At 42.9% G+C, this 72089-nt stretch overlaps 1 protein-coding gene across 3 annotated transcripts; it reads right to left on the bottom strand.

The window, feature by feature from the left end:
- Nucleotides 1–31792: 31792 nt before the first annotated feature.
- LOC110490232 (putative G protein-coupled receptor 85) lies at nt 31793–36151 on the bottom strand. Of its 3 annotated transcripts, none has more exons than XM_036944500.2 (2): nt 35945–36151; nt 31793–34697 (listed from the first exon to the last, which is right to left on the bottom strand). In XM_036944500.2, exon 2 carries the CDS (start codon nt 34540–34542, stop codon nt 33409–33411), a length of 1134 nt encoding a protein of 377 aa, XP_036800395.1. In that variant the 5' UTR covers nt 34543–34697; nt 35945–36151; the 3' UTR covers nt 31793–33408. The 3 variants fall into 3 exon arrangements, with proteins under 3 accessions (XP_036800395.1, XP_021419174.1, XP_036800396.1); XM_021563499.3 differs by having other exon boundaries at nt 32942–34697; nt 35786–36151; XM_036944501.2 differs by lacking the exon at nt 35945–36151 and adding an exon at nt 35811–35857 and having other exon boundaries at nt 32942–34697.
- Between the last annotated feature and the right edge of the window lie 35938 nt (nt 36152–72089).

Consider the following 72089-nt stretch of genomic DNA (forward strand, 5'->3'; position numbering starts at 1 on the left):
GCCCTAGGAGTGTGGTGCCAGGAAAATAACCTCTCACTCAACGTCAACAAAACGAAGGAGCTGATCGTGGATTTCAGGAAACAGCAGAAGGAGCATCCCCTTATCCACATCGACTGGACCGCAGTTGAGAAGGTGGAAAGCTTCAATTTCCTTGGCTTACACATCACTGACAAACTGAAATGGTCCACCCACACAGATAGTGTGGTGAAGAAGGAGCAACGGTGCCTCTTCAACCTCAGGGGACTGAAGACATTTATATTGGCACCTAAAAAACAAACTTTTACAGATGCACAATTGAGAGCATCCTGTCGGGCTGTATCACCGCACGCAACCACAGGACTCTCCAGAGGGTGGTGCGGTCTGCCCAACACGTCACCAGGGGCAAACTACCTGCCCTCCAGGACACCAACAGCACCTGCTGTCACAGGAAGGCCAAAAATATCATCAAGGACAACATCCACCCACGCCACTGCCTGTTCACCCCGAAGGTGAGGTCAGCACAGGTGCTTCAAAGCTGACTGAAAAGCAGCTTCTATCTCAAGGCTATCAGACTGTTAAATAGCCATCACTAGCACATTAGAGGCTGCTGCCCTATATACATAGACTTGAAATCACTGGCCACTTAAATAATGGAACACTCGTCACTTTAACAACGTTTACATATTTTGCATTACTCATCTCATATGTATATACTCTATTCTATACTATTCTACTGTATCTTAGTCTATGCCGCTCTGACATTGCTCGTCCAAGTATTTATATATTCTTAATTCTATTACTTTACTTTAGATTTGTGTGCATTGTTCTGAAATTGTTAGATATTACTGCACTGTTGGAGCTAGAAACACAAGCATTTCGCTACACCCGCAATAACATCTACTTAAACATGTGACCAATAAAATGTTATTTGATTTTGATACACACACTCAACAAACAAATGTATCCAGCCTCCACACACACGCAACAAATACACATGTATACCCACCCACTCAACACACACACACAAATCCCCCCCACCCACACACACACACTCAACCAACATATACACATCCCAACTACAGACATGCTCCAGATGCTACGGGTTTGCATTCCCACCACGCTGCATTACCGTTGATTCTACATGACTGGCTAATGGAGTGAGCTTTAACCCACTGTGCTACGCTGCGACTGGGCTGCAGAGTCAGCAGACGCCTTACTGCAGGAAGGCCAAGGGGGAAGCACCTTAGGTCATCCTGAGGGAACAATTGTGGTTAATGTGAAGTGATTACTTGAGAGTTGTGTTCCGGAGGCTTTGGATGAGGGGAATGAGGGCCTTGAGAGGTGGGGAGGGGGGGGGGGGGGGGGGGGGGGGTGGTGTATTGATTGATTGATTTTATTTTATCATTTAAAAACACAAGACAACCATAAATGTGGATATAATGCATTCATTGTTTTTTGAGGATCACACACAGAAAAATGTCAACTTACTTCAATTGTGGTCCTCTTCAAAAATATCAAACATGTTACACATCCACAGCTAAAAGCTGAGTTTGTGGTAAACGTCACATGGCCAAAATAATTAAACTATGCAAAGACCAAATCAATAACATACAGTATTTAAATTGTCCTCCCGATGACAGTGGTTGCTCTCTTTGGAATAGCTTGCAGAACTAGTCAGCCAGCGTCCTTCACTGTCCAAACTGCGTTGGTTGCGATGACTTGCAAGTAGCCTGGCTCTGCCTTGCCTTGCAAATCTTTTCACTGCCTCGCCATCCTCGCTGAGTTGAGTCGGCTCTCTGCAGCTCCTCAGTAGCGAGTCCCCTCGCTGAACCAGCACGAGTAATCTCCCGTGGTGTTCTCCAGGCTAAATAGTTTCCTGGTCCCGGTGTAGCAGGCTTCCATTACAGCTAGCAGCTGACAGTAAAGCTAGCTAGCAGTCAAATCGATCTAATAATCAATTTACTGCTGCTAGTGAAAATAACAGATCCCAGATCACCATGTGATCGCTATCTAATTATTTCCCAAAGCTAATAGCTCGCGGGAAAATAGTTGCACATAAAAACACGACGGATAAAACAAAATGAACAAGACATTTGCTGGAGCTAAGAGCCCAGCAGCTAGGTTGCCCCTAGGGCACCATGGCAACCAATGATAGTAATGTAGATGAAATGGGAAAGGGTCTATCATTCTCAGAGGAAGGAGGGTTGACGGAATTGGGGGGTATGGAGAGGTGGGAGGTGATGGTGCTTGGCTCTTGGGCTCTTGGCGTGATGATGAGAGTGCGTTTGTGACACAGCCGGCAGCTTCACTAAAGGCTGCTAACGCATGGGCGACTTCAGTCCAGGCGACTGCAGCTCTCTCTCTCCCTCAGTTGCCCACACACAGGAGGGAAAGGTCCATCGCCGTTCATTTCTGGAGAGCCTGTGTCACACCCTGACCATAGTTTACTTTGTATATTTCTATGTTGTGGTTGGTCAGGGTGTGATCTGAGTGGGCATTCTATGTTTCATGTCTAGTTTGTCTAGTTCTATGTTCGGCCTGATATGGTTCTCAATCAGAGGCAGGTGTTCGTCATTGTCTCTGATTGGGAACCATATTTAGGTAGCCTGGGTTTCACTGTGTGTTTGTGGGTGATTGTTCCTGTCTTTGTGTAGTATTCACCAGATAGGCTGTATTAGGTTTTGAGTTCTCACGTTTCTTGTTTTTTCGTTAGTTTGTTCATGTATAGCGTCGTGAATAAAATACAATGAACAACCACCACGCTGCGCTTTGGTCCGCCTCTACTTCACAAGAAGAGAATCGTTACAGAATCACCCACCACAACAGGACCAAGCGGTGTGGTAATGGGCAAAGGAAAAAGCAGCAGCAGGAGCAGCGCGAGGAGGTATGGACATGGGAGGACGAATTAGACGGTAAAGGACCTTGGGCTCAGCCAGGAGAGTATCGCCGCCCCAAGGAAGAACGGGAGGCGGCGAAAGCGGAGAGGCGCTGGTATGAGGAGGCAGCGCGGCGTCGTGGATGGAAGCCCGGGAGTCAGCCCCAAAAATTTCTTGGGGGGGGGCTAACAGGGAGTATGGCTACGCCAGGTAGGAGACCTGAGCAAACTTCCTGTGGTTACCGGTGGGCTAGAGAGACCGGGCAGGCACCGTGTTATGCTGTGGAGCGCACGGTGTCCCCAGTGCGGGTGCACAGCCCGGTGCGGTACATTCCAGCTCCGCGTATCGGCCGGGCTAGAGTGGGCATCGAGCCAAGTGCCATGAAGCCGGCTCTACGCATCTGGTCTCCAGTGCGTCTCCTTGGGCCGGCTTACATGGCACCAGCCTTGCGCACGGTGTCCCCGGTTCGCCTGCATAGCCCAGTGCGGGCTATTCCACCTCGCCGCACTGGCAGGGCGACCGGGACCATTCAACCGGGTAAGGTTGGGCAGGCTCGGTGCTCAAGAGCTCCAGTGCGCCTGCACGGCCCGGTCTATCCGTCACCACCTCCACACCCCAGCCCTCCGGTGGCAGCTCCCCGTACCAGGCTGTCTCTCCGGCCCATCCGTCCAGAGCCTTCCTCCTCTCCAGCGCTGCCGGAGTCTCCCGCCTCTCCGGCGCTACCAGAGCCTTCCTCCTCTCCAGCGCTGCCGGAGTCTCCCGTCTGTCCGGCGCCTCTGCCGGAGTCTCCCGCCTGTCCGGCGCCTCTGCCGGAGCCTCCCGCCTGTCCGGCGCCTCTGCCGGAGCCTCCCGCCTGTCCGGCGCCTCTGCCGGAGCCTCCCGCCTGTCCGGCGCCTCTGCCGGAGCCTCCCGCCTGTCCGGCGCCTCTGCCGGAGCCTCCCGCCTGTCCGGCGCCTCTGCCGGAGCCTCCCGCCTGTCCGGCGCCTCTGCCGGAGCCTCCCGCCTGTCCGGCGCCTCTGCCGGAGCCTGTCCGGCGCCTCTGCCGGAGCCTCCCGCCTGTCCGGCGCCTCTGCCGGAGCCTCCCGCCTGTCCGGCGCCTCTGCCGGAGCTTCCCGTCTGCCCGGCGCCTCTGCCGGAGCTTCCCGTCTGCCCGGCGCCATCGGAGCTTCCCGTCTGCCCAACGCTGCCAGCGCCGCCCGTCTGCCCAGCGCCGCCAGCGCCGCCCGTCTGCCCAGCGCCGCCAGCGCCGCCCGTCTGCCCAGCGCCGCCAGCGCCGCCCGTCTGCCCAGCGCCGCCAGCGCCGCCCGTCTGCCCAGCGCCGCCAGCGCCGCCCGTCTGCCCAGCGCCACCAGCGCCGCCCGTCTGCCAGGAGCCGCCAATGCCGCCCGTCTGCCAGGGGCCGCCAGTGCCGCCCGTCAGCCAGGGGCCGCCAGTCAGCCAGGGGCCGCCAGTGCCGCCAGTCAGCCCAGCGCCAGCGCCGCCAGTCAACCAGGGGCCGCCAGTGCCGCCAGTCAGCCAGGGGCCGCCAGTCAGCCAGGGGCCGCCAGTGCCGCCAGTCAGCCAGGGGCCGCTAGAGCCCCTCCGCCCGGAGCAGCTGTCCCTCTGTCCCGAGCAGCTGTCCCTCTGTCCCGAGCAGCTGTCCCTCTGTCCCGAGCTGTCTCTTAGGAGGGTCACCTGTCTAGGGACGCTAAGGAGGTGGACAAAGACTATTATGGAGTGGGGTCCACGTCCAGCGCCAGAGCCGCCTCCGCGGACAGATGCCCACCCAGACCCTCCCCTATAGGTTCAGGTTTTGCGGCCAGAGTCCGCACCTTGGGGGGGGGGGGGTACTGTCACACCCTGACCATAGTTTACTTTGTATATTTCTATGTTGTGGTTGGTCAGGGTGTGATCTGAGTGGGCATTCTATGTTTCATGTCTAGTTTGTCTAGTTCTATGTTCGGCCTGATATGGTTCTCAATCAGAGGCAGGTGTTCGTCATTGTCTCTGATTGGGAACCATATTTAGGTAGCCTGGGTTTCACTGTGTGTTTGTGGGTGATTGTTCCTGTCTTTGTGTAGTATTCACCAGATAGGCTGTATTAGGTTTTGAGTTCTCACGTTTCTTGTTTTTTCGTTAGTTTGTTCATGTATAGCGTCGTGAATAAAATACAATGAACAACCACCACGCTGCGCTTTGGTCCGCCTCTACTTCACAAGAAGAGAATCGTTACAGCCTGTTTGAATATTACATAAAGACAGACAGCTGCAGCCAATACAGCTTGGTGAGACATCTACATCAACCCAGTGAACCCATACGGAATAACTGGATGAATCCAAATGGAACTGACAGTCACAACAACAAGTGAATAATCTGCATACATGTGTGCCAGACTCAACAGGAACAAACAAACAAAGCCAAGCAGTTGCATTAAGACACTGTTTACCTCATGACTGGAATCCTCATATGTGCTGTATATAAATGAGGAATACATAATGTGATTAAAATGGGCTCATCCAGCATTTTCACTGGGTTACATAAGTCAACAGAGAGGGCATATTGTGAGCCCATTAAGCCTAGCTAACAAATACGTACAGCCTTCAAATGTAATGGTATATGCAGCCTGCTAAGCTGTAGATCTCTGAGGCTGACGCAAACCAAGATATACAGCTCCCATATGTAATCGGAAGCAGGCGATCATCACATCTTGGCTATAGATTTGTGAGCCAGAGTCTGATTCTGTCTAATTGCTACCTGAGTTGGCCTTGTCAGTTGTGCTGGGAATAAGTGCCTTGGCAGTTGGCTCTGGTTCATATTTCATTTGGTGAAACAGGTGCGTTGGCCCAGTGTGTTGGCCTTGCACAATGTGGGTGAGTGCCTCTGGGCTGCTCAAAACAGCGTTCGCCATCTCCTCTCCCTGCTTCGTTCCACCATCGCTCCACAGCTCGCTGGCAATAAAGGTTATCCCGACTGATAAACACATTGTAATTACTCACAATCCCGCTGAGGGCGAAACTTCACCACAATAGATGCGTGCACCACTCAATGTAATGGCTGCGGAACATGACATGCTAAAATACATTTCAGCATGGGAGAACATGTTTTTACGTGATGGGAAACTAAGTTACTACGCTCCTTTGGGGAGGAAGACTGGAGTGCATCCATTTCATTTCCATCCATAATTCACCACCAGATGTTTGTGGGTTTCGCATCACAACATGGCCACCATGTTGACGAGAATAATCCTGTGGTGAATACTCCGGTACACGACTGTGTCATGTGGATCCACGGTGACGTGGGTCTATCTCTATGAGCTGCCACTGATGGTTTAAAACACAACGCCTCCTCGCGAGCACAAATGTCCGATTCGGACCAAAACTCAGCGACGTCCCGATGGATCATTTCAGCTCTCATTGAAATAACGAGCTCCCATCCTGGGTTCCCTTTGTTTCAACGTCTCTCGATCCGCACTGGACAACATCACAGTGACAAGCGTCAACGTTCTTTGTATGACATTCTCGGATGAAGGAGTTTAGGGGAGAAGAAACCTCATGACAATAAGAAGTCTCTCTCGCGGCAGACGTTCTGGCACGCTGTCACATCTTAAAGAGTTGCTGTGCCAGGGGCCGGTGGAAAAGCTGTGAAGACAAAGCTACCGGTTGACCAAGTGTGTTATTTCAGCCGAGCTGCAGAATCCATTTGAACGCCCACTCGGCACCCAAAGACTCTCATCCACACCAGATTTCATACTCAATCTATTACCTGCTGCTTGGGATGGATGGCTGCAGATCCACAAAGAGGTGCTCATTATCCGAGGCGCGCAGAAGAGAGAAAAGACACATGCGGGAGAAAAAACTTTCCTTACCTATGTTTGGAAAGATATAGACTAGCTCATAATATCCTTGTCTACTGTATATGTAATGTACTGTTGATTGCTTGCAATTTGTTCAGCAAGAAACTCTTGCTTGATGGTGAGTGCTATTTGTTTCCCATCTAAAGACTGTTAGGAGAATAGCTATGGAAGCAGCTAAGGAACTAGTGGATAGGTATGAAACCAGCACAGAAGAACACTTATAAATGCTAAAGGCTCATAAGTGGATTCATGGCTTGATCGTCTTTGTGATCCTGCTCTGTTTTATTTCCATGCCTGGCACAGCCCACTCCAGGGGCATCAAATAGTAAGTAAGCCACATGAAAGTCCACAGATTGTGCCCATTGGGGTTGTGTGTTAGATCCTTGCCAAACCCTCAACCTGTCATGCAAGTTGGATGGAAGGAGGCACAGTGGGACACATTGGATTCGTAGAAGTAGTGGCGACATAATTGCCAGATGAGAGAAGCCGCCTTCCTGCAGGGACCACACTTTCGTGACAGCTTAGAGAGCAGAGATGATGGCCCAGGGCCTTAGTCACTATACTGATTTTGTGATGGGTTTAGTCCAAAAAGTGTACATCTCAAGTGCTATAGTTGTCACTATTCACTGAATTGAGGCAAACTAACTAACAACTAAGTCAAATGCATAATAAATTAATACAATGAATAAAAATAAGTTCTGATGATATAGCAAGGTCCAAACCCATCTGGCCTGGCAGTCCCCTAGGCTTCCACGGGTTTCCGTGGGAGATATTAGAGGCAGCAATCTCTTCACGTTAGCCATGGTGCCCTGGAGAATGAGATGGGGCTAGCGTCTCACTCCCTCCGACCGAGCTGCCATCCCATGTCTTTTTCTCCCAGCTCTCCATCTCTTCCCCATGACCGGCCACGTCACTTGGAATTAAAGCTCGATCCTCTATTGGCTGTTTTTGCACAACGACATGACGGCAATAGAAAAACACAACTTTTTATGTTATTGTATTGAGCAAGCAATATTTTTCTCTCCCCAGCTTCCATCAACTGATCCAGCAATGGGATGATTGTGAATGATCTTATTGATTATAGAGGAAGCATAATTGCCATTCTGCAAGACATCCTCAGCCAGCATTTCTGTAATAGTTATTGATGGCATGGGCTGCCATTTTTATTTAACCAGGCAAGTCAGTTAAGAACAGATTCTTATTTACAATGACGGCCTAGGAACAGTGGGTTAACTGCCTTGTTCAGGGGCAGAACAACAGATTTTTACCTTGGGGATTTGATCTAGCAACCTTTGCAGTTAGGTGCCCAACACTCTAACCACTAGGCTACCTGCCACCATGACATCAACAACTTCAGGAATGTGACCAAATGTACTTTTAGTTCACTCACTCACAGTTTTCTTTAATGTCTTTAAACCATGGTAGTCTACCATTCTGCCCACATGAAAGGGAAAGTACAGAACGTTGATGATGATGTCATGACGATGCACATTTCCAAGGCATTTCCAGACACTCAATGAGTGCAACAGACAATGATTATTACACAATACTTGATACTTGAATACTGTGACTGCAAAAGCAAAACGTTCCATCTGCAGTATGTCAGCAGAAATATCTGCATGCCATTCAGGTTACCTAGCCCACTTGTTCTTGAAGTGCAGACAGGGGAGAAACATTACCATTGCCATTGCATAGATTACCCGACACTGTTCTATAATTGATCTACCACTTAGCTAGGGTTAATTTCACACAAGGGCAAATGGTTCACTACAAGCACTGCTACTAATGACATACTTAGGTAACATTGTGCAATTCAGTACTTCTCTTTTTTTCTTCCTGGGTTACCTTGATTGCGTGCTGAGTAAATAGGTCATCGCTGTTTGCGAGCATCACATATGTGTTATGGCCTTTGGATGTTTTTGTCTCCCTTAAGAGCAAATTGTGACACTTTTAGGCAGAATCACAGAGAATGCCAGTTATATTTTCATTGTAATGTCTCTGGAGTGGCTATGTGCTTCGAGTACAGAGTCTATGCCCAGATCAGGGCCAGAGCTCTTCAAAATATGAAGAAACCGATGATTGTGGCTGTGTGACACAATACAGTGCTCCAATGTATGTGTAGCTTGTATGAGTCTGACAAACAGGCTAACAATGCATAACTATCAAAGGCAACAAAAAAAATCCTCAAATGTTTTACATAAGAAAATATGAACTTGCTCTTTTCCCCTGAAGCTATCCCCGACTCCATCCCAAACACACAAGCCATTGAGCAGTGCATACCCAGCACTAAGATGCACAAACAAAACATACCCTATGTGCCTGAAGAAATGAAGACAAATTCACACATACACAATGAAATGTATGCCTGAGTCAAAGGTGAAGTGAAACTTTAAAGCTACGAAAATATCAAGCCGTTATTTCCACTCACTGGGGTTTACCGATATGCAAATGTGAGTGTTTCAATAGAGCAAACTCAGTAATGGTGGAAATGATAAAGTGAGTTTCTGACCTCACAGGCCCTGGTACAGAAGTGATGATATAATGATGTAGAAAGAAGCTGCTAATAGTGTCCTAATTAGTTCAGACGCTTTGAATACTTAATATCAGTGTGCGGCAATTTGAGAGGATGGCACCGCCACTGAGTCACTTCATCAGCAACGTCTATTCTTTTTGTGCAGTTTTTAACATTAAGGGACCTCTCTCTCTCTCTCTCTCTCTCTCTCTCTCTGTCTCTCTTTGCTGCTGAATAATATGCTTCGCCATTGATTAGCTCGGAGAAGGATAATTAGCTTGCATCGGATTATAGCCACTTTAGTTTATTTACTCCAAATAACAAGAGAGAAATAGAACGCGTGTCTTATTTATTCAGCTGGCGTGACATCACAGAACTCTGGCGATGTTCCAATGTTCCATACATCGCCCCACTACATTAAACATGAAATTGATGCATATTTGAATAAGATGACTCAAAGGGATTTAACGGTCAAGATGGTATAGCTTAGGAGTATATTAAGCAATCAAAGCTGAATATATGCTGTCGGGGAGAAAGGGGGCACGGCCCGAAGCTTGTTCAGGCCAATTCAATTACCCCTGGCCGTGCACTAATAGAGTAGACTAACCTCGCAAGGGGTTACTTTAGGACCACTCTGCTGACTAGTGCTTCTTGTCTACATGATCTAATTCACTAAGACATGGAGCTATTGATTATGTTTGCATGCCAGAGGAAAACCTTTTTCAGATGCTGCACTCCTTAAGTTGCCATCTGGCGTTGGTAAGCTACGAGCTAAGCGGACAGTTCTAGCTGTGTACAAGGTAAGGGTTAATTATGTTACCAGAGATAGGCCATGTAAGGTAAGATCAACTATTGGCTGTGTCTTCAAGCACTGGGGTCAATACAAAAATCAATGGCATCACTTGAGGTGCCTGTGCAATTTTTTTTTTAATGGGGTATTTTCTTATCAGCCATTGAATGAACTGAGGTCAAAAGGGTTGCGTTGACCATAAACCACATCGATGCGTTCTCTATGTAGCAGCATTTCTTTGCCATATTGCACATTTTTCTATACCTCTCTCAACCTCTGTGGAGCTGTAGACACAACCCTCTTATCTAGAGCGTCTGTGCTGTCAGCAAGAGTGCTCTATTTTAGGCTTTATCTTGAGTAGGGCCTGGCGAAAACAGGGCCCTAAAGCTCTCGCTGCGTGAGATAAGGGAGACAGGGACACTGTAACCTGTGTGTACGGTCGACCAGGGTGGGTAATGGATGGCAGGATGGCTGCTCGCTGCAATCAAACAGCTTCCCACAGGATACTGGAGCTCGAGTGGAGGATGGATGGATCACACATGCCACTAGCCAGGTCCTTAAATGAGTCTAGATACCACAGGAGGTTGGTGGCACCTTAATTGGGGAGAACGGGCTCGTGTTAATGACTGGAGTGGAATGGTATCAAATACGTCAAACACCTGGTTTCCAGGTGTTTGATGCCATTCCATTTGCTCCGTTCCGGCCATTATTATGAGCCGTCCTCCCCTCAGCCACTACCTGTGCTAGATACAGCCTCAAAAATCCCTCTACATTAGCTACAATAGCCCTGAAATTATAATAGATTCATGCTCGAATTGTCTTCTCCCCAAAACACAAACACAGAGACTTACAGTGGAATATCATGTGACATAGTAATAGGAGGGAAAACAAAGAAACAAACTGCTCTGTTCGCTACAACCCCCAAATCTGAATTCTGAAGAGGGCAGATGAAACATTCACATAGCCAAGTCAAACTAAAGCCAAGTCAAAGAGAATAGACCTTGGAGACACAGACACACATACTGACAGACCGCCCTCCTTCACCATCAAAACCCTCGTCACAATACAGAGTGGAGAGAACCAGATGAGACCAGTCAGAAAAGCCCAAGTCTCGGCCGATAGACAACATTGCCTCTATTTGACAGTTTCATTTTGAAACCCTATTGTTACAACCAATGTGTATTATATTAATCAGCCTTGGCATTGAAATACCACTCTGCATAATCTCAAACAATAAAACGGAGCGACGCTTCTCTGTGAGAAAGCAGCCACCAAAATAAATCCCTCCGAATTTGAGAAGAAATACATTTATTTCAACCGATTTCCCCCTTATGTCGTTTACTTCTCCTGTATTGTCATCCATCCTTTCCCCACATCTCGTATTCCTCACTTGTTCTCCTCTCTGTTGCTTCGGCAGCCAGGCTTGACACGGAGGAGCCGTAACCTAAGCTGACATTTCTCTTTGTACGTCCAGTAAATGTACGAGTTCTTTCTAATGAGCAGGAGGGGGTATTTTTCTTTGGGAAAATGCAGCTATGATTATTAGAGGTTGACCGATTAATCGTAATGGCCAATTAATTAGGGCCGATTTCCGATTGTTATGAAAACTTGAAATCGGCCCTAATTAATTGGCCATTACGATTAATCGGTCAACCTCTAATAATCATAGCTGCATTTTCCCAAAGAAAAATATTTGGACACAGATTTGGCCAATTTTTTAAAAATATATTTTTTACACCTTTATTTATCCTTTATATAACTAGGCAAGTCAGTTAAGAACACATTCTTATTTTCAATGACGGCCTAGGAACGGTAGGTTAACTGCCTTGTTCAGGGGCAGAATGACAGATTTTTACTTTGTCAGCTCGGGGGATTCAATCTTGCAACCTTACAGTTAACTAGTCCAATGCTCTAACCACCTGATTACATTGCACTCCACGAGGAGACTGCCTGTTACGCGAATGCAGTAAGAAGCCAAGGTAAGTTGCTAGCTAGCATTAAACTTATCTTATAAAAAACAATCAATCAATCATAATCACTAGTTAACTACACATGGTTGATGATATTACTAGTTTATCTAGTGTCTCCTGCGTTGCATACAATAGATGCGGTGTGTATTTGCGAAAAAGGACTGTCTTGGTCCAATGTGTACCTAACCATAAACATCAATGCCTTTCTTAAAATCAATACACAAGTATATATTTTTAAACCTGCATATTTAGTTAATATTGCCTGCTAACCTGGCTCCTTGCGAACTCTGTGAAGACTATTTCTTCCTAACAAAGACAGCCAACTTCGCCAAACGGGAGATGATTTAACAAAAGCGCATTTGCGGAAAAAAGCAATCGTTGCACGTCTATACCTAACCATAAACATCAATGCCTTTCTTAAAATCAATACACAGAAGTATATATTTTTAAACGTGCATATTTTGCAAAAACAATCCAGTTTAGCAGGCAATATTAACCAGGTGGAATTGTATCACTTCTCTTGCCAAAACCTAGGAAGAAACCTAGAGAGGAACCAGGCTATGTGGGGTGGCCAGTCCTCTTCTGGCTGTGCCGGGTGGAGATTATAACAGAACATGGCCAAGATGTTCAAATGTTCATAAATGACCAGCATGGTGAAATAATAATAAAGCAGAACTGTTGAAACTGGAGCAGCAGCACGGCCAGGTGGACTGGGGACAGCAAGGAGTCATCATGTCAGGTAGTCCTGAGGCATGGTCCTAGGGCTCAGGTCCTCCGAGAGAGAGAAAGAAAGAGAGAAAGAGAGAATTAGAGAGAGCACACTTAAATTCACACCGGACACCGAATAGGACAGGAGAAGTACTCCAGATATAACAAACTGACCCTAGCCCCCCGACACATAAACTACTGCAGCATAAATACTGGAGGCTGAGACAAGAGGGGTCAGGAGACACTGTGGCCCCATCCGAGGACACCCCCGGACAGGGCCAAACAGGAAGGATATAACCCCACCCACTTTTCCAAAGCACAGCCCCCACACCACTAGAGGGATATCTTCAACCACCAACTTAGCATCCTGAGACAAGGCCGAGTATAGCCCACAAAGATCTCCGCCACGGCACAACCCAAGGGGGGGCGCCAACCCAGACAGGAAGATCACATCAGTGACTCACCCCACTCAAGTGACGCACCCCTCCTAGGGACGGTATGAAAGAGCCCCAGTAAGCCAGTGACTGTAATAGGGTTAGAGGCAGAGAATCCCAGTGGAAAGAGGGGAACCGGCCAGGCAGAGACAGCAAGGGCAGTTCGTTGCTCCAGAGCCTTTCCGTTCACCTTCCAACTCCTGTGCCAGACTACACTCAATCATATGACCCACTGAACAGATGAGTCTTCACTAAAGACTTTTGAGAGGTTGAGACCGAGTTTGCGTCTCTTACATGGGTAGGCAGACCATTCCATTAAAATGGAGCTCTATAGGAGAAAGCCCTGCCTCCAGCTGTTTGCTTAGAAATTCTAGGGACAATTAGGAGGCCTGCGTCTTGTGACCGTAGCGTACATGTAGGTATGTACTGCAGGACCAAATCAGAGAGAGAGGTAGGAGCAAGCCCATGTAATGCTTTGTAGGTTAGCAGTTAAACCTTGAAATTAGCCCTTGCCTTGACAGGAAGCCAGTTAGGTTAGCACTGGAGTAATATGATCACATTTTTGGGTTCTAGTCAGGATTCTAGCAGCCGTATTTAGCACTAACTGAAGTTTATTTAGTGCTTTATCCGGGAAGCCGGAAAGTAGAGCATTGCAGTAGTCTAACCTAGAAGTGTCAAAAGAATGGATTAATTTTTCTACATCATTTTTGGACAGAAAGTTTCTGATTTTTGCAATGTTACGTAGATTGAAAAAAACTGTCCTTGAAATGGTCTTGATATGTTCTTCAAAAGAGAGATCAGGGTCCAGAGTAACGCCGAGGTCCTTCACAGTTTTATTTGAGACGACTGTACAACCATTAAGATTAATTGTCAGATTCAACAGAAGATCTCTTTGTTTCTTGGGACCTAGAACAAGCATCTCTGTTTAGTCCGAGTTTAAAAGTAGAAAGTTTGCAGCCATCCACTTCCTTATGTCTGAAACACATGCTTCTAGCGAGGGCAATTTTGGGGCTTCACCATGTTTCATTGAAGCATGAATGAAGCATTCATTCAAACAGCACTTTTGTGTGTTTTGCCGGCAGCTCATCGCTGTGCTTCAAACATTGAGCTGTTTATGACTTCAAGCCTATCAACTCCCGAGATTAGGCTGGTGTAACCGATGTGAAATGGCTAGCTAGTTAGCGGGGTGCGCGCTAATAACGTTTCAAACGCCACTCGCTCTGAGACTTGGAGTGGTTTTTCCCCTTGCTCTGCAAGGGCCACGGCTTTTGTGGAGCAATGGGAAACACTGCTTCGAGGGTGGCTGTTGTCGATGTGTTCCTGGTTCGAGCCCAGGTAGGGGCGAGGAGAGGGATGGAAGCTATACTGTTACACTGGCAATACAAAAGTGCCTGTAAGAACATCCAATAGTCAAAGGTATATGAAATACACATCGTATAGAGAGAAATTGTAATATAATTCCTATAATAACTACAACCTAAAACTTCTTACCTGGGAATATTGAAGACTCCTGTTAAAAGGAACCACCAGCTTTTCAATGTTCTCATGTTCTGCGCAAGGAACTTAAACCTTAGCTTTTTTATATGGCACATATTGCACTTTTACTTTCTTATCCAACACTTTGTTTTTGCATTATTTAAACCAAATTGAACATGTTTCATTTTATTTGAGGCTAAATAGATTTTATTGATGTATTATATTAAGTTAAAATAAGTGTTCATTCAGTATTGTTGTAATTGTCATTATTACAAATAAAAAATGTAAAAATCGTCAGATTAATCGGTATCAGCTTTTTTTGGTCCTCCAATAATCGGTATTGGTATCGCCGTTGAAAAATCATAATCGGTCGACCTCTAATGATTATGTAAAGTTATTGTCTGTGTTTTTGCGGCAGGTTACCTGAGGTTATGGAATGTCAGATTTACTTCAGTCAGAGATTGGACTATCTAGGAGACTGGACACATTCAGAGACATAGACCTTGTTGGAATACTTAAAAACAGCATCCTTTCTTCCTCCCTTCCTTGAAGTAATTATCTCATAGACGCAAGCAAGGGCTTTCTCCAAGGGCTCTCAGAAATGTAATAGAGCAGAGACATGTATTGAGATATGTATATACCAGAAGGATATACAACTTTTCAATGGAGGAACTGGGAGACATGTGCATACAGAGACCGAAATATAACATTTGGTTCAGAATATCCATGTACTATCCAGTCACCTTAACATTGGGGAATTTCAGATGAAGCGCCACTTGAGCAGGTAATCATATCAGTACACTGTAAAAGTTTTTTGGTGGAAACTCGCTGCCTATAACCATTAGAGTAAACCAACTCAAAGTATGTCAATACTTAAAGTAATAAAGTGACATCACCCATATAACCATATGGGTGATGTCACTTTATTACTTTAAGTATTGACATACTTTGAGTATTTGTAAGTTCTAAACACTTAACTGTTTTGTGTTTTATGAACTTTTTCACACTAAATTGCATTATGGATTCTGAATTGTAATGATTCGTCGTTACTTGAACATGAATATTTGTTGTAGGAAACATAAAAATGTTGGGTCCCTTCTACTTAAATTATTAATCTTCGTTACACATTTTTGTCAAGTGTAAGTAGTTCTGATTAGTAACGTTCAGTTGTCATGTCTTAATGTTGTATGTATTTGACAACTTGTCATTTGCACCCACCTTAGCAAGCATTGCTGAGCACAGTACTCATTCCAATAAGCTGTAATCGTTACAGGATACTGCATTAGCCTCTGTCATTGAGAGTGGTGCAGATGACCTTCTTCTTCTTCGTCTTCTTCCGTACTGAAGTGTGAGGCCAGTCATGGCCTGCCTATATTAAATTCCCTTAATTATTCCTGTTCCTAAAATGAAAAAATGTCCCCACTAACTAACCCTACGCCTTTATACCACTATTTTATGAAAATTAACATCACCACACCATTAACTCTTCTGCAGTGAAATATCGTACACCCAGGTACTTCTCTGCAGCTGCCACGTACACTCATTAAAAACCCACTACACCCGTTCCACTACTTTGACCCTATCTGTTCCCGCACCATGCCAACAGTCTGGGAGGACGGGACACCACCACTCAACACACCCTGGAACTCTTCTGCAGTTCAGTTGATAACCATCGCTATGAACGCTAAAAAGCCAACCTTACTGAAGCATGAATCCCTAATTGCCCTATCCCTCTGTGCTTGCACAAATCTAATACACACCCTTGACCCATCTTCCTCTACTTTCTTCACTGCCTCAGCATATGACACCATATGCACTACTCTGACCCTGGCTATCTCCACCTGCCTCTCTTGCAACCGGACTCTTCCTATCCCCTGAGCACCCCTACATTTGACACACACAACTTTATCCACCAAAACAATACAATCCTCAGTTTTTATTATATTTAAAAAAATATATATGTTATTTTACGAGTTAAGTTGACTGAGAACACATAATTTACAGCAATGACCTGGGGAATAGTAACAGGGGAGAGGAAGGGGGATGAATGAGCTAATTAAAAGCTGGGGGTGATTAGGTGGTCGTGATGGTATGTGGGCCAGATTGGGAATTCTGTTCCATGACTTCCTCACACGTCCCACATCTTGGAATCTCCCTCCTACACACTGAAACAACACAGTGGATTCTGTGCCAACGCTCTAACAGGATACCTGATATATCCTAGCATGACTTTCCCGGGTAAAGACACAAAACTCAAAAGGACTGACAGTGACTCCTCTGTTTCATCACGCTCCCCACCAGGTCTGCGTCGCAACAAACGGCGGGTGTCACAAACACCAGGAATTTTCTACTTCAATTGTTCCACCTCCACGCTACACCAGAAATCACTCCTTTCTTCCTAAGAGCAAAGCAAGCACCTGGTCAGAAGAAACACAAACAAATATCCCAAGTCAACTTCAAGTTACCTTCACTGATTCAACTGCACCCTTTCTTACCCACCAACCACCAGAAACAGCAAATGTATCCGCCAAAGGGCAAGGGTCCCTTTCTGAAAACGTTTCACTCCGATTCTTCTTTACCATGTCTGGCGCCATTCTTCCTCAACACACATCTTTCCACTGCACTCGGCTCTTCTTCTTCTTCCTCGCTGTCCATAACCACATCTAGCCATTCACCACACTCTCGTTGCACCTTCATCCACTGCATTGCTTGCTATCGCTGACTTCTCCATGCTTCCTTCACCTCCACACACATCCTCTGAGCCAGTTATCCACTCCCACGTCACCTGTTTGATGGTGGAAATGGCTCATTATTGAATGTCAATTTACTTGACGGTTTTGATATCCATTCCTCATGATCAATTACACCTCATAGCACAACAAACTGCTTAATTCTATTTTCAAAATTTACTTTTCTTTCTTCAAACATGCATATACCATCGTGTAAAAGTATTATAAGTCTAAAATTGTTGAACTACCCACAGTCCTCTAAAAACAGATTCACCTATCACTATTAAAGCTGCATTATGTGACTTGTTGGGCGCCAGACAAAATTCACAGAAATGTGAGTTATAGATCTCATCTATAGATTCTCATTGAATGCAAGTCTAAGAAGCGGTAGATCTGTTCTATGTGCACTTTTTCTAATCTTCCCATTTTCAAGTTACATTTTTGCATCTTTTTCTTTCGGTTTTGTACACAGGCTTCAAACAGCTGAAAATACAATATTTTTGGTTATACTGCAGAGAAGATATTTCACAGTGGTTTAGATGGTACAATGATTCTCGACACTATACTTGTCACATAAACTGAAATTAGGCAAACTATTATAATGGCAGAGCAGTAAATGGCAGAGCAATTTCTGCATAGTGCATCCTTAAGTATTAATAACTTGCAAAAACGTAATAATTCTACATCAGCACAACACAACTAAATCAAGTATTTTTTACTCATATCAATGTGTCTGACTACTACTTTATTATTTTAAGTAAAGACGTCAAACATAATCGAATCAAGAAACTACTTACTTAATAAATGTAAGATTGACTTTAAAATATGAAATAATCTAATTTGTAAAAACGACATTTTAGATTAGCAGAACTCAGATAAATAAAGTTAGATTTACTCAATAACCTAATATTTGTTGAGAATACTCAAAAACATTAAGTAATAAGAACATCTGATTGATATCTGAGTCAGTGCCCCTAATATGATTTGAGTTCTACAGGCAGTTGGAGATGTTTGAGTAACCACTACTCAATTGCTTTAATGAGTTAGGCAATTACTTTTTACACTGTAAGAGACCAGGGACTTATTTAAATTCGGTGAGAGAATATCATGTTTCCATTGGTGTATTAAAATGAGAGTTAGGATAATGTTAATCTATTTCCTTAATAATGAATCCAAGTGTTTGACATGGGGGGAGGGGACCAGTAACTTTATGATCAAACTTTATCAATGTAGCATCAACAGTAATTTTCATACTTTGGTTATCATACTTTGATCTGGTTTCATCCAAATATCATCTAATTTAATGAAAATATGGTTTTGGCTGTTCATGACCTTTAACATATGTAGCACAGGACTACGCCACCTCAGGAGGCAGAGGACAGCTGTCACTCCATGGCTTAACATTGAAATGACTGAGATAAGCAGGGACCAGGAGTTTTTCCTCACCATGTACTATAACCTGACCAGGAAAAACTCCAGGCCCAAATTGTACAGCATTTTTCTCGATCAGATCACATGGTCAGGAAATACTCCTGGCCCTATGATCTTAAAGGCCGCACAGACATCCCAAACTCTAGTGTACTAGGCCTTTAAAGGGGCAATCTGCAGTTGACTTATAAATTAACGATATGTACCCATTGATTCTTGAAGAATATAACTTATACAGGCCTCATGAACTTAGTTAAACTGTCATACAAGCTCAACAAGCAAAATATAAGCTTATTTTACTCTAAGGTTTGTAAACAAAGTAAATTGAAACAAACACTATATAGCATTAAAACATGGTTAAAACGATCATGATGATATCATGGATGGTCAGTCCTTGCATCCATAGCTCTGTAAATGAATCTGAGAGTAAGAGTGGTGGGTACATTTCTCCAGCCCCGTCCCTCAGCTTTTTACCGGGTTGGAGAGTTTGCTTTGTTATTGTTAAAACTGCTGATGCCACTTTAAGTTTCACAGAAGGAGAAAAAAAGCTGACTGATGTGATTTGTGATGATATGACCCACCATTCATTGAAGTAATTAGAGTGAACCAGAATCACTGATCTAATTTAGCCATGGATTGCTCTTGACCCAAGAGATGCTGCATGCATGCAGACCCGGGGCCACAGCAGTCCTCCTTTGGTTTCAGCCACGGATGGCTGAGTTAGTGAGGGGAGGACTGAGAGCAGTGAGGATGGCCTCTGAGCAACTGTGTTTGCATCCCAAATGGGATGGGTGCCTATTCCCTACACTCTTAGAACTAGTGGTGACTCGAGGAACCCTGGAGATCCTCAAGGAACCCCTGGAGTTCATCAGGGAACCATTGCTAGTTCATATTTGCACCTTCGGTTAGTTGAGTGGTTCTTGGAGGAAACTTGAATGGTTCTTGGAAGATGGACTCTGGGAAGATTAGTCCAAATGAGGACTAAAAGAGATCCTAATCAAATCAAATGGTTCAATGTAGCAACGGGTTCCTGTTGAAACCCTGGAGTAGAGGCAAAGCTCAATCTTTTTTTGGCCTCCCGTCATTCCTGTTCATGTCATCACATTTTAAGGTTGAGCACTGACAGTTTTGTAGCTTTAATAATGACGCTAGGTGTATGAATTCCTGAAGGGCTTATCCAAATCCCAAAGTTGGAATAGTTACCATTACATTTACATTTTAGCAGACGCTCTTATCCAAAGCGACTTTCAGCAGTGAGTGACCGCATTTTCCTAATTGTTAGTACTGATCCCCCATGGAAATCGAACCCAAAACCCTAGCGTTGCAAGTGCCATGCTCTACCAACTGAGCCACAGGGGACCACAAGTGATGGTATGTTTGATACCGGAGCTCTGTGTCGAAATAGCAGTATGCCGATGCTTGTATCAGTGACGTCCGAAGCTTCGACCAGAAGTACCATTAGTGTACACTGTGTGTTGATCAATGCCTAGCATAATTAGCCTATTTTATAGACACAATTGGCTGGAAATACTCAAAGCTTCAGGAAGCTTAATTTCATCATCACTAGTTATCACTTTACTACAGTATGTATTCAGCTATCAGCTATGTTGATATTATTAATACTATAGTAGAATAGGTAATAGGCATAAATGTTCAAGACACAACTAAACATGACAAACAGCAATGACATTTACGTGAAAGGGTGACCAAAAATAGCTATCAGAAAGCCACGCCTCCAATAAGCCACGCCTCCAATCTGATAGGCTGCCACCTCTACAATATATTATTAAAAAGGTTCAAAATTGAATCCATCCCATCACAACAAGGTTCCGGTTCGAAACCTTTACACAGGGGTTCTTTGAAAACTCTTTTCAGAGGGGTTCCTCAAGGAACCTTTTTCAACTGGAAAGGTTCCGCCGGTGTGGCAACCCAAAATTATTTTCAGGGCACCTTTACTTATAAGAGTGTATATAGCGCACTACTTTTGACTAAAGCCCTATGGGCCCTGGTCAAAAATAATGCACTCTGTGGGGAATAGGTTGCCATTTAGGACTCAGCCTGTGTTTTTTGAACAACACTGGATCCTGAGGAGGTCTCACTGGCCCACATGTGGCTGACTCCTCTTACTGTTCTGCACAACTAATCTCAGAGGCTGGAGGCTAATGAACCGCTTCTTTCCACAGTAACGCAACAACATATCTGTTTTTTTTATGTTTTGCTTCTTCTTCTAGGGTTGCGGCCTAAGGTTTGAAATTGGTTTAGAGAAGGAGGAAGGAAATGCTTTCTCCAAATTCCCCATCTTTATTTTATTTCAGCTGATAATGAAACTGAGCTTCACTCTTTTTGCTACTTGGTATTTCAACACAGCACTTTGAATATACTGTCAGTATTTCAAGTACCTACCTTCAGAATTGCTGTTATGTCATTTCCAAGTCTTTCATTTTCTTTAATTCAGTTTATATATCCATACATGAAACAGTGGATATCGTGTGGACTGGGCCCTATCTTGTTTGCTCGGTATGGCCATGATACAAACATCCACTGTTATAAAAGAAAAGTTGGAGGCTTGAACACCATGGGCCTCCACTGAGCTGCAAAGGAAGAGGCGGAAGACTCACACAAACATTTACATTGTGTAACATTACATTGTTATGTGTATACAGTACATACTAAATCATGAATCAGTCTGAAATGATGATAATAAAGATTTTATGATAAATTCCATTGGAATAATTTAAACACTACCGTGCAAAAACAATGGGGGAAAAACAAGTATACAAAGCTTAAATTCTATGGACATAACATTCATGATTGTGTTAATAAAAAACAAGTCCACCGTAAGCTATATTGAGGCACCACCATATAAGCACTGTGCAAGTAGCTTTGTGAATTCATAGCCTACAGTGGTGAAAAAGGATGGAAAAAACAATAGAGTCTGGCTCCAGCAGATACATTTTCAAGCCACAGACACTGTGAGACATCCCAGATGAGACAGGATGTTGAACTGTGCCAGAGAGGATGGTGCATTAACCCCACCAACAGCCCGGGTGGTCAAATTACATTTAGAATTAGATGCACTAGCTAGGTAGCATGTACTAGCTAGCTAGTGTGTACTAGCTGCACAAAACAACAGTGGTTAACATAACGCCCTGGACCAGAACTATATGTATATACGTAGCACACTGATGCCCTGGAACAAAGCTACTGACTCAAGCGATACCTGAGACAAATTATCAGGTTACTCATTTCAGCATTTAAGATGCAAAAGTACAATCTGAGATTCATTTTGATGCGCTTTGAGTTTTCGCAGACCACGCGACACCAGTGTGCATAATCTGCAGCTAGATTTATCTTGCTTTATCTTGGCCAGGTCGCAATTGTAAATGAGAACTTGTTGTCAACTTGCCTACCTGGTTAAATAAAGGTGAAATCAAAATGTAATAAAAAATTTATTTTCTGAAAAACTAAGACACAATCCCAAAAGAGAGCAATAGGTCTTAAAGGGATCATGTTCTGGAATCAAAATGAATTGTATATCATGACACCCATAACTCACCTCACACCGAACTTCATTTCAATAGGCTAAGATGTATTTGGCCTATATAGTCGTAACATAATCTGTATTGTTTTAAGCATTTGTCAGTAACCTACAATAATAGACTGTGTCCCATATGACACTATATTCCCTACATATATTCACCATGGGCTCTCGTCAGACGTATTGCACTATGTACGGAATAGGGTGCCATTTGGGACGCAACTGATTCAGAAACTAACTCTGAGTTTGTAACGCCTGTCGTCGGAAGGAGTGGACCAAAGCGCAGCGTGGAAAGTGTTCATGATTTTATTAATCAAAGAAACACTCGAACAAAGTGACAAAACGAAAGCGAACAGTTCTGTCAGGTAAACAGATACTAAACAGAAAATAACTACCCACAAACACATGTGGAAAAAAGGCTACCTAAGTATGATTCCCAATCAGAGACAACGAAGGACAGCTGCCTCTGATTGGGAACCATATTCGGCCAAAACAAAGAAATAGACAACATAGAATGCCCACCCCAAATCACACCCTGACCTAACCAAATAGAGAAATAAAATGTCTCTGTAAGGTCAGGGCGTGACAGAGGTTTGTACTGCATGCATAGAGGAGTCATGTGCAGGATGACTCATCATGGTGCTCGCCCTGGTGCTTACTGTTTAGCTCCGGGGAAATTGTGTTACAGACAGCAGGACTGACTGTATCACTCTTCTCCTCTCCTTCATACTCATAAACAAACATTTTGTTCACCAGTATTTATATTTTCCAATGCATAGGATGCATCCAATTAGCTTAGGATGTGCAGTACTTATTCATCATTCAGTGGTGCATCAGTGATGATAGTATAGCATGTATCCATTATATCCAAAGCCAAAACACATATTTTTCAAGAAATGCCTATACGTATCCAGCATCAGGCACACAATGTAAAGCAGGTCTTGGCTTCCTATAACTACGTTATAGCCCGTAAAATCAAACATTTCCTAAATAAAGTGAAGAGCATTTGCAAGCTGGTAATGCATGTCATTTTGGCAAATGTGCGAACTCCAAAAGAAAAGTCATTGGGCCTAATGATTGCTTTGCCCTCACGTAATCCAATGCCAAAGACTGATGTGCACAATTTGTTCAAGTGCTCCTAATGATGAAAAGTGCCAGGATGTACAGAACTGCACAAAACCTCATATATCAATTCAACAGCTTTGAAAAGAGAACCAATGCTCAGTTGTGCTATAGCTCCCTATTCAGAAACAGTAGCTCCACAAATGGACAATAGCAGAATATAGCAGAATAATGAACACACTGCTTGAACAAAACTCTCTTTATTAGCCTTGGGCATGATTATTCCTCCTCAAATATTACACAAATCCTCATTAAGGTTTTAGTAGAGTGCAGAAAATGTTTGATTCGTTACAGCAGGTTATCTTTTTCATTAGCCAAAAAGATGAATCATTCAGTAACCACACACTTTAATAACAGAAGCAACGACATTTTCAAATAATGTAATTGCTATGACTGAACAAAACATGCACAGAGGCAAGGGTTTCACATATTGCATTGCTTGCTGTTTGGCGTTTGGGGCTGGGTTTCTGTATAGCACTTTGTGCTGATGTTGAAAGGGCTTCATAAACACATTTGATTGATTGATATTCTGGTACAAATAAAACATGATAGAAACGTGAGTGGCATGACAATGAATTAATGCAGGTGTCATCCTTCAATGTCAACAACAATGACAACAAGACAAGTTGGGATGGCTGGTATTTTGTATTAGATAGATGACAAATATGCAGTGTGCTGTCATCTGTATATATTGGCTCACTTGAGTCATTTCATCTCAATTTCATGAACATTTTCACCATTGCTTGTGTTCATTTGTCAACACATATGTACAGCATATGCATGGGGGGGGGGGGGGGGAAGACAAAGAAAGAAAGCCCTGCAAATGCTGTCTTCCACGCCAAACATCATCTAACATGATCAGCACAGTTGTTCAAGTCACATGACGTTTGATCCTGACAGCTTATCCATATCCAGGGAGATTGGTTTCATTTCCATGCACACTCAAACATTCTAATGAGGATGTGCCCGCCAAGGAACTCAACCACATTCTCCCATTCACCTCTCAATGCAAGCTAGCAAGTATCCCTCCACTAATCACCTAGCATGACAAAGGTTGTGTGCTATAATTATGACGCATTATGATGAAGTCACATGGTGGTAATTGTTTAATGTTTGTGTCAGTTGAAGAGGAAGCAGGAAAGCTCCCAGTTCTGGTCTTTGCTAATTTCATGAGTAGATAAGGATGAGGAGACAAACTCAACTCACTGCTATAGAGCCGGGCCCTAGACCTGAGCCGAGTGTGACAGGCCTGACTCACGAAAATGAGATACTTCCCAAAATAAAAGGAGAGAGAGAGAGAGAGAGAGAGAGAGAGCGAGAGAGAGAGAGAGAGAGAGAGAGAGAGAGAGAGAGAGAGAGAGAGAGAGAGAGAGAGAGAGAATGTGCTGAACAAGAAGAAACTAGCTTAAAAACCCTCCAAAGCCCAGTTATTCACAACAACACATGCAGAATTATAAGGAACTAAAAACCTGCGTAAACACGGATGCATATTTTCACCACAATGTAGTAGCTACTAAAAAACATCATATTACATTAGCATAGATGTTAAAATCAAGACAGTGATGTGAACTGGATAGAATTGCTTTCTCATATAAGGCTACCACCCTATGGAGGCCTACAAGCCTGTGTTTTGTGGAAGATATGCAAAACGTACGCCTGCACAAAGCAAAGAAAACGATTATTTGCGTTCACTGGGTTAACATGTGAAAACATACATAAATGCAGGACTATCTCTTTAATATTATAATACATTACATTCATCCTTAGAATAGATAAACAACCCCTGTTATGCAATATGAATGGTTACATTTTGTAAATAGACACGGTAATGCATATATCATTGCTTTTAGCATGTCACATGCCCTCTGCAAAGTCAATAATACTCCATGGGTAGGGAAAACCTCTAAATATTTCAAAACAGTTAGATACAATGTTTGCAGTAGATCTTGAACTGTAGTTATGTATCTCCTGCAATAATTGATATGTTTTTAGGTTTTCTTTCACTATATAACCCACAATCAGGGATCCCTTTTCAATTTTCATGTGACCTAAATATTCCTTTTCATCTGCTGACTAGATATTTTCCACATTTCTCCACATTTCACACCAGCACATCTACTGTGTGTTAGACTAAATTCATCTCTGTAAACCCAGTTACAGTTAAGATGATAATCTATACAGACAAAAAGACCACTCCCTGGTCTCTGGATGTGTAATCTATTGAAAAAAGAAAAGGCTATGATTAGGATCTGAGTCAGAAACACATGCAGTGAAGATGATGACGATGATGACAGGGACGACTACGATAACAACGATCATGGCGATGGGGATATTTTGTATCAGACCCATTGATTTCCCATCAGGATTTGGACAACACGATGAGTATCATGGGAGACTTAAATCTAGCATGAAAGATGCAAGTAATCCTTGTGCGGATTATACCAAACCAAGCTATGCCAGCATTCTCCACTCATTCTAACATGCAAACCTCATCGGCCACGCTGCCTGTGCAAGCGTTTTTTTGTTTTGTTTTTTTGTTTACACATACATGTTATTCAATAATTTCACACACACCGCTCGCACTTGTGAACGAGCGTCAGCGTAGCCAAGCGCCAAAGTAGAACTTGGTTCTATTTGAGACATGAGATATCTGGACGATACAAGCCCACGTGGATGCTTGAAAGACCAACGAGGAGAACATCATGGAAGATAAGTAACAAAAAACTAACTAGGTTTCCCTTTTTATTAGTGGATTAATAGTCAGAGTAGAAAAACACAAGATTTTGTAGGACTCCAGGTGAAAATTCTACAAAGAACCAGCTAAAAAGAGGACCATATGCATGACAGATAAAGTAACAACCCAATAGCTAGGAACAGCTAGCTAGTTAAATGTCCATGAATGTTTCATGTGTGTTTCGACCTGCCCCTAAATCAATAGAGATGAATCATCGGTTTTGATATTTTAACTTGATCGCATCTGCTGTGGATGGACAAAATGGCCGGTGTAGTCAGCATGTAACATCAGAACATGGTAAGTCAGCATGGGCTTGCCCACCATTCTCTGAACAATATCCACTCCCCAACCTCAGTCTTCAGGGTCTATGATATTCTGCATACCCCTAGCCTAGTCTCAAATCTGTTTGTATTTTTGCCAACTCCTCTATCATTTGCGGACATGTCATTACCTACGACAAGGAACACAACATTAGCTGAACCACAAATTGATCTACCAAGCTAGCCTACCCTTGACTGTGCCTGAGTATACACAGTATGTTTGCACTGACCATCCACTATGGCCAGTGGGGTCATGAAGTAAGGTAAAACACCACAACACGGGGCAAAACTGGTTGAAATGGTGGCATGATAAAAATGGTTGTAGTGATGTCATTTCAACCTGTTTTGACCGCTGGGACAGGACAAGACTGATACACAGTCTCCATAGCCCCATAGAACCATAGCACCATAGCCCCATAGCACCATAGCTCACCCCCCAGCTGATACATGACAGCGAAAACCCTGACAGTGGCATCCCTCCCCAGGGTACCATTGAAGTCCATGTCTGTACATCACCACAGGAAGTAAATAAATAACAACCCAAGTAAATAGACAGATACACAAATACTGTGGGTAAATAAATAAATAAAGTCGCCCTCCTGCCAAAGTGTTGTCAAGAAAATACAGCAACCCCAGAAATCTCCTTTGCCTTTACTAGGTGTGAAGTGAGTGATTCTGCCCAGACTAAATCCCCTGCAAGCTGGTGTAATGTATCTCCTGAAAAATTGTTCTTGTGCTCCTCTAAATCCTACATTGGATAAAAAAATGCTGTTCAATTATGCAAGGCGAAACCTTTGAAGCATCATCCACGTTTTAATCAGTTAATATTTAAAGCGGAGATATTCTTTTTTTTAAAGCCAGAAGCATGGTGGCATGGTGGCATGGTGGCATGGTGGCATGGTGGCATGGCGGGCTGGGGAAAATAAAGAGTGTTTAGTTGGTCATTATAGACAGATATCTTCTCTATCCATCACACCCACATGCAAATCTATTGGAAAAACATCTGCTTGATCATTTGTATTCAAAAGCCTCAGTCCTCCATAATAGATATCAGCGTGTTAGACGATAAATACAGCAACACATTTTCAAGGCCGGCCCCTAGGGAATGATAATCATCATCTTGTATTTTATAGCTCACTTTCATTCCAGCATCTCCATCTACCATATTTCCCTTTCCATCAACCACCCCGCTATACATATTATACATCATATTAGACAATATGTTCCATTTATATTTCAACCACACATCTTTTCAGGGCCAGCTTGTCTCTAAACGGATTTGAACAGCATCAGTCCAGCTGTTTTGTTATAAGATCACAACAGCTGAACTCGGCTGGTTTAATAACATAGTAGCTTTAAAAAATGACAATGAGTTATGAATGGACATAGAGAGCAGAAGGGAACTTACACTTTAAACCTACATTCATCTTTAGAAAGGCAGGCAAAGCCTCTGGTGTGAAACCGATGCATTATTTCCCCTTCACAGAGTGTTTACAACACACACATTACACACAGTCGGATGCAATGATCCCCACATTATCCTTCACTTACAGTATTGATTAGCAGTTTACACATTAGTCATACAGGACAGTAGGCTATACGGTGCTTCCTGATAAAGGAAAATTATAACCCCCAGGATCCCTGACCCTGGTAGAAACAACATTGCAGCAGCTCTATCCCTGGAAACATCGATAACTCTTAGACATACATGTATGTGATGTTTTACAAAGGAGGCTGATGGAATCAGGGACCTTGAGGCTCCTGTCGTGCTTTATAGCGTGTTCTAACAGGCCGGTAATGGAGTGGCCTAACTCCCTATTGCTTTGGATGGCATGTGTGATGCATTAGGAAGGGTACAGTAACACACAAAGGCCACAAAGAACAACACAATGGCACCTCTAGCTTCTAGCAGAGCCACACACGGCTTTGTGTGTGATGTGTGGATTCATGAAGAGCAAAGGAGTATCCTCCCTTCACATTCCTGAGCCGAGTAGCTTGTCTTGTCAAGGGCTGAGTCGTCCACTCTATTTCTGGGCAGTTTTCCTTTTCCGAGCGCTTGTTGGTAAAGACCCTTTAACCAAAGCTTTAATTAAGAGGCGGTGTGCAAAAAGGCTGCCTCAGATGAATTATTCCCCATCAAAAAGCAAATGTGTCAGAGTCAACAGAAAGGTATTTATTCTGCAGCAGTCAGATTATCAACTGAGGATCTTGGGGGTGAGACTATGTTTTCACATCCACTGGCAGTCCATGAAAATGATACTTAATACCACTGAGACATACAAAGGATGTAAGTCTTCATTAGAATATGACTGTCATTTAAAAGAGAAGAGAAGAGAAGTTCTCAGATCTGAGATAAGTTCATTTCCACCATCAATTATGAATGAAAAATGCTTTCCAAAGTATCATTCAATATAAAAACATTGTTGGCATAGAACATATCAATTCACAGTGATACATGGATAAAAGAAAGCTTGATTGTATTATTTTATACTGGAGGTAAATACCTGGGCCAAAGTATTCTTTTGTATTCAGTTTCTTGTGAAACCACCAACATTTTGTTGATGTTTAGTAAATGACAATGAATGTCCTTTTACAGATAAGAGAAAACAGATGCAAGGAGACCAAATGACAATGCGATGAAAGGATCCCATTGGTTTCATGATCACAAACTGCATTGTACTACATGAACATCACATGATAGGTGATAACCATTGCAGCCATCCCTGGCCCATAGCTAAATGCATGCAAAATGGCCCAGTTAACATTCCACAGCCACAGAGCAACCACTTCAATCCTAGCTCCATGCAAGACAAGGTTATGTTTGCCTCATTTTAGCCCTCCTCTCAGCCCTGTCAGAATCTCATAACATTTCATTAAACACTAAACAAATCAAGACTGCTGTTACTGAAAGCAAACAGACAAAGTGTTAGATACAAAACTAGGGCCGATGTCATTTCTGGCCAGGATCTAATCTTGACAACCTCCCATTATCAACATAAAATGGTCTGTAATGATGGTATCCAGAGAGAACGGACAAATACAAATAGATTGCAAGACCCATATAGTAACTGACAGAGACCTTTCGGGGTGCAGTAATGACATCTCCAACAGAAATAGTTGCTTATGCAAAAAGGCCCTTAAAAAGGTTTTCAGGTCAACTGCACCTTCGCAATTTGCCTGTCTTGTTTACAAGCAAGCTTTCCATGATTTCAGCATCATATTTTGTGTTCGCAAGCCAACTGGGCTAAGGTCATTCAGTTTATTTTTTTTGAGACTGGCATAGAAATGAAGATGCTTAAGTACACGTTCCACAAAGGCAGAAGATGACACAGTGAATGAATGGGAAGCCGTCAACACAAACACAGCATAGAACTCAATTCACTATAAATACATCTAGACACAAGAGAAGCAGATTTGGCAATGGCATGGCTTCTTGTTGTGCACCTTGATCAACCTGTCAACGTTGACGCCACCACCGTGATCACAAGGTACAGTGGGTATCGTAAGAGTTTACCCGTCTTGGATTTCTTCACATTGATCATGCGTTACAAAGTGGGATTGAAAATGGATTTCGTTGTGGTCGTTTTGTCGTTGATCTGCACAAAATATGCTCCATAACGTCAAATTGAAAAGAACATTTGACCAATCTTTTGAAATGTATTCAAATGGTTTGACTAAAATATAGGTGTTGTGTGAGTATTCACCCCCTTTGTTCAGGCAAGCCTAGATTAGTTCAGGGGTACATTTTGACACGACAAATCACGTAATACATTTGATGGACTCATTCTGTGTGAAATAATAGGGATTGACATCATTTTTCATGATTACCCCTTCCTCTGTCCCCCATACATACAACATACAGTATGTAAGGGCCCTTCTTAATGGGTGCGTGCTGGTGGCAGGGAAGTCAGGCGCAGGAGAATGAACTTGGTATAAACGGAGCAGTTTAATAAATGCTCCAAAAAAACTCAGAAAAACAACATATACAAAAATAGTATGATAGGGTACAAAACCCAGCGCACACCAGAACATGACTTGCACAAAACATACAACAAACAGTCACCAACAAAGACATGAGGAGAAACAGAGGGTTAAATACACAACATGTAATTGATGGGATTGAAACCAGGTGTGATGGAAGACAAGACAAAACCAATGGAAAATGAAAAATGGATCAGCGATGGCTAAAAGGTCGGTGACGTCGACCGCCGAACACCGCCCGAACAAGGAGAGGGACCGACTTCGGCGGAAGTCGTGACACCCTCAGACATTGGATATCTCTTTAAGCATGGTCCAGTTAATAATTATGCTGTGGATGATGTATTAAACCACCCAGATACAAAAATATACAGTCTTCCGCCTGAACTGAGCTGCAGCACAGGAAGGAAACAGGAAGGAATGCCACCATGAGGCCATTGGTGGCTGGGGCAGACTGGTCACCAAGCCCATCTGGTATTTTGGGCAAATGCCAGATGGGCTTGTCCCTTGTTAGCCCAATGGACCTGTCTAACTTGGGGTTTTTGTACAAAATAATAATTATCTGGCTAATAATGGGGGCCTGAAGGATTTTTTTTCCCAGTGTGTTAGATATGTCAGGGCCGATTTCTGATACCAGTCCGCCCCCCGATTGGTGATTTTAAAACAGCTACAGCGTTCAATTGCAACGTTGTAGTTATTTCACAATACACTGGAGTTGCTTACCAAGAAGACAGTGAATGCTCCTGAGTGGCTAAATTACAGTTTTGACTTAAACCTGCTTGAAAATCTATGGGGAGACTTGAAAATTGCATGTCCCCCAAAACCTATAAGCTAGCTTGAAGCATTTTGAAAAGAACAATGGGGAAATATTGCACAATCCAGGTGTGCAATGCTCTTAGAGACTAACCCAAGAAGCCTCACAGCTCTAATCGCTGGTAAAGGTGCTTGTAATATGTTTAAAACTTGTAACACAGGGGGGTGAATACTTATTTAATGTATATTAATGTTTCACTTTTTTTTCTTCATTTTGACATTAAACAGATCATTTACAAAGAAATATATAATTAAATCTATTTTAATCCCACTTTGTGACAATAAAATGCGAAGAAATGAAGGGGGGTGAATACTTATGATACCCACTGTATTGGGGGAAGTACTATGGAACTGTAACTAGGGAAGAGGATTTACAGTTTATTTATTTTGATACAACATAGATTATCGGATGGAATCAAGAACATCTAAACAAGAGTGTTATAAGACATCAGATTAGTTTGGGATTTCTGAACAGTGAACAATCTCTTGACTTGGTCAAACATGAAGGCCGGATTGAACATGAAATCTCTGTCAGTGAAAGGAAAAAAACAAGTTTGCAAAATGTAACATTTTATTTTCAACAGATTACACAGTTAACTTTCAGCGAATGCAATCGTAATTTAAACTGTACTCACATTCGGGACTTCAAAATGAAAGACTCACATACTTACACACAATCTATCTATAATATACAAAAAAGAATACAGAATAAATATTAAAATGGCCACAAGAGAAAAAGTAAGTTATTGAAAACAATCAGTAGAGAGCAAATGTAGGGAAAGTATAAATAAACAAGACGGTGTGCCTTAAATGTTTTTTTTCCTTCAACACTTTTTTACAAATTGTGCAAGATTTCATAATAAGGCTCTGGTCTTGAAGTGACAGCTGTCTGAAGATTCACACACAAACACACATGTGCCCACGCACACACACACACACACTCCCTGTGCTTTGAGCACTCTGTGGGGTGTACATAGCAAACCTTTGCAGAATAAAAAATGGGCTGCTCTGCTGAGTGTATGACCCGTGATGCTTACGAGTGTGGACCAGCTTTTTAAAATGAACATGCACTTGACATTGATGTGAATAGAGTCAAGGACTTCTCAGGAGTGAATGAGAAAATCCAAACAACTGAAAAACAGAACAATATCAGAACCATTAAGGCAAGAACACCTGGAGTGGCTTCAGCAATACTGTAACAATATTTCAGTGTTTAGGTAACATGGATGTGACACATTTAAGTATTTCTTCACGGTCTTTCTTAAGGTTTGTTTGTTCTCAAAAAACGAGTTTTTGTCCAAACATCATTTAATACGCTTTTTTTTTTTTTTTGTCAAATGTGAGCAGATTCAGAAAAAGAACTATTCCAGACAATAGGGACACATGGATCGTAAAACTACAAGAAATAATTTCTAGATTTAAGTTGCAACTTCAAAACCACACATCATTATTCCCTTCATTAACCCCCCCGCCCCCCCTCGCCTCCCAAAATGAAAAAGATATCACTTACATTAAAACCAATTTAATCCTCTTGTGAAGGTGTATTCCAACAGTTAGTCACCGAACATTGTTTTGCTTTACATACAGCGAATGGGATGTCTGTTGCAAAGTAAAGCATTCATTGTTTAGTTAGGGGGGGAAACAAGTTGTCCTTGCATCTTGCAATGCAACCGTAGATCAAAAAAAGCATCTTTACATCTTCTTTTTAGTGCAACTTTTAAATGTAAAACAATTCCAGTGACTCTTTAGAGGAAATCGTTTCTTAGTTTTCTGTGGGTTTTTTTCACCAAAATCTTTTACCTCAAAGAATTATCTTCAAAATATCCAAAGCAAGGGCTCAGTCCTTTGATTTTGTAGTTTCACCAATGATTCTTTTTTCTTCGTCTTCTCTGCTTCTAAATAACCTTCCACAGCAGTTGTTTACTAGAACATAAACATAGGAGGGGTTCTCAGCTGCCTGCTTATTTCATTCCCTTCAACCTCCATGTTTGATGTTCAATCACAGAACCAAGGGAGTGATTGACAGTCCAACTTCTGCCTCAGAAGAGAGGGAAGGAGGAGGAGGAGGAGAAACTGGAGGATGAAGAGAAAGAGAGCTGTACAATGGGACCAAACCCAAATTGAGATCAATCAGTGGAGAAGTGGAAGGGAAAAAAACAACCCAAGCCTTCATATAACGCAGTAGGGTTCCCTAGGTAACCTGGACTTTCTGCAGTAAAGGAGAGTGGTGCTGAAGCAGCGCCGGAGCTCCCTGTTGGAGAAGATGCAGATAAAGGGGTTGACTCCCGCCTGGGCGAAGCTCATCCACACCGCCGCGGTCAGGTACCCCCCTGGGACCGCGGGGCCCCTGGCAAACACCCTCCAATAGCAGGCCACTAGGTAGGGGCCCCACAGTGTGAGGAAGAAGAAGGTCATGATGTAGAACATCCTACTTATCCTCTTCTCAGTCTTAAACTCGTCCAGCACCAGCAGGCGTCGCCGGCCCGCTGCATTGCTGTTCTGCCTGATGCCCAGCAGGGTGGGCGGGGTGGGGCCCCTGCCGAACCCCGCCAGCCAGTTAGCCGCTGCCTGGCCGCTGGCCCCGGGACCATGGAAGGTCCAGTTCTGGCTGACGGCAGGCACGAATTGGACTGGTTTCATCTTCCGGCGGTCGTGGACGAAGAAGATTAGCTTGAGGTAGACAAGCTGGGTGGCCAGGAGGATCAGGGCGAGGAGCAGCATGAAGCCCAGGGAGTCGTTGGCTCTGAACGAGCGGTGCTGGAATGTACACTGGTCCTCCTCCCTTATGAAGGAGTACGTCCCTACGTCCAGCACCGGGGGGAAGGCCATGGCCACCGACAACGTCCACACCATGCAGATGACTGCCAAACACGTCCAGAAGGTGAGCCTCTTGGTGTAGAAGCGATGGTGGGCTATGGCCAGGTAGCGTGTCACACTCACACAGAAGAGCATGAACGCTGTGTGAAAGCAGGACAGCACCCCCAGGAAGGCTATCACTTTGCATGTAAGCGTGCCGTACGTCCAGGTGGAACCATTCTTGACAGAGGTGAAGACGAAGGGGAAGCAGATGGCGGAGCGCAGGATGTCCGAGGCGCACAGGTCCAGCAGGAAGTAGTATGGTGCGCGGTGCAGGCTTTTGTCTTTGACCAGTAGGATGGAGATCAGGAGGTTGCCAACGACGCCGACTCCAATGATAAAACCCAGGGATGTCAGTTTGAGAAACGTGGCGAGAGGAGAGACATTCTGCAAGATGTTGTGGTCCCCTGCATGGCTATAGTTCGCCATAGATGGAGGAGGGATCATAAAGATGTAGTAGCTTCAGCCAAGTATCATTATCTGGAGGCGGCAGGGGGAGGTGATAGATCCATTTGTTGTGTTTTGAAGCAGATTCCCGGCTTGTAAGCAGCCTCTCTTCTACGGCATCCTTTGTTCTTTTGTCTCATCACACCTAAAAATACCTGAAAAATACCAGCCACTGATCAGGATTCACTCATACTGTTTTTACATTGCATCGCACCCTTTAGCTTGTATCTGGGTGTATGATAAACTACCATTTCCCCTTTGTAATTTATTTTCCATTTTCAGTCGAATTGCTCATTGCATTTATAATGGTATGCAATCAGTGCAGAGCAGTGCCCTAGCTGGAATAGTTCGTCTACAGATGAGCTTAATAAGACACAATCATTAATCCTGGTTACAATAATAGACTTTCTTTTATGGGCCGCCCTTTTAGAAATGACAGAACATTAGAGAAAATACAAGTAATGTTATGCTACGACAACGTTTTAAGTCACCATTAAAGGGGAATGCATATCATCTTATGTCTGGTAAGAAAGGGGGTAAACAAAAGGGTTCCGTTCGATGTTTGGTCATTTTATTATGTCGTAAAACGTGTTTAACATTATGCTGCAAGAAAGCTGTTGATCACACCCAAAGACCCTGCAGAATTGATCTGACCAAGGGATGCTTACAATAAACTCAGCATGTGCCTTCATGCTTTGTTGAAAATTAACGGATGTTGCATACAGAATTAAAAGCATCCATGTTTTTGTCTGATTAACGGTTGACAGGAATTACACGGTAAACGTTATAATAAGCTATTCACCTGATTAAGGCGGTTTATTGACCTGGGCTTTTATCTATTTCCCAGCTCAGCTTTGATTTTAGGCGATAGACTATCGAATCTCACAACAATTTTAACAAACACCGTCTAGTCAAAATTATATTTGTTACCCTATGAATTGTTTATTGATGTTTATAACAATGAGATGATAAATCCAATTCTGCATTTCGATGCAAATAAATCACGAATGAAATAAACAATTCAATACTAGATAGCTATGCAAAAACATGGCATATTCGTTTATAAAAAATAAAAAAAATTATATCAAACAAAGGCTATTCGTGACGGACTGTATTTTCCGAATGCTGTCATTTATAGCGGAGATGCGCTTTTAAGCATTGTCTAACCTTTGTGTGAGCGCTATGCGAGCGGTTCCCATGCATTTTTGTTGGAATTCATTCGACTACAATATATATTTCTCACCGTTCACTGTTGGATTGAACATTACCGTGTAGCGAATCCGCACGTCCATTAGGCAGAAGAATTTCCAAGTACCCGCTATGAATTGACTGGAATCCAAAGCCACAGTAACTAGGCCAATAAAAATCGAAAGGACTGCTAAAATGTAAATTAAAAGCATACCTGTTGATATTCCTTTTGGTTTCCTTGGAGCTTATTTACATTGTAGAAGCCACTTTGCTAAAAAAAAAAAAAGAAGAAGCTTGGTTTGTTGCCTGCCTGCCCTTTTACCACAGTGAATATACAGTAAACGGAACGGACGGAGCATGCGCACTGATCCGATTTGTGATCCAAGACGCGTCTTGTCTCTTGTTGCGGCACTATAGTCTCACGGCAATCTGCTCAATGGGTGCAGCATCACAAGTCCCTCGTTGCCTTCATCAGTCATTATAGCGTACATTGGGAGAGAGTGCGACCTGATCACTCTTTCTGAGACCCAGTGCATTAGATTCCCATTTCTGCATAATATGCGTTTAGCTTATAGCCCACCTATATAGATTAATTAATTAATTAGACTAAGCCTATAGGCAGCTATATGTCCCTATGCACTAGACCTACACCCAACACTAATTCAGAAGCCAAGTGTAACAACAATCAAATCCAAGTACATGTAGAATGTGATTTTTAAATAATGCTATATTACGTTGCTACATGTATCATGTCATAAATTCATATGTCACGGTAATGAAGAGGTTAAACTAGGTGATGGTTCACCTCAGGCTAGACTGACTTCTCATATGTATAATTAACAAGCACTTTATGCAGTACGTGTTTGTGTGTGTGTTGTGTTGTGTTGTGTGTGTGTGTGTGTGTGTGTGTATGCGCGCGCGTGTGTGCGTGTATGTATGTGTTTGTCAGTGCCAGTATGCGTGCGTGTGTGTGTGTGTGTGTGTGTGTGTGTGTGTGTGCGCGCGCGCGTGTGTGCGTGTATGTATGTGTTTGTCAGTGTCTGCGTGCGTGCGTGTGTGTGCATTCAATTATCAGCTCCCTTCTAATTTCAGTGCGTTTCATTTCCAGGCTATGTCAGTAGAACACAGTGATGTCATACCCCACACCCACAGGCTACAGACTATTGTGTTTCAAAGAAAGAATACTGAGAAACATTGGGAGCAGAAACAAATGACTGGCAACCTCTAAAATATTGTACATCTTTCATTGTTTATGTAATATTGATGTTTGTTGAAAGAACAGGGTTGTGTAGGCTTTTCTATGGCCTAGTTCAGGGGTCACTAACTGGTCATGGAGAGCTACAGTGTGCCGAGGCTTTTGTTCCAGCTCATCTCCAATACACTTGCTTCAAATGGCTGTGGTCTAACTATTTGAATTGGCGGCAGTGTTTGTGCTGGACTGGAACAAAAGCCTGCACACACTGCATCTCTCCATGACCCCCCTGAGCTATATCTTATCACAAAGGGGAGGTTGTTTGGTATGGAGAAAGTCAATACTAGACCAGTGTTCAATCTTTACATTGTCTGCACTGTCACTGTCACCAACACATTGATGGTTTAAATATTAGAGTCTAAACATTCCCTTTAGTGAGCAATATAGTAAAGGACACTGGTCATGTACATGTATGTGTGAAATGAAGGACCCATGAGCCAAGATGCAATTTACAAATAATTAAGGTATTTATTTTCTATCACGAGGGCTTAATAACAGTGTTGTGCTATAAGAGCTGTGAAAGCATTTCTGACAGAACACACTTTAGCTACTGTGCTTGTAACAGTTGTCAGATGGCAATTCACCTGCCATGGCAATGTCAATATTTTGAGAAAGGACAGTTGATCATCACACTCTTTGAAGGGACATACATTATTCTTGTACAGTATCTCAAGATATTCAATTCAAGTCCAAGCGAAATCAAATGTTGGTGTCATATTAACGAAACATAGTCTATTACGTATAGTCCATAATGTGCCATCTCTCAGTGATTGGAAGTAACCGACAGGTACAGTGCGCATGCTCCCAGTTCCTGTTCTCACATTTCTGGTTTTGTAGTTCATTTTTTGTCTTCTTCGTTCAGTCAACTTCACACATTTCAGCAAAATAAGGCACACGACTCTTGTTATGTCAGTCAAAAATGACCCAACCCGCTGCATGCACAAACACCCACCACCGATGTGGTAACCCCGAGCAGAAGTGCGACGGCGTCCCCTCCGTCAAATGCCACGGCTGGGAGAACGAGCGAAATAAACATCACCAACAGCATCGCTGGAACTCTTGGGAGCTTGGCCACGGGAGCCATGTTACTTCCAGTGCGGATCAGATTCTTGTTGTGATGTGCAAGCCGATATGGGTGCGTTTCCTCATTCGTCGGCTGGCCAATTATATTGCTGCATTATTGCGTGTTTCTCCGGTCGTTTTTACCGTCATACAGGATTTGTATAGTTTTGTTACACATTTACACTATATATACAAAAGTATTTGGACACCCTTTCAAATTAGTTGATTTGGCTATTTCAGCCACACCAGTTGCTGACAGGTGTATAAAACCGAGCACACAGCCATGCAATCTCCATAGACAAACATCGGCAGTAAAATGGCCTGTACTGAAGAGCTCAGTGACTTTCATTGTGGCACCGTCATAGGATGCCACCGTTCCAACAGGTCAGTTTGTCAAATCTCTGCCCTGCTAGAGCTGCCCCAGTCATCTGTAAGTGCTGTTATTGTGAAGTGGAACGTCTAGAAGCAAAAACGTTCAAGCTACAAAGTGGTAGGTCACACAAGCTCACAGAACGGGACCGTCGAGTGCTGAAGCGTGCAGCGTGTAAAAATTGTCTGTCCTTGGTTACAACACTCACTACTGAGTTCCAAGAACTGTTCATCGGGAGCTTCATGAAATGGGTTTCCATGGCTGAGCAGCCTCACACAAGCCTAAGATTTCCAAGCATTGGCTGGAGTGGTGTAAAGTTTGCCGCCATTGGAGCTGTGGAAACCTGTTCTCTGGAGTGATGAATCACACTTCACCATCTGGTAGTTTGATGGAAGAATCTGGATTTGGCGGATGCCAGAATGCATATTGCTACCTGCCACAATGCATATTGCCAAGAGCAAAGTTTGGTGGTGGAGGAATAATGGTCTGAGGATGTTTTTCATGGTTCAGGCTAGGTCCCTTTGTTCCAGTGAAGGGAAATCTTAATGCTACAGCATACAATGACATTCTAGACAATTCTGTGCTTCCAACTATTTGGCAACAGTTTGGGGAAGGCCCTTTCCTGTTTCAGCATGACAATGTCCCCGTGCACGAAGCGAGGTCCATGCAGAAATGGTTTGTCGAGATCGGTGTGGAAGAACTTCACACAGAGCCCTGCACAGAGCCCTGACCTCAACCCTATTGAACACCTTTGGGATGAATTGGAACGCCAACTGCGAGCCAGGCCTAATCGCCCAACAACAGTGCCCGACCTTACTAATGCTCTGGTGGCTGAATGGAAGCAAGTCCCCGCAGCAATGTTCCCCTCAGCAATGTTCTCGTGGAACACCTTCCCAGAAGAGTGGAAGTTGTTATAACAACAAAGGATGGACCAACTCCATATTAATGCCCTTGATTTTGGAATGAGATGTTCGATGAGCAGTTGTCCACATACTTTTGGTCATGTAGTGTATCTTGCTGTTTTAAATCAGTTTTTGTTTGTTCCTGTATCTCTGGATTGAACATTTTGCAGCGACATGTTGTTGCTATGGCATTCATTTTGCTTCCGTTATGGTAGACTACTCATAGCTTTATTGTTTCATTTAAAAACTATTATCATGTAAAATGCCTATTCCATCACCATATACAACTGCTATTCTTATAATAAATGTATCATTATTTTATTTTTCACAGACTATGCTTATTCAGTGAGCGTGGGTGCTGAGATCACTAATCATGAATTAATGACAGGTGCTCTTTTATATCTTATTCCTTTGCTTCTAGTCTTTCAATATTCATCACATCATACAGTAAATCAAGCTCATTAGCTACTCTTCTTTGAACTGAAAACCTCAATTAGATAGGCCTATGCGAAGTGTAGATTCAGAACTGTACTCTGCTCTATACGTTTGAAGTGCGTCAATGTTTGTGAGTTTTCGTAGGTTCTTTCAGAGTTCTGAAGGAGAAATAGTCAAAGGAGTATACTACATTGTAGTCTTCGAGGCTACGGGAAAGAATGACAGCCATGCATACAATATTAACTCCTCTGTGGGAAAAGGATGGCCCTAGAGATGACATCGTCAGAGATGTGTCAGGTAGGACCTGAATGAAGCCTTCTGATGTATTTTGACAATCTTGAATTATAGCCTAATCTTCTAAAAGGCATATGGTTAGTGTCTGTAACAATATTTCTACCTCCTAGGTCACGAGGGCATAAAAAAAGGCATGACTTTTAAAACCCTGTTTGTGTAGCAAATACATTTCCTGTTAGCCAAATAGGCTACACATGTTATGTTGTTGATATTGAACAAACACGAGGTCCTTCTATTGAAATCAAAATGGCTAACGAGAAATCCACACACACACTAACACACTGGGCTTTGTATTTGATCAATGGGCAGCCAGCCTAGTGATGTTCATTTCCAAAAATGCCCCCATCACCTGCTCTGCTTACCGTAGCCTATTCTTGTTAGATGAAACACATTGAAACTCATCCAAATCAGTCATGTTTCCCTTAACTGGCACGCTGTGCTACGTTTCACCTCATGCCACAAATTAATTGGCATATGGCACGACGATAGTGCAGGAGTTTACATATCTCTGTGCTTGCTCGCGTGCGATGCCATGTAGCGGAGCTCTACTAATTTAATTAGGACGCACCAGCCAAGCTAAAATATTGACCTTGCCATGCCACATTACCTGACCTGTTCCACCCCCACTCCCCTCTCCCCTACACCTCACACCTCTCCCTGTGCCACCCCTGCAGCATGCCACACACACACACACACACACACACACACACACACACACACACGCACACACGCACGCACGCACGCACACACACACACACACACACACACACACACACACACACACACACACACACACACACACACACACACACGCACACACACGCACACACACACACACACACACACACAGTTTTGTATTGCTATCCTTGTGTGGACAAAATAATTGATTCCCATTGAAAATTATATTTTCCCTAACAATTAACCCTAAATCTAACACTAATCTTAAGCCTAACCTTACCACCAAACCCTTAACCCTAAAACTATAACTAACCCTAACTCCTAACCCTAAACCTAACAGTAACCCCTAACCCTAATTCTAACCCTAATTGTAACCCTAACCCTAACCCTTCCTTGTGGGGACAGGCAAAATGTCCCCAGTTGTCCACATTTTCCATGTTTTACTATCCTTGTGAGGACTTCTGGTACACACAAGGATAGTTAACAGAAACGCACCCACATACCAGCAGCACACAGGGACTGCAGAATTAATAACCCCATGTGGAATGGTGAGCCTGGTATAGCGTACTGATGAGGACATTACAATGCAGAACACACTCCCAGAGAGATTAATGGTACTGCCCTGACCCGTTAGACAAACACTCTAATTTCTATATATTCGCTCATCCCCGGTGCTGATCAATTACCAGCCCCACTGAGGCCCTGGGAGGCTGGAGGCTGAAGGCTGGAGTGAGTGGTGTGGGATCTGAGGCGGTCCTGGCTTGTGGTAATTGTGTCAGGCCCCTAGTCCTGTCTTTCCTGTCCCAGCTGACCAGCTCTTAGACGGCCTTCAGATGGGCACTTGTCCCCCGGGAACTGATAAAGCTCCAGACAGTGCAGGAATCCTTCATGGTCGTCTTGTCTGCACAGATTTAAGTACTTGCGTAGTCGTACGTGCATGCATGTGTGTGTGTCAATGGGCTCCATGGCTGTGATTGGAATGCTTATTTAGTCATAGAATCCGACACCGCCCAAACCACTGAGATTTTGTAGGAAATAGGCAGGCTAAGGTTATCTGTTTTTAACTGTGGTTCAGAGATTAAAAATACAAGTCTAATTTTAGAACCCCAGGGTTCTAGTGAGCGTCATCACTCTCCAATTATCTTCTCCAAATGTGGCGACAGAGTCATCCACCTTCACTAAATCGCATAAAAAACATATTTTCTGAAGATTCATTATACACCGAAATTGGTTTCTTAGAAAAAAGGTAGAAAAGGACTCTTAAAAGTGATTGGTGCTTTTGTAGTGGGCCTTTAGAAGGGCCTTAATGAATTCCTGTGTGGGCAGACATGACGAATGGATTGTCCTGTGGCTTTTGTTCTAATGTTCTAGATGTTAAATACTTAACAGGGCCTGAATCATTGGCTTGGTATAAAATAAGGGCAACTGGTCCTACGGTCCTTCTGAATTGCACCATGCCTGGACACTGATGTAAGGGATGCAAGTCTTTCAATCGTGCCCGGACGGTGGATCTGAAACCATGCATCACAAACCTCTGAAATAGACTGAGACGTACTAATTATCTAGTCGCACACTGTCTGTTTATGCTGCCTGTGAGGTTGCTCACTGCTCACCAATAAACCATACTCCTAGCAATCATTGACAGTTGGATAGTACTCCAAGGGTAATCAGTTCGTTTAATAACAATATAAAATTGTCAAACAACAACCAACATTTTTTCATTGGTTTCCTATTCTCCGGGTTACTATGAAAAGTGGTTCAGTTCCCAAGTTTGTGGAGTAAGTGTCAACTCTTAATGGAACTGATATATCCTTTTTTTTCAATCCAATTTCTTGTTTTTGGTCGTATTCTGGACGATATGTCTTTTTTCTTCGAACAAAGATAAGTTACATGCTAGAAACCTAGAGGCACAGAGAGCCCTGCATTTAGGACTGTAAAAGTGAAACAAACTGTTTCCATTTGCGCAACGCTGTACTTTTATTGAAGGACATGTTCTAAAAGCCAGCGATGTGAGTTAAGAAGTGTCTGTGATGTTTTTAAGTCGGCTTTAGGAGCTGTAGGGAGAGTGTTTCTTCAGTAGACTACAGTGTATGCGTGTCCTTGTGGGTGTCTGTGAGTATATCTGTGAGTGTCCCTGCGTGTCTGTGTGTGTGTGAATATATATATACAGTTGAAGTCGGAAGTCGGAAGTTTACATACACTTAGGTTGGAGTCATTAAAACACGTTTTTCAACCACTCCACAAATTTCTTGTTAACAAACTATAGTTTTGACAAGTCGGTTAGGACATCTACTTTGTGCATGACACAAGTAATTTGTGTGGGTCAGAAGTTTACATTCACTAAGTTGACTGTGCCTTTAAACATCTTGGAAAATTCCAGAAAATAATGTCATGGCTTAAGAAGCTTCTGATAGGCTAATTGACATAATTTGAGTCAATTGGAGGTGTACCTGTGGATGTATTTCAAGGCCTACCTTCAAACTCAGTGCCTCTTTATTTGACATCATGGGAAAATCAAAGGAAATCAGCCAAACACTTAGAAAAAAAAATGTAGATCTCCATAAGTCTGGTTAATCTTTAGGCGCAATTTCAAAACGCCTGAAGGTACCACGTTCATCTGTACAAACAATAGTAAACAAGTATAAACACCATGGGACCATGCAGCCATCATACCGCTCAGGAAGGAGACACGTTCTGTCTCCTAGAGATGAATGTACTTTGGTGCGAAAAGTGCAAATCAATCCCTGAACAACTGCAAAGGACCTTGTGAAGATACTGGAGGAAACAGCTACAAAAGTATCTATATCCACAGTAAAACGAGTCCTATATCGACATAACCTGAAAGGCCGCTCAGCAAGGAAGAAGCCACTGCTCAAAAATCACCATAAAAATGCCAGACTACGGTTTGCAACTACACATGGGGACAAAGATAGTACTTTTTGGAGAAATGTCCTCTGGTCTGATGAAACAAAAATCCAACTGTGTGACCATCGTTATGTTTAGAGGAAAAAGGGGAAGGCTTGTAAGCTGAAGAACACCATCCCAACCGTGAATCACGGGAGTGGCAGCATCATGTTGTGGGGGTGCTTTGCTGCAGGAGGGACTGGTGCACTTCACAAAATAGATGGCATCATGAGGTTGGAAAATTATGTGGATATATTGAAGCAACATCTCAAGACAGTAGTCAGGAAGTTAAAGCTTGGTCACAAATGGGTCTTCCAAATGGACAATGACCCCAAGCTCACTTACAAAGTTGTGGCAAAATGGCTTAAGGACAACAAAGTCAAGGTATTGGAGTGGCCATCACAAAGCCCTGACCTCAGTCCTTTAGAAAATTTGTGGGCAGAACTGAAAAAGTGTTTGCGAGCAAGGAGGCCTACAAACCTGACTCAGTTACACCAGCTCTGTCAGGAGGAATGGGCCAAAATTCACCCAACTTATTGTGGGAAGCTTGTGGAAGGCCACCTGAAACGTTTGACCCAAGTTAAACCATTTAAAGGCAATGCTACCAAGTACTAATTGAGTGTATGTAAACTTCTGACCCACTGGAATGTGATCAAAGAAATAAAATATGAAATAAATAATACTCTCTACTATTATTCTGACAGCAACAAGGGGAAAAACGCTGGTAGGCGTTATGAACAAAATGAACTGACAACAGGCAAACAGAGAACACAGGTATAAATACACTGGGGATAATAGGGAAGATGGGCGACACCTGGAGGGGGCTTGAGACAAGCATAAAGACAGGGGAAACAGATCAGGGTGTGACACAAATCGATATTATGGCAAGAACAACTCAAATAAGCTAAATAAATGACAGTCCATCATTACTTTAATGCATGAAGGTCAATCATTCCGGAAAATTCCCAGAACTTTGAAAAGTTTATTCAAGTGCAGTCGCAAAAACCATCAAGCGCTATGATGAAACTGGCTGTTATGAGGACCGCCACAGGAAAGGAAGACCCAGAGTTACCTCTGCTGCAGAAGATAAGTTCATTAGAGTTACCAGCCTCAGAAATTGCAGCCCAAATAAATTCTTCACGGAGTTCAAGTCAATCAATCAATCAATCAAATGTATTTATAAAGCCCATCTCACATCAGTTGATGTTTAGGCTGACAGAAACCCAGCCTAAAACCCCAAACAGCAAGCAATGCAGGTGTAGAAGCACGGTGGCTAGGAAAAACTCCCTAGAAAGACACTAGACACTAGGAAGAAACGTAGAGAGTAACCAGGCTATGAGGGGTGGCCAGTCCTCTTCTGGCTGTGCCGGGTGGAGATTATAACAGAACATGGCCAAGATGTTCAAATGGTCATAAATACCCAGCAGGGTCAAATGATAACAATCACAATGGTTGTCGAGGGTGCAACAAGTCAGCACCTCAGGAGGACAGGTAGCACGTCCGGTGAACAGGTCAGGGTTCCATAGCCGAAGGCAGAACAGTTGAAACTGGAGCAGCAGCATGACCAGGAGGACTGGGGACAGTAAGAACTCATCAGGCCAGGTAGTCCTGAGGCATGGTCCTAGGGCTCAGGTCCTTCGAGAGAGAGAGAGAGAGAGAGAGAGAGAGAGAGAGAGAGAGAGAGAGAGAGAGAGAGAGAGAGAGAGAGAGAGAGAGAGAGAGAGAGAGAGAGAGAGAGAGAGAGAGAGAGAGAGAGAGAGAGAGAGAGAGAGAGAGAGAGAGAGAGAGAGAGAGAGAGAGAGAGAGAGAGAGAGAGAGAGAGAGAGAGAGAGAGAGAGAGAGAGAGAAAGAAAGAAAGAAAGAAAGAAAGAAAGAAAATGAGAGAAAGAGAGAGAGAATTAGACAGAGCATACTTAAATTCACACAGAACACCGGATAAGCCAGGAGAAATACTCCGGATATAACAGACTGACCCTAGCCCCCAGACACATAAACTACTGCAGCATAAATACTGGAGGCTGAAACAGGAAGGGTCAGGAGACACTGTGGCCCCGTCCAGCGATACCCCTGGACAGGGCCAAACAGGCAGGATATATCCCCACCCACTTTGCCAAAGCACAGCCCACACACCACTAGAGGGATATCTTCAACCATCAACTTACCATCCTGAGACAAGGCCGAGTATAGACCACAAACATCTACACCACGGCACAACTCAAGGGGGGGCGCCAACCCAGACAGGAAGACCACGATCAAGTAACAGACACATTTCAACATCAACTATTCAAAGGAGGCTGCGTGAATCAGGCCTTCATGGTCGAATTGCTGCAAATAAACCACTACTAAAGGACACCAGTTAGAAGAAGAAACTTGCTTGTGCCAAGAAACATGAGCAATAGACATTAGACCGCTGGAAATATGTCCTTTGGTCTGATGAGTCCAAATTTGTGATTTCTGGTTCCAACCACCGTGTCTTTGTGAGACAAAGAGTAGGTGAACGGAAGAGGAGGTGTGATGGTGTGGTGGTGCTTTGCTGGTGACACTGTCTGTGATTTATTTAGAATTCAAGGCACACTTAACCAGCATGGCTACCACAGCATTCTGCAGCGATGTGCCATCCCATCTGGTTTGTGCTTAGTGGGACTATCATTTGTTTTTCAGCAAGACAATGACCCAACACACCTCCAGGTTGTGTAAGAGCTTTTTGACCAAAAAGGAGAGTGATGGAGTGCTGCATCAGATGACCTGGCCTCCACAATCACCCGACCTCAAGCCAATTGAGATTGTTTGGGATGAGGTGGACCGCATAGTGAAGGAAAAGCAGCCAACACGTGCTCAGCATATGTGGGTACTCCTTCAAGACGGTTGGAAAAGCTTTCCTCATGAAGCTGGTTGAGAGAAAGCCAAGAGTGTGCAAAACTGTCATCAAGGCAAAGGGTGGCTACTTTGAAAAATCTAAAATCTAAACTATATTTTGATTTGTTTAAAACTGTTTTGGTTACTACGTGATTCCATATGTGTTATTTCATCATGTTGATATTGTCACTGTTATTCTACAACGTAGAAAATAGTCAAAATAAAGACAAACCCTTGGATGAGTAGGTGTGCCCAAACTTCTGACTGGTACTGTATATACATGTATGAATTTATATATATCAATTTGTCAATTTGTTGAGGTAATCTGAAGAGATTTCACCCCATGCTTCTTCCCACAAATTGGATTGGCTTGATGGGCACTTCTTACGTACCATACGGTCAAGCTGCTCCCACAACAGCTCAAAAGGGTTGAGATACGGTGACTGTGCTGACCACTCCATTATAGACAGAATACCAGCTGACTGCTGCTTTCCTAAATAATTATTGCATAGTTTGGAGCTGTGTTTTGGGTCATTGTCCTGTTGTAGGAGGAAATAGGCTCCAAATAAGTGACATCCACAGCGTGTGTGCGTGCGTGCGAGCATGCGTGTGCGTGTGGGATTGATAACTGGTCATGTTTTCTGTCATAGTCTAAATGCCATGGCACGATGAGTGACAACAACCATGAGTTACATCTGCATCTATCTGTGTCCATGGGAACTTTTTTTCTCTCAGTCAGACAGACAGCAGGCCACGCATGGCGTTGCAAAATGGAGTGATAGCCTTGCTTCTTTAAGATCCCTTTTACCCTGAACAAATGTCCCACTTTACCACCACCAAAGCACCCCCAGACCAACACATTGCCTCCACCATGCTTGACAGCTGACGTCAAGCACTCCTCCAGCATATTTTCAGTTTTTCTGCATCTCACGAATGCTCTTCCTTGTGATCCGAACACCTCAAACTTAGATTTGTCTGTCCATAACACTTTTTCAATCTTCCTCTGTCCAGTGCCTGTGTTCTTTTGCCCATCTTAATCTTTTCGTTTTATTGGCCAGTCTGAGATATTAGTTTTTCTTTGCAACTCTGCCTAGAAGGCCAGTAGTCCCGGAGTCACCTATTCACTGTTGACGTTGAGACTGGTGTTTTGTGGGTACTATTTAATTAAGCTGCCAGTTCAGGACTTGTGAGGCTTCTGTTTCTTAAACTAGACACTCTAATATACTTGTCCTCTTGCTCAGTTGTGCACCGGGGCCTCCCACTCCTCTTTCTATTCTGGTTAGGGCCAGCTTGCGCTGTTCTGTGAAGGGAGTAGTACACAGCGTTGTACGAGATCTTCAGCTTCTTGGCAATTTCTCGCATGCAATAGCCTTAATTTCTCAGAACAAGAATAGACTGACGAGTTTCAGAAGAAAGTTATTTGTTTCTGGCCATTTTTAGCCTTTAATCGAACCCACAAATGCTGACGCTCCAGATACTCAACTAGTCTAAATAAGGCCACTTTTATTGCTTCTTTAATCAGAACAACAGTTTTCAGCTGTGTTATCATATTTCCAAAAGTGTTTTCTAATGATCAATTATCCTTTCAAAAAGATCAACTTGGATTAGCTAACACAACGTGCCATTGGAACACAGGAGTGATGGTTACTGATAATGGGCCTCTGTACGCCTATGTAGATATTCCATAAAAAATCTGCCGTTTCCAGCTACAATAGTCATTTACAACATTAACAATGTCTACACTGTATTTCGGATCAATTTGATGTTATTTTAATGGACAAAAACAAGGACATTTCTAAGTGACCCCAAACTTTTGAACGGTGATGTATATATACAAGTGTGTGTGTGTGCGTGTGTGTATGCATGCGAGCGTGCGTGTGGGATTGATAACTGGTCATGTTTTCTGTCATAGCCTAAATGCAATGGCATGATGAGTGACAACAACCATGAGTTGCATCTGCATCTATCTGTCTCCCATGGGAACTTTTTTTCTCTCAGTCAGACAGACAGCAGGCCCTCCTCCTCATCTTGAAATGTAATCTAATGTCAGAATGGCTTTATGGCTGGATTATCATGATTATTCTCAAATGCAATATTTTGTTATGTTTGGAACAGTTGTACTTTCTTCTAAAAAAAAGTAAATACATGAATGGACAAACAATGGATGCCCAATAATATCACTGACAGATTGTAGCTATTTCAGATTTTTGTAAATACGAATGAACAAATGATTAGCATAGCATGATATACTGCATGCCATAATGGATAGTGTTGTTAAACTATCAGAGCCTGTTTGAGATTCCTTACTGCTGCTTTTCAGTCATTTATGGGGAATGGGGCTTGAGGGAGTTGGAGGTGGGGGACAGTCTTCACTCTGTGGGTTAATGGCTACAGTGCCCCTGCTAGGGGAGAGTGGGAGCTGCGAGGGGGAATGGGATTTCTGAGAGAGAGAGCTGATGCACAAAGAGACAGATGCGGATGGAGATAGTGCTCCACAAGTGTGCTGGGTCAGATAATATTCACCATTCCACTGGACTGGCTCAGAATCCTCTCCCTAAGATACAATAAATGCATGGACACTTCCATCTCCATCTAGCCTCACTCTTGCATTCCGTTTAGTCTGCTTTCCATGAATGAAATAAATACCAACAGAGAGATTGCTACTCTCTTTCAGTTAACGTGCATGCTAACATGCTAATAGTGTAGCGGACAGTTTGATTACATGGCACAAGATAATTACGGAAGATTATCTCCAGTAACTCAACGAGCTTCTTGTGTAAACAGGTGGATGAAATTAATCTGGTTTAAATCCTCACTTGAATGATTTGCCTGTAATTCAAACATTATTTGTGTTTGCAGACATACATTGTATCCAAGTCAAATTTGAATTAGGAAAATGATTGCCATCGTTGATTTTTCTGCGTTAAATGGTTTGGTAAGTTGTAGAGAAAGGGCACCATCTCTGTGGTATTTCTGTTTCCATGGTGACCCAGTTTTACTTGTGTCTCACTTGTGGAACGCGTGTGCCTGCGCTGACCCCTTTTAAAGTTCACTGCATATGGTAATAAGAATATGATGATTATCAAACGTGACTCATACTGAATGCCCTTGGCTGTGGATCTAAAGAAAATGAATTGTTTTATATAGAAAACGACACCATGCATAACAACCCAATATAACTGATTTATAAAGAAAATAATGCCATACACAATGATTAAATATGTGTCTCGCCCTGACCTTAGAGATCCTTTTTATGTCTCTATTTTGGTTTGGTCAGGGCGTGAGTTATATAACATAACATATTCTATGTTTTGTGTTTCTATGATTTTCTATTTCTATGTTTTGGCTGGTATGGTTCTCAATCAGGGACAGCTGTCTATCGTTGTCTCCTTTTCCCCACCTGTGTTTGTGGGAAGTTAACTTTGTTTTATGGCACATAGCCTTAAGCTTCACGGTTTGTTTTGTTTTGTATTGTATTGTTAGTCGGCGTCATTTCGAATGAAAGAGAAAATGTACGTTCAGCACGCTGCACCTTGGTCCAGTTTTTTTTAACGGCCGTGACAATATGACTCCTTTATAAAGAACAGAATATATGACTTAATATAATAATAATCATATGACTTCTTAATTTTCACCCAAAAAGATCATATGGGCATGTGAGCCAAATCGAAGATTAAGAATGTCGAAGAATACATGGACGAGGAGAGCCTTACCTGCTCTCCTCACAATGTTGTGTCTATGGCGTTGGTGAGAATTTCTTGTTTCTCGCCCCACCATATCTCTGCAAATCGCGTTCCTTTTGAACCAATGCTCTATGGTCCCCTCTTTTAGAGATGGAGGTCTCTGGTCTCTACTCGCTCTATTTTAGTAATTGTTCTGCCATGGCGGTTGGTGGAGCTCGAGCAGGACCCCCCCCTCTCTCTCTCTCCCTCCCGCCCTCTCCCATGCATAATGTCCGATCACGCAATAAACAACCTATTAGGCGACCATTTTATCTGGGCCAATTCCGCTGGCTCACTCACCTCAATTACTTTGCAGTGATGTCTGTGCTCAGGACTGCTTCGGTTTGGTTTGCTGCTTAATCGATGACATTGCAGGAATCCCCCATTCTCTCCCTCTCCACACAAGATGAATGGGTTATGATTACTTTACAATAATATCTAGTTTGCAAAAGATGAATTGGGAGAAAAAGAGATGAGCATTGCATCGTGGCCTTTGTCCAAAAGCCATGGTTCTCACGTCCTTTCCTTCTCTTTTCGCTCCTTAGCAAAACGATTCTCTGTTATTTCCACAGAGCGTTGCGTGAGCAGACATTGCGTCAATGTTTCTCTGCACATAAAGATGTGTCACAGCGACAACATAGGCCACCGACATGAATTTGTAGGGGATCTAGTGTGAGCTGTGAGGTGAGGAATATGCACAGATGTCAGTACCATTTACTTATGAAGTTGTAGCAGTGCATTTCCTGCAAATGAGCCGTCAGCAGTTGTCAGTGGTGGGAAATTAACGATGCCGCTGATTGCACTGCTGGTAATTACAGAGTGCTGGAAAAGCACTGCTGTGTCAAAGCTGGGAGTTATTTTTTAAGCTTACGTCCCCTCTTCCTCCCAATGACCCGGAGCAGCTAATGCACTGGAAAAAGATCAACAAGGATCAAAGTGTCCACCTGGATGAATGATTGGCTCAGAGGTATAGGCTGCTGGAGTGGAGACATGACTTGGGATTAGGAGTTCCTTTGGTTATAACCTGAAAATGGCAGATATAGGCTGAGTTTAGTCAAGCACAGGTAGGCAAAGAATTCAGTATTCGTAATCCATTTGGAGCTTTGATTATAACAAGGTTTTTATCTTTGTTATTTGAGTGAGAATACATTTGATGGAATGATGCTCTCTAGTATCATGGTTCATTGGGTGTCCTCAACTTGTCAATGGCTTAGTATACTTCAAAGATACCTTTACAAGCCAGGAAGAACAGCTGTGATGTGCTCATTTGAATTCTGTCAGTGTTCTATTGGCCTTAGCAACAAGGACTTTCAGGGACGAAGGAGGGGGGGGGGGGATCAAAAAACAATAACACCAAAACAAAGCGAGGTAATCAATAAGGCAGTAGGACTTGATGGTTTGGAGAACTTGGGAGATCGGAAGAATTGAAAGCTTTGTCTTCATCAGAGGGCACACTGCAGTGTTTGTGAGTCCCAATAGATCGTGTCACAGAAAACAAAACAGGGTTTAGTGACACACACATAACTGGGACTCCATCAGTATAGCAGATTATAGTCGGGGATTGGAGAAGGCGAGGATAGAAATTGGAGAGTAGTTTTGTATTCCTGTTGTTGAAGGCCTTTCTATTTTCTTTTGCCCGTTTTTAACATTCAAGATGTTCCTTCGTTATCTTATCTGTTTTTCCGTTGCTTCAACTTCTGCAGGAGCTGCACTTGGGCTTTTTATTTGTGACTTCAACCAGCTTCACAGTTTCCAAGTTCACGTGTACTGTAAAATAAAGACTAAAAATGGCGGAAACACAAAGGATCATCATATCCTCAGTGTCAGACAGAACCAATCAATTCATTGCGGTACACCCTACATACAGTACATGTTGTATTTTTTGTACATCGAGTTCTTTGTTGGGATTGCTCATTCTGAACAGCTTCTACTGCAGCAAAACCTTGGGTGATGTGTTTGACAAATGGCATTCTGAATGGTCCTAACAAGAGGCCCGAGCTCTGATTAGATATTGAGTGGAGGGAGGTGGGGAGAGGAACGAAAGAGGAGGTTGAGGGATGAGTGGCATCCGTCTTATTGTCAAATGGACAGTGGACATAGAGGAGTATGACTCAGCTCTCTGTCTCTACATGCTGTGATGATGTCACCGTCCATTCCGGACTGACTGGTCCCACTGAAGAGGTTTACATAATGGGAGAGAGAAGCTAATCAAACCAAATGGCGTTTTTTTCTAAACCATCATGGATTCTTTTCTGATAATTATTATGTTTAAAGTTGTATTTTCAACTTAATTGACGCAGGGAATACAGGACTATCTTGCTTTATTAGCCTGTGTTTTATTGTTTTGATGTCATACCAGGATTCCATCAGTTCAGGCCAGGCCATTGTTGTGAGCCCAATTGAGTGCATGTGTTTACAAGAACGCCAGGCAGCCTTGAACTGTATTTGAGGCGATGCCCATCTCCGTGTGAATACCAAACCGAATAAATGGCATATATTTCCATTAGTTGAAATCCCACTCTGGCTTCACTTTTTGAAATCCATTAGGCCTATTCGCTACACAGCAAATTACCACACACACAACAAACACCATAGCAATGCTCGGCAGCCGAATAAGTTCGTATGGGAGAGCCAAAAATAAAATACGCGAAGGTTCTCTTTGATGGTGAAGTGTGTCAGATGTCAGATGGGGACATGGGAGCAAAGCAATCGCCGGGATTTAATAACATAATCCTAACCACTTCATGAGCAGAGTGGAGGAGAGTTCTCTTTGGCTTCTAATTTAAAGCCATGCAACCAACTGAACACTATTATTTTCCCTCTCTCTAATTGATTTTCTTCTCTAGGGCCTTGATATTTGCATGGCAACGCCGTCCTTTGCCTGGGGGATATGTTTGGAATACAATTCCTGAATGAAAATGAAATAAAACAGCGACTTGGCTTCATCTGTTTGTTAAACTCTGGCTTCATCTATAAAAACATGATTTCATACACAGGGCTTGCATAGATTTCCAGAGCTGTGCCATTCATTTTGCTTGTAATCTACAACCGCTGATGTTTACTACATTTCCCTTCTATTTAGGACAAAAAAAATGCGAAACAATTGAGGATTAAAAAAAAATTCACAGCTTCAATGAGAGAAAACAGTGGGCTCTGAGCAATGATATCTCACTGCTTTGAAATTACAAACAGTTTGAAAAAATAAATATATATATATATAGATTTTTTACAGTATTATTATTTTCATAGATGTGATTCAAGATTAGAATATTGATGGGGTACGACAGATGAACTAGGCTCATTGGGCGTTTAAGTTATATTCTTCAATAATCAATGAGCGCATATCATTGACTTATAACAAATTGATGTAGAAACTGCAGATTTCCCCTTCAAATAAATAGTTAAACATCAAGAGAACATTACGATGAGCCAACAACAGCTGTTTAGCCTTCGTTTGACCTCTTGTCCCAAGGGGAAAATCCTGGCTTTGGTCCCAAGTCAAGGCCCAAGTTACATGTTTTGGGCTTAACCTGGACGGCTGAGCCCCTGAAACACACACGCACACACAAGAGGACGTACAGTGCATTCGGAATCTATTCAGACCCCTGGACTTTTCCCACATTTTGTTACGTTAAAGCATTATTAAAAATGGATTAAATAGTTGTTTTCCTCATAAATCTACACACAATACCTCTTAATTACAAAAAATGCAAATTTATTACGAATAAAAAACTGAAATATCACATTTCCATAAGTATTCAGACCCTTTACTCAGTACATTGTTGAAGCACCTGTGGCAGCGATTACAGCCTTGAGTCTTCTTGGGTGTGACGCTACAAGCTTCGCACACCTAAATTTGGGGAGCTTCTCCCATTCTTCTCTGCAGATCCTCTCAAGCTCCATCAGGTTGTATGGGGAGCGTCGCTGCATCCAGCTATTTTCAGGTCTCTCCAGAGATCTTCGATCGTGTTCAAGTCCGGGCTCCGGCTGGGCCACTCAAGGACATTCAGAGACAGAGTCCCGAAGCCACTCCTGCATTATCTTGGCTGTGTGCTTCGGGTCATTGTCCTGTTGGAAGGTCAACCTTCGCCCCAGTCTGAGGTCCTGAGCGCTCTGGAGCAGGTTTTCATCAAGGATCACTCTGTACTTTGCTCCGTTCATCTTTCCCTCGATCCTGACTAGTCTCCCAGTCCCTGCCACTGAAAAACATCCCCACAGCATGATGCTGCCACCACCATGCTTCACAGTAGGGATGCTGCCAGCTTTCCTCCAGACGTGACGCTTGGCATTCAAGCCAAATAGTTAAATCTTGGTTTCATCAGACCAGAGAATCTTGTTTTTCATGGTCTAAGAGTCTTTAGGGGCCTTTTGGCAAACTCCAGGCGGGCTGTCATGTGCCTTTTACTGAGGAGTGGTTCCGTCTGGCCACTCTACTATTAAGGCCTGATTGGTTAAGTGCTGTAGGTTGTCCTTCTGGAAGGTTCTCCCTTCTCCACAGAGGAACTGAGGAACAAATGTCAGATTTAAAAAGGCTTTTCGGCGAAAGCATAAGAAGCTATTATCTGATGATAGCACAACAGTAAACAAAGAGAGTAGCATATTTCAACCCTGCAGGCGCTACACAAAACGTTGAAATAAAATATAACACATGCATTACCTTTGTCCCATAAACATCACAATTGGTCCTTTTGTTCGATTAATTCCGTCCATATACAGTGGGGCAAAGAAGTATTTAGTCAGCCACCAATTGTGCAAGTTCTCTTACTGATGAGAGAGGCCTGTAATTTTCATCATAGGTACACTTCAACTATGACAGAAAAATGAGAAAAAAAATCCTGAAAATCACATTGTAGGATTTTCAAAGAATTTATTTGCAAATTATGGTGGAAAATAAGTATTTGGTCACCTACAAACAAGCAAGATTTCTGGCTCTCACAGACCTGTAACTTCTTCTTTAAGAGGCTCCTCGGTCCTCCACTCGTTACCTGTATTAATGGCACCTGTATGAACTTGTTATCAGTATAAAAGACACCTGCCCACAACCTCAAACAGTCACACTCCAAACTCCACTATGGCCAAGACCAAAGAGCTGTCAAAGGACACCAAAAACAATGTTGTAGACCTGCACCAGGCTGGGAAGACTGAATCTGCAATAGGTAAGCAGCTTGGTTTGAATAAATCAACTGTGGGAGCAATTATTAGGAAATGGAAGACATACAAGACCACTGATAATCTCCTTCGATCTGGGGCTCCACGCAAGATCTCACCCCATCGGGGTCAAAATGATCACAAGAACGGTGAGCAAAAATCCCAGAACCACACGGGGGGACCTAGTGAATGACCTGCAGAGAGCTGGGACCAAAGTAACAAAGTCTACCATCAGTAACACACTACGCCGCCAGGTACTCAAATTCTGCAGTGCCAGACGTGTCCCCCTGCTTAAGCCAGTACATGTCCAGGCCCGTCTGAAGTTTGCTAGAGAGCATTTGGATGATCCAGAAGAAGATTGGGAGAATGTCATATGGTCAGATGAAACTAAAATATAACTTTTTGGAAAAAACTCAACTCGTCGTGTTTGGAGGACAAAGAATGCTGAGTTGCATCCAAAAAACACCATACCTACTGTGAAGCATGGTGGTGGAAACATCATGCTTTGGGGCTGTTTTTCTGCAAAGGGACCAGGACGACTGATCCGTGTAAAGGAAAGAATGAATGGGGCCATGTATTGTGAGATTTTGAGTGAAAACCTCCTTCCATCAGCAAGGGCATTGAAGATGAAACGTGGCTGGGTCTTTCAGCATGACAATGATCCCAAACACACCGCCCGGGCAACGAAGGAGTGGCTTCGTAAGAAGCATTTCAAGGTCCTGGAGTGGCATAGCCAGTCTCCAGATCTCAACCCCATAGAATATCTTGAGGGAGTTGAAAGTCTGTGTTGCCCAGCATCAGCCCCAAAACATCACTGCTCTAGAGGAGATCTACATGGAGGAATGGGCCAAAATACCAGCAACAGTGTGTGAAAACCTTGTGAAGACTTACAGAAAACATTTGACCTCTGTCATTGCCAACAAAGGGTATAAAACAAAGTATTGAGATAAACTTTTGTTATTGACCAAATACTTATTTTCCACCATAATTTGCAAATAAATTAATTAAAAATCCTACAATGTGATTTTCTGGATTTTTTTTCTAATTTTGTCTGTCATAGTGGGCAATTGTGAAAAGTGAAAATTACAGGCCTCTCTCATCTTTTTAAGTGGGAGAACTTGCACAATTGGTGGCTGACTAAATACTTTTTTGCCCCACTGTATATCCAAAATGTCCATTTATTTGGCGCGTTTGATCCAGAAAAAAACAGCTTCCAAACTGTGCAACGTCACTAGAAAATATTTCAAAAGTTGCCTGTAAACTTTGCCAAAATATTTCAAACTACTTTTGTAATACAACTTTAGGTATTTTAAGCGTATATAGTCAATCAAATTGAAGACAGGTCTATCTGTGTTCAATACAGGAAGACAACAAACCAAGCTACTTTTCAAGTCTTGCACAACTCTCAACAGTGTTACGCAGTTCCTAGATGGACGTACATTGCACAAAGGAATAACCTCAACCAAATTCCAAAGACTGGTGACATCCAGTGGAAGCGTTAGGAACTGAAAACAAGTTGCTAAGAAATATCGTTTCCCAATGAGAAATCACTGAACAGACAGAGACCTCAAAAAAATTAATTCTGAACGGTTAGTCCTCGGGGTTTTGCCTGCCATATAAGTTATGTTATACTCACAGACATGATTCAAACCGTTTTAGAAACTTCATAGTGTTTTCCATCCAAATCTACTATTAATAGTAGAGTAGCAGGAAGTTGAAATTAGGCATGCTATTTATCCAAAAGTGAAAATGCTGCCCCCTGTACCTTAAGAAGTTAAATTGTTTAACTTGGGTCAAATGTTTCGGGTAGCCTTCCACAAGCTTCCACAACAAGTTGGGTGAATTTTGGTCCATTCCTGCTGACAGAGCGGGTGTAACTGAGTCAGGTTTGTAGGCATCCTTGCTCGCACACTCTTTTTCAGTTCTGCCCCAAAATGTTCAATAAGATTGAGATCAGGGCTTTGTGATGGCCACTCCAATACCTTGACTTTGTTGTCCTTAAGCCATTTTCCACAACTTTGAAAGTATGTGTAACTGATGTGAAATGGCTAGCTAGTTAGCGGTGGTGTGCGCTAATAGAGTTTCAATCTGTGACTTCACTCGCTCTGTGACCTTGAAGTAGTTGTTCCCCTTGCTCTGCAAGGGCCGTGGCTTTTGTGACGCGATGGGTAACGATGCTTCCTGGGTTTCAGTTGTTGATGTGTGCAGAGGGTCCCTGGTTTGATCCCATATAGGAGCGAGGAGAAGAACGAAAGCTATACTGTTACATATGCTTAGGGTCATTGTCCATTTTGGAGACCCATTTGCCACCAGTCTCTCCTGCAGCAACGCACCCTCACAACATGATGCTGCCACTCTCGTGTTTCACTGTTGGGATGATGTTCTTTGGCTTGCAAGCCTCCCCCTTTTTCCTCCAACCATAACAATGGTCATTATGGCCAGACAGTTCTATTTTTGTTTCATCAGATCAGAGGACATTTCTCCAGTACAATCTTTGTCCCAATGTGCAGTTGCAAACTGTAGTCTGGCTTTTTTATGGCGGTTTTGGAGCAGTGGCTTCTTCCTTGCTGAGCGGCTTTTCAGGTTATGACGAAATAGGACTCGTTTTACTGTGGATATAGTTACTTTTGTACCTGTTTCCTCCATCATCTTTACAAGGTCCTTTGCTTATGTTCTGGGATTGATTTGCACTTTTTGCACCAAAGTACGTTCATCTCTAGGAGACAGAAAGCGTCTCCTTCCTGAGCGGTATGATGGTGTTCATGGTGTTTATACTTGCATACTATTGTTTGTACAGACGAACGTGGTACCTTCAGTCATTTGGAAATTGCTCCCAAGGATGAACCAGACTTGTGGAGGTCTACAGTTTTTTTTCTGAGGTCTTGGCTGATTTCTTTTGATTTTTCCATGATGTCCATGATGTCAAGCAAAGAGGCACCATAGTAGTTTGAAGGTAGGCCTTGAAAGACATCCACAGGTACACCTCCAATTGACTGTAATGATGTCAATTATCCTGTCAGAAGCTTCTATAGCCATGAAATCATTTTCTGGAATTTTCCAAGCTGTTTAAAGGCAGAGTCAACTTGTCACCAAGTGTATGTAAACTTCTGACCCACTGGCATTGTGATTCAGGGAATTATAAGTGAAATAATCTGTCTGTACACAATTGTTGGAAAAATTACTTGTGTCATCCTAATCGACTTGTCAAATCTAGTTTGTTAACAAGACATTTGTGGAGTGGTTGAAAAACTAGTTTTAATGACTCCAACCTAAGTGTATGTAAACTTCTGACTTCAATTGTAAATAAAGTATTTTAGTTAAAATCATTTTTTACATTTTCAAAAATGTAGAAAGGCCTTTTTTTGCTTTGTTATTATGAGGTATTGTGTGTAGATTGTTGAGGAAAAACATTCATTTTATACATTTTATAATAAGGCTGTAATGTACCAAAATGTAGAAAAAGTAAATAATGTACTGTTGGACCCAACTTTGAAATTAAGAAAACATGAGAGAGTTCACTCCCTGAATTGCCTGCTTGAGTAGGCCTGAACAATCCTTCAATTCTTCAACCCTCCTTCCTTCCAAGGTAAGAGAGGAATGACACCCTCGTTAACAGTCCATTTGCTCAGATGATGTCCCGGAAGGAATGACACGCCAGTAACACGGCAATGGACGGTGTTGACTTTCTGATGTTTGACAAGACCAACGACGAACCATGTTTGGAGATGATATTCAAACACAAGACGCTCTTGCTCGATAGAACTGCACCTATTTCTCTTACAGTCAAAAAGGAAATCCAGCCTGGTCACTAGAAGTAGACTTCAGACTTTTGAAAAGGTCCCCAGAAAGTCGATATATGCCTTCCTCTGCGCTCACAAAAAAAAAGGAAAACAATTGCCCAGCACTGGGCACAAACTCATAATGCTTGGAGCAGTAGCACGCTTCTTAGACCACTGCACCAATGCAGCTCACAATGCACTAGCAAGCCGTTAGAATAATTGATGATAGTTGATGGAAACAGTGCGTTGTTTTTAATAATTTTGTTTACGCCTTCCCCAAACCATAGTGCTGAGCGATTAGTGCTTTTCGAGGTCGGTTCGGTTTGGGTTCCATTATCAAAAAATAATTGCGGTTTTGGGACATTAAAAACACTATGCATTATGTGGGTTGAGGGCTGTAACAACACAGAATAAAACAAATAATACAAGTCCCATGATGGTAGTGAGTACTCATTTCTGCTTATCACTTATTAACCATCATTTATTATTCTACTTTAACAAAATATTTCAGTTGTTGTGTATATTTCAGTTGTTGTGTGTCCACAGAGCATGTGCAGACCAGCTGGCTGGTGTGGCTACTGACAAATTCAATCTCTCCCTATCCCAGTCTGCTGTTCCCACATGCTTCAAGATGACAACCATTGTTCCTGTACCCAAGAAAGCAAAGGTAACTGAACTAAATTACTATCACCCCGAAGCACTCACTTCTGTCATCATGAAGTGCTTTAATTAAGAGACTAGTCAAGGATCATATCACCTCTACCTTACCCGACACCCTAGACCCACTTCAATTTGCTTACTGACCCAATAGATCCACGATGCAATCGCCATCACACTGCACACTGCCCTATCCCATCTGGATGCTGTTCATTGACTACAGTTCAACATTTAACACCATAGTACCCTCCAATCGCATCATTAAGCTTGAGGCCCTGGGTCTGAACCCGCACTGTGCAAATGGGTCCTGGACTTCCTGACGACTGCCCCCAGATGGTGAAGATAGGAAACAACACCTCCACTTTGCTGATCCTCAACACTGGGGCCCCACAAGGGTGTGTGCTCAGCTCCCTCCTCTAATCCCTGTTCACCTATGACTGCGTTGCCAAGCACGCCTCCAACTCAATAATCAAGTTTGCAGACGACACAACAGTAGTAGGTTTGATTACCAACAATGGCGAGAGCCTACAGGGAGGAGGTGAGGGCTCTGCGAGTTTGGTGTCAGGAAAATAACCTCTCACTCAACATCAACGAAACAAAGGAGATGATCGTGGACTTCAGGAAACGGCAGAGGTAGCACCCCCCAATCCACATCGATGGGACCACAGTGGAGGAGGTAGAAAGCTTCAAGTTCCTCGGCGTACACATCACTGGCAAACTGAAATGGTCCACCCACACGGACAGTGTGGTGAAGGAGGCTGAAGAAATTTGGCTTGGCACCTAAAACCCTTACAAACTTTTACAGATGCACAATTGAGAGCATCCTGTCAGGCTGTATTACCACCTAGTATGGCAACTGTACAGCCCGCAACCACAGGGCTTTCCAGAGGGTGGTGCCATCCGCCCAACGCATCACTGGGGGCAAACTACCTGCCCTCCAGCCATCACTAGCACATTAGAGGCTGCTGCCTATATACATAGACTTGAAATCACTGGCCACTTCAATAAATGGAACACTAGTCACTTTAATAATGTTTACATATCTCGTATTACTCATTTCATATGTATATACTTTATTCTACTCTATTCTACTTAGTCTGTGCTGCTCTGACATTGCTCGTCCTTATATTTATATATTTTTAATTCATCATTCCTTTACTTAGATTTGTGTGTATTGGGTATATATTGTGAAATTGTTCGATATTACTTGTTAGATATTACTGCACTGTCAGAGCTAGAAACGCAAGCATATCGCTACACCCGCAATAACATCTGCTAAACATGTGTATGTGACCAATACAATTGGATTTGATTCAATTTTTTTTTAAATGGATTACTTTATTAGCCTTTGCTGTCTGACAAACATCACTATTTTAGTAGTTCTTCAAAGTAAATAAGGCATACTTTTATACAGTGCCTTGCGAAAGTATTCGGCCCCCTTGAACTTTGCGACCTTTTGCCACATTTCAGGCTTCAAACATAAAGATATAAAACTGTATTTTTTTGTGAAGAATCAACAACAAGTGGGACACAATCATGAAGTGGAACGACATTTATTGGATATTTCAAACTTTTTTAACAAATCAAAAACTGAAAAATTGGGCGTGCAAAATTATTCAGCCCCCTTAAGTTAATACTTTGTAGCGCCACCTTTTGCTGCGATTACAGCTGTAAGTCGCTTGGGGTATGTCTCTATCAGTTTTGCACATCGAGAGACTGAAATGTTTTCCCATTCCTCCTTGCAAAACAGCTCGAGCTCAGTGAGGTTGGATGGAGAGCATTTGTGAACAGCAGTTTTCAGTTCTTTCCACAGATTCTCGATTGGATTCAGGTCTGGACTTTGACTTGGCCATTCTAACACCTGGATATGTTTATTTTTTAACCATTCCATTGTAGATTTTGCTTTATGTTTTGGATCATTGTCTTGTTGGAAGACAAATCTCCGTCCCAGTCTCAGGTCTTTTGCAGACTCCATCAGGTTTTCTTCCAGAATGGTCCTGTATTTGGCTCCATCCATCTTCCCATCAATTTTAACCATCTTCCCTGTCCCTGCTGAAGAAAACAGGCCCAAACCATGATGCTACCACCACCATGTTTGACAGTGGGGATGGTGTGTTCAGCTGTGTTGCTTTTACGCCAAACATAACGTTTTGCATTGTTGCCAAAAAGTTCAATTTTGGTTTCATCTGACCAGAGCACCTTCTTCCACATGTTTGGTGTGTCTCCCAGGTGGCTTTTGGCAAACTTTAAACAACACTTTTTATGGATATCTTTAAGAAATGGCTTTCTTCTTGCCACTCTTCCATAAAGGCCAGATTTGTGCAATATACGACTGATTGTTGTCCTATGGACAGAGTCTCCCACCTCAGCTGTAGATCTCTGCAGTTCATCCAGAGTGATCATGGGCCTCTTGGCTGCATCTCTGATCAGTCTTCTCCTTGTATGAGCTGAAAGTTTAGAGGGACGGCCAGGTCTTGGTAGATTTGCAGTGGTCTGATACTCCTTCCATTTCAATATTATCGCTTGCACAGTGCTCCTTGGGATGTTTAAAGCTTGGGAAATCTTTTTGTATCCAAATCCGGCTTTAAACTTCTTCACAACAATACCTGCCTGGTGTGTTCCTTGTTCTTCATGATGCTCTCTGCGCTTTTAACAGACCTCTGAGACTATCACAGTGCAGGTGCATTTATACGGAGACTTGATCACACACAGGTGGATTGTATTTATCATCATTAGTCATTTAGGTCAACATTGGATCATTCAGAGATCCTCACTGAACTTCTGGAGAGAGTTTGCTGCACTGAAAGTAAAGGGGCTGAATAATTTTGCACGCCCAATTTTTCAGTTTTTGATTTGTTAAAAATGTTTGAAATATCCAATAAATGTCGTTCCACTTCATGATTGTGTCCCACTTGTTGTTGATTCTTCACAAAAAAATACAGTTTTATATCTTTATGTTTGAAGCCTGAAATGTGGCAAAAGGTCGCAAAGTTCAAGGGGGCCGAATACTTTCGCAAGGCACTGTAACTGCTGAATACCAACTATCAATCACTTAGATCCTGTATTTTCATATAGAGATACCTTGTGAAGCAACTGCTTTCTATCCCTCTCAATCACACATTCTCTCTGAGCCAGGCCCAGCCAATCAGAATATGTTTTTCCCCACAAAAGGGCTTTATTACAGACAGAACTACTCCTCACTTTCATCAACTGTCTGGGTTGCTGGTCTCAGACCAAGATGAAGAAGCCGGATGTGTAAGTCCTGGGCTGGCGTGGTTACACATGGTCTGAGGTTGTGAGGCCGGTTAGACGTACTGCCAAATTCTTTAAAACGTCGTTGGAGGCAGCTTACGGTAGAGAAATTACCATTATATTCTCTGGCAACAGCTCTGGTGGACATTCCTGCAGTCTGCATGTCAATTGCCTGCTCAGTCAAAACCTGAGACATCTGTAGCGTTGTGTTGTGTGACAAGACTGCACATTTTAGTGGCCTTTTATTGTTCCTAGCAAAGGTGCACCTGTGTAATGACAAATTTGTTTAATCAGCTTGTCGATATGCCGCACCTGTCCGTTGGATGGATTATTTTGGCAAAGGAGAAATGCTCACTAACAGGGATCTAAACAAATGTGTGCACAATTGTTTGAGAGAAAGAATATTTTTGTGCGTATGAAACATCTGGGGTGGCAGAGTAGCCTAGTGGTTAGAGTGTTGGACTAGTAACTGAAAGGTTGCAAGTTCAAATCCCCAAGCTGACAAGGTACAAATCTGTCATTCTGCCCCTGAACAGGCAGTTAACCCAGTGTTCCTAGGCCATCATTGAAATTCATTTATAAAATAAATCTCTGGGATCTTTTATTTCTGCTCATGAAACATGGGAAGAACACCTTACATGTTGCATTTATATTTTGTCTCTAGAGAAACTTCTCATTGAGCTAACAGAAAAAACGTTATCAAATTCAGATCATTTAACCTATGTCTGTGAATTAGTTTAAAATCCCCAAAATAACTGAAATGAGGGTTAATCGTTCAGCACTACCAAACTATAGCCTGAACCTTAAATACTTGGAATGAATGCCTAAACTGTTAACCTTTGACTTGTTTCTGCGTTAAACCTGTAACCACGTGGATTTAACCCTGTAACCACACAGAATTTCAAAGGGAAACTATGAGATCTTGTTCAGGAAATCAAGGAACAGCAAGTTGGAGATGATCATTGGGTAGAGAAAAGCATCATCCGATGCTTGTTCCAGTTTCATGTTCCATTTACCATCAGTCCATCAGACTAGCAGCCTAGACTGATGACACATTTCCAACAACCTGGGGTAGAGGTGCACTGGTGTGTATTGGAGTATTGGGGAATTGGTCTACAACCCAAAAGCTGTACAGTAGCTAAAATGTGGGTTTGTCTTTGTCTTTGGCTCAACCTGCCTGCAAAACGGGTATGCATTTGCATGAATTTGTCTGCCCGCCCCCGCCACACAGCCGAGCCTGATTAATGATCTAAGTGTGCCACCACCTCTCTGAGCCTCTCAGCCCAGCTAGCTCCCACGACAGACAGACACACACACACACACACACACACACACACACACACACACACACACACACACACACACACACACACCAATCCACCCACTCCTCCTGCACATGCTCCATCAACGCCCAGGGCTGCATTATTTCACATGTAATCACAAGCTTCCTTAAATACGTCTTCATCAGTAGCTGTGATGTTATCCAAGGTTTCTCCCAGAAAACAGTTTTAGTTTTCAGTGTACTCTGGTTCTTAAGACTGAACTGATGGGTGATATAACACAACAAAGAGCCTGTGATATTTGAAGGATTATCAAGCATACAAATGCCATCATTATTTTGCCCCAAATGACATTGCAAAGAGTCTATTTTGAGGTCTTTATTTGCTAACTGAAATGTACTCCTGAGGTGCTGACCTGTTACACCATCTACAACCAACCATTATTATTTGATCCTGCTGGTCATCTATGAACGTTTGAACATCTTGGCCATGTTCTGTTATAATCTCTACCTGACACAGCCAGAAGAGGACTGGCCCACCCCTCAGAGGCTGGTTCCTCTCTAGGTTTCTTCCTAGGTTCCTGCCTTTGCTTGCTGTTTGGGGTTTTAGGATGGATTTCTGTACAGCACTTTGTGACATCAGCTGATGTAGAAAGGGCTAAATAAATACATTTGATTGATTGGTCTAGTACTTCTCTAATTAGTTTTAACAAACATTATCGCAGGGGTACGCACAATGTTGTCAGGGATACGCCAAATAAAAATGTGATTCACATTATAAAAATAATGATAATAATAATGCAAATATATATTTTTTAAACATTTTTTTCTTCACATTTTCAAACAGTGCATTTATATTTTCCAACAGGGATATACAGTGGGGCAAAAAAGTATTTAGTCAGCCACCAATTGTGCAAGTTCTCCCACTTAAAAATATGAGAGAGGCCTGTAATTTTCATCATATGACAGACAAAATGAGAAAAAAAATCCAGAAAATCACATTGTAGGATTTTTAATGAATTTATTTGCAAATTATGGTGGAAAATAAGTATTTGGTCACCTACAAACAAGCAAGATTTCTGGCTCTCAAAGACCTGTAACTTCTTCTTTAAGAGGCTCCTCTGTCCTCCACTCGTTACCTGTATTAATGGAACCTGTTTGAACTTGTTATCCGTATAAAAGACACCTGTCCACAACCTCAACAGTCACACTCCAAACTCCACTATGGCCAAGACCAAAGAGCTGTCAAAGGACACCAGAAACAAAATTGTAGACCTGCACCAGGCTGGGAAGACTGCATCTGCAATAGGTAAGCAGCTTGGTTTGAAGAATTTAACTGTGGGAGCAATTATTAGGAAATGGAAGACATACAAGACCACTGATAATCTCCCTCGATCTGGGGCTCCACGCAAGATCTCACCCCGTGGGGTCAAAATGATCACAAGAACGGTGAGCAAAAACCCCAGAACCACACGGGGGGACCTAGTGAATGACCTGCAGAGAGCTGGGACCAAAGTAACAAAGCCTACCATCAGCAAGGGCATTGAAGATGAAACGTGGCTGGGTCTTTCAGCATGACAATGATCCCAAACACACCGCCTGGGCAACGAAGGAGTGGCTTCGTAAGAAGCATTTCAAGGTCCTGGAGTGGTCTAGCTAGTCTCCAGATCTCAACCCCATAGAAAATCTTTGGAGGGAGTTGAAAGTCCGTGTTGCCCCGCAACAGGCCCAAAACATCACTGCTCTAGAGGAGATCTGCATGGAGGAATGAGCCAAAATACCAGCAACAGTGTGTGAAAACCTTGTGAAGATTTACAGAAAACGTTTGACCTCTGTCATTGCCAACAAAGTGTCACGCCCTGGTCTTAGTATTTTGTGTTTTCTTTATTGTTTTGGTCAGGCCAGGGTGTGACATGGGTTTATTATGTGGTGTGTTTTGTCTTGGGGTTTTTGTAGGTATTAGGATTATGGTATAGTGGGGTTGTCTAGAAAGGTCTATGGTTGCCTGGATTGGGTCTCAATCAGAGGCAGGTGTTTATCGTTGTCTCTGATTGGGAACCATATTTAGGCAGCCATATTCTTTGAGTGTTTCGTGGGTGATTGTTCCTGTCTCAGTGTTTGTTTGTACCAGAGCAGGCTGTTTAGGTTTTCGTGGTACGTTTATTGTTTTTGTATTGTTCATGTTTATCTTTTATTAAACATGTATCGAAATAACCACGCTGCATTTTGGTCCAATCCCTGCTACACCTCCTCTTCAGAGGAAGAGGAGAAAGAAAACCGTAACACAAAGGGTATATAACAAAGTATTGAGATAAACTTTTGTTATTGACCAAATACTTATTTTCCACCATAATTTGCAAGTAAATTCATTAAAAATCCTACAATGTGATTTTCTGGATTTTTTTTTTCTCATTTTGTCTGTCATATTTGAAGTGTACCTATGATGAAAATTCCAGGCCTCATCTTTTTAATTTGGAGAACTTGCACAATTGGTGGCTGACTAAATACTTTTTTGCCCCACTGTACATTTGGATGAGTTTTTTTCTCTCACCTGAGTAGCCTCGTTTCACTGCCAAAAATAAAATTAAACCATCTAGCGTTCAGCAAAATAACAACACAATGTCAAATACAGGTAGCCTAGTCAAATAGTTAACATCCAATCACATTAACCGTTACTATTTTGCGGGAAACCTTCACTCTTGCACAGACATTTAGAAACGAAACATGACAATTTTTTTCTCTCCTGAATGAACTGAATCTAGGATTACAGGGACTCTCCGCAACTATATTCAATGTGTGGGACAAAATTGAGGCTATGATTAAGAAGTTGGAGCTCTTCTCTGTCTGCATTAACAAGGAAAGCCCACAGGTCTTCCCATCATTGTATGATTTTTTATGTGCAAATGAACTGAAGCTTACGGACAATGCCAAATGTGATATAGCGAAACACCTGAGTGGGCTGGGTGCACAATTACGCAGGTACTTTCCCGAAACGGATGACACAAACAACTGGATTCGTTATCCATTTCATGCCCTGCCTCCAGTCCACTTACTGAACAAGAGAGCCTCATCGAAATTGCAAGAAGCGGTTCTGTGAAAATGTAATTTAATCAGAAGCCACTGCCAGATTTCTGGATAGGGCTGCGCTCAGAGTTTCTTGCCTTGGAAAATCACACTGTTAAGACACTGATGCTTTTTTGCAACCACGTACCTATGTGAGAGTGGATTCTCGGCCCTTGCTAGCATGAAAACTAAATACAGGCACAGACTGTGTGTGGAAAATGATTTAAGACAGAGACTCTCTCCAATACAACCCAACATTGCAGTTATGTGCATCATTTCAAGTACACCCTTCTCATTTAACCCGTGGTGAGTTATTCACCATTTTTGATGAACAAATAAGGTTTTATATGTAAGATGGCTAAATAAAGAGCAAAAGTATTGATTATTATTATATTATTATTTGTGCCCTGGTCCTATAAGAGCTCTTTGTCACTTCCCACGAGCCAGGTTGTGACAGAAACTCACACTCATTCTTATGTTTAGTAAATGTATTGTACAGTGTGTGTGTGGCAGGCTTACAATGATGGCAAAAAAACAACATTTGAGAGTGTGCTGACCCTGGTGCTAGAGGGGGTACGCAGCTGGAGGGGGTACGCAGCTGGAGGTTGAATGTTTGAAGGGTTACAGGACAATAAAACGTTTTGGGACCAGTGAGATACACCATCAACATATAGTACATTATTTACAGTACATCAAAGTTATATACAGTACCAGTCAAAAGTTTGGACACACCTACTCATTCAAGGCTTTTTCTTTATTTGTACTTTTTTCTACATTATAGAATAATATTGAAGACATCAAAACTATGAAATAATACATATGGAATAATGTAGTAACCAAAAAAGTGTTTATATTTGAGATTCTTCAAAGTAGCCACCCTTTGCCTTGATGACAGCTTTGTAAAGGCACACTTAATCAGCATGGCTACGACAGCATTCTGCAGCTATACGCCATCCCATCTGGTTTGCGCCTAGTGGAATTGTCATTTGTTTTTCAACAGGACAATGACCCAACACACCTCCAGACTGTGTAAGGGCTATTTGACCAAGAAGGAGATTGATGGAGTGCTGCATCAGATGACCTGGCCTCCACAATCACCCAACCTCAAGCCATTTGAGTTTAGGATGAGTTGGACCGCATAGCTAAGGAAAAGCAGCCAACAAGTGCTCAGCATATGTGGGAACTCCTTCAGGACTGTTGGAAAAGCATTCCTTATGAATCCGGTTGACAGAATGCCAAAAGTGTGCAAAGCTGTCATCAAGGCAAAGGGTGGCTACTTTGAAGAATCGAAAATCGAAAATATATTTTGATTTGTTTAACACTTTTTTGGTTACTTCATGATTCCATATGTGATATTTAATAGTTTTGATGTCTTGACTATTATTCTACAATGTAGAAAATAGTCAAAACAAAGAAAACCCTGGAATGAGTAGGTGTGTCCAACTTTTTGACTGGTACTGTACATGTTAGCCTAATGTCAGAGAGGGGTGGTGAATATTCCCTCCACAGAAAACATTAGCAGAATAAACAGCAGAGATCAGAGAAGGGCTGGTGTTATGTAGTGCATGTGTAGTAGCCAGATGGATTGGCTGCTAAATCCAGACAAATTACGAGTGTGTCGGTAGTTTGGAACAAGCGTTTGCAGTTAGCCCTCGTGCACACACATCCAGTCCTGTTGCGTTTATTAGCTGTTTGACATTCAGACAGGGGCGGAGGAGAAGAGAGAGGGATAGCGGGAGGGATGAAGGGAGGCTGGGGTGATGGGGGTAGCCTTTGAAACCCTCCGAGCTGCCATTGGTGGATTGGTCTCTGTGTTCCTGATAAGGATTTCATAGTCTGCACATAGTCTGTTCTGCTCCCCTCTCTCTCTTTCACTCTACCCTTTTTCTGTCTCTGTCTCAGGTCTCACTCTCTCTCCCTCACAATCTGTATTCCCTCCCTCCCTCCCTCCCTCCCTCCCTCCCTCCCTCCCTCCCTCCCTCCCTCCCTCCCTCCCTCCCTCCCTCCCTCCCTTGAGCTGTAGTGTGCCTGCCTGTTCAAATAGGAATCCCCATCCCCCTTTCAAAATGAGGGCAGGTTCATTTATGGTGATTCACAAATGGAGAGCGAGAGAGAAAGAGAGCTGGAAGAAGGGCTTTGAAAAAGGGCAGTTTCTTTATGATCTTTCTTGTCAGCCGTCCCCATGTTTTCTGTGCCATTGTGATGGTAAATGCATGTCTTTCAGTTTTATCATCATTTGTGTAGCACTCGATTCTCACTGGATTTGGCAGGTCTACTTCACACTGAGATTAATGTGATCTCTATCACTCTTCCCTATTTTTGTAGATCATGCCATGAACCGCAGAGAGAGAGAGAGAGAGAGAGAGAGAGAGAGAGAGAGAGAGAGAGAGAGAGAGAGAGAGAGAGAGAGAGAGAGAGAGAGATACTGCATGTGTGTGTAAATGCATGCCTGTGTGTGTGGCTATGCATCTATTTGTGTATGCATGGACATGTGTCTGTGTGTGGGCGGGGGGGGGGGGGGGGGGGGTTGCAACTGAGCGCAAGAAAGATAGCCGGATGTTTGTCTGTTTTTTTTGTGTGTGTTGACACCATCTTCAAACTTGCAATGGACCGAAGAACAACATGCAGTATAAGCAAACTGAGAACTTCATTGATTTTAGAGAGGTATTTACAGTAGGTCCCCACTTTCCCAACTCATCTTCAAAGATGGCTGCCAGCCAAGATGAAAGACCTATCCACCTTTCCTCTTCATCCTAGCAGCCCCACAGGGGTTATTCCATCTTTCTCTCCTCAAACTCTCAAACTCAATCTCAGTAGGACTCATTGACATTAATGCAAATCATTTTCAATATGTCCTGATCTATTCATATGTGTCTAATATCTTCTGTGCTTACATAATTCATCAGATCACATGGTAGAAATGAATGAGACTCCGCTCTATCTCTTGCCTGCTCAAACATTACATCTATGTTGAGAAGGATCACATGCAGCCCTGTGGAGCGACCAAATCGCTAGCTTTTACATTGATTCAATGTAAAGGCAGTCACTATGGCAACACATCAATCCTGCATGTAGAGTCTTTATACCCCTTGCTCCTAGACGAGGTATAGGGTTGCTGTATGCTTTACGATATGTTTGCCTTTCCATAGCTTAGTGGCAGTTGGCAGAGAGGGATCTCATTTTCTAGAATACTGTCTCAATGCTATTATTGCTTCTTCATTTGGGAGTTATGAAACCATTCAAGGCTTTAAATATTCTTCAATGAGGGGTGTTGAAGTTGAAGATTGGTGTAGGGATACTCCTAAAATTCACAGCCATGTGTTCTAATGTAGGCTTACTTGGAGCAATTGTGAGTGAGTGAGTGAGTGAGTGAGTGGGTGAGTGAGTGAAGAATGATGAATGATGGAATGAGAAACAAAGGGGGGGGGGGGTAAATGGAGGGAGGAATTGAAGCAGTAATCAACAGAACACTGACAGCAACAGGCTGAGGTTCTGTTTCCCCTGGCCTGTCACTTAAGTCTCAAATCAGTTGGTGTAAATCAATGAGGAAAACTGGACCTCCAGAAGCCTTGCTCTTCTCCTCACATCCCCATCACAACATTAGCCAGTGCCAAGTGAACCGAGCCCAACGCGCTCTCAGAACTTTCTCCTTGTTAGAAAGATCTCTGAGAGTCGGGGCTAGTTTCACACTGCTTAGAGTATACAGTACAGGCTTTTAGCATGGTTTCAGAGAGCATGAAAGACAGAGAAGGGTTCAGTGAAGAGCAGAAAGAACAGAAGCTCAGAGGGCTCCCGAGTGGTGCAGCGGTCTAAGGCACTACATCTCGGTGCTAGAGGTGTCATTACAGAACCTGGTTTGATTCCAGGCTGTATCACAACCGGCTGGGATTGGGAGTCCTATAGGGCAGTGCACAATTGGCCCAGCATCCTCTGGGTTAGGGTTGGGCTGAGGTAGGACGGCCTTGTAAATAAGAACTTGTTCTTAAAACGTCTTATGGCTGCAGGGGCAGTATTGAGTAGCTTGGATGAAAGGTGCCCAGAGGTGCCCAGAGTAAATGGCCTGCTCCTCAGTCCCAGTTGCTAATATATGCATATTATTTGTATTGGATAGAAAACACTCTGGAGTCTCTAAAACTGTTTGAATGATGTCTGTGAGTACAACAGGACTCATATGGCAGGCAAAAACCTGAGAAGAAATCCAAATAGGAAGTGGGAAATCTGAGGTTGGTCGATTTTCAACCCAGCCCCTATTGAATACACAGTTGGATATGAATAAAGTTGCACTTCCTAGGGCTTCCCCTAGATGTAAACCGTATTTAGAAACTGAATGAGGCTTCTACTGTGTTGTGGAGCCTTATGGGAGCTCTTTGAGTCAGTGGTCTGGCAGCGAGCCAGGTCCTGGACACACGCATTTCACATGATAGCGACCTGCGTTCCATGGCTTTCCTACAGACAATGGAATTCTCCGGTTGGAACATTATAGAAGATTTATGATAACAACATCCTAAAGATTGATTCTATACTTAGTTTGACAAGTTTCTTCGACCTGTAATATAACTTTTTGAAGTTTTCGTCCGACATTCGGCTGGACCTGCACGAGCGTTTGAATTTGTGTATTAAACGCGCTAACAGAAGTAGCTACTTGGACATAAATAATGGACATTATCGAACAAATCAAGCATTTATTGTGGAACTAGGATTCCTGG

The sequence above is a fragment of the Oncorhynchus mykiss genome, chromosome 15, assembly GCF_057628025.1.
Source record: "Oncorhynchus mykiss isolate SJ-2025 chromosome 15, ASM5762802v1, whole genome shotgun sequence".
NCBI lineage: Eukaryota > Metazoa > Chordata > Actinopteri > Salmoniformes > Salmonidae > Oncorhynchus > Oncorhynchus mykiss.

What these genes read in the sequence shown, in the direction of transcription:
- LOC110490232 (XM_036944500.2), bottom strand. Translation starts at nt 34,542, where the DNA reads ATGATCCCTCCTCCATCTATGGCGAACTATAGCCATGCAGGGGACCAC.